General features: G+C 37.6%; 2 protein-coding genes across 2 annotated transcripts; both read right to left on the bottom strand.

Moving 5' to 3' along the window:
- Positions 1 to 36,893: 36,893 nt before the first annotated feature.
- Positions 36,894 to 47,849, bottom strand: LOC107797382 (uncharacterized). Its single transcript, XM_016620266.2, has 22 exons — positions 47,618 to 47,849; positions 46,996 to 47,502; positions 45,961 to 46,232; positions 45,793 to 45,882; positions 45,015 to 45,146; positions 44,808 to 44,920; positions 43,944 to 44,108; positions 42,281 to 42,386; positions 41,733 to 41,838; positions 41,520 to 41,630; positions 40,756 to 40,919; positions 40,561 to 40,678; positions 39,694 to 39,918; positions 39,417 to 39,607; positions 39,027 to 39,194; positions 38,826 to 38,931; positions 38,593 to 38,730; positions 38,305 to 38,463; positions 37,974 to 38,180; positions 37,464 to 37,658; positions 37,275 to 37,346; positions 36,894 to 37,188 (listed from the first exon to the last, which is right to left on the bottom strand). Exons 1-22 carry the CDS (start codon positions 47,663 to 47,665, stop codon positions 37,030 to 37,032), a joined length of 3,552 nt encoding a protein of 1,183 aa, XP_016475752.1. The 5' UTR covers positions 47,666 to 47,849; the 3' UTR covers positions 36,894 to 37,029.
- A 4,930-nt stretch (positions 47,850 to 52,779) lies between these two features.
- Positions 52,780 to 56,324, bottom strand: LOC107797386 (transmembrane 9 superfamily member 12). Its single transcript, XM_016620268.2, has 2 exons — positions 56,072 to 56,324; positions 52,780 to 55,090 (listed from the first exon to the last, which is right to left on the bottom strand). Exon 2 carries the CDS (start codon positions 55,003 to 55,005, stop codon positions 53,026 to 53,028), a length of 1,980 nt encoding a protein of 659 aa, XP_016475754.2. The 5' UTR covers positions 55,006 to 55,090; positions 56,072 to 56,324; the 3' UTR covers positions 52,780 to 53,025.
- Positions 56,325 to 72,089: the final 15,765 nt, after the last annotated feature.

Raw genomic sequence — 72,089 nt, 5'->3', positions numbered from 1 at the left:
GCTCCGTATGGTGATTTTTAACTTAGGAGCATGTTCGAAAAATTATTTAAAAGCATGTAGCTAAATTATGCTTGAAATGGCGAAAATAGGAAGTTTAAGTTTGGATGTTTGACCGCGGAGTTGACTTTTTGATATCGAGGTCGGAATCTAGTTCTAAAAATTGTCATAGGTCCATTATGTCATTTATGACGTGTGTGCAAAATTTGAGGTCAATCGGACTTGATTCGATAGGTTTCGGCATCGAATGTAGAAGTTGAAATTTCTTAGTTTCGTTAAGCTTGAATGGGGGTATGATTCGTGATTTTGGCATTGTTTGATTTGATTTGAGGTTTCGACTAAGTTCGTGTGATGTTGTAAGACTTGTTGGTGTATTTAGCTGAGGTCCCGAGGGTCTCGGGTGAGTTTCGGATGGTTAACGATCAAATTCGGACATAGAACAAAATTGGAAACCTTCTACCATCTGATACAATCACACTTGCGGAAATTGGCTCGCAGGTGCGAGCTCGCAGAAGTGAGCCTAGAATCGCAGAAGCGTGTGGTTCGCAGACGCGGACAAAATGTCGCAGAAGCGCGATAGCAGAAGCGACAACCAGGTCGCAGATGCGGCCTGGGCTAGGAGTGGACTGGACCGCAGAAGCGGACTCTTGTCCACAGAAGCGAGAATGGCGCAGAAGCGGGAGGAAAAACTGCAGAAGTGGTTAAAATTCCGCAGGTGCGAAACATCTAGGCAGTGTACAAAAACAGAGGGGTCCGAAATTTTCTCATTTTTAGACATTCCAAACACGGGTTGAGGCGATTCTTCAGAGATAATTCACGGGAAAACTTGAGGCAAGTCACTTATGATCATTATTAGTCAATAATATTAGATTATCATTTAGTATTTCGACTAGATTACGTGTTGTTGTGGTAAAATTAGAGGAATTGGGCCTAGGGATTTCAAAATAAGAATTTACGATTTGGAGGTCGAGTTGATGTTGGAATTTGGTAATTTTGATATGGTTGGACTCGTGGTTGAATGGGCGTTCATATTTTGTAATATTTTTCGAGTTCCAAGACATGGGCCCCAGGGACGATTTTTGAGTGCAATTTTAGATTTTGTTGGAAAATTAGTACTTTCATATGGAATTAATTCCTATAATTTGTATTGACTGAATCAAATTATTTGTGACTAGATTTGAGGCATTTGGAGGACGATTGACAAGGTAAAGGCATAGAAGAATAAAGAATTACACGGTTTGAGGTAAGTAACAGTTCTAAATTTGGTCCTGAGAGTATGAAACCCTGAATTCTGTGATATGTGATTGGTTTTGAGGTGACACACATGCTAGTAGCGGGTGTGTGGGCGTGCACCATAGGAATTGTGACTTGATCAATTCCATGGATCTGCGTAGTTGAGTAATCTGTTGTTATCCGTACATTTTTTCACGTATTAGAGAAATCAAACTATAAATCATGTTTAAACCATGTGTTGACACTGTAGGGACTTACAGAGGTCGTGTACATGCTGAATTATCTGCTAAATTATTATTTTGTACTCAGTCACAGTTTATTTGCATATCATATCTCAGACTCTATTGTTCCTTGTTGATACATTGCATCATTTCTGTTTGTACTGATTTTCATGATTATTGAGAGCCCGAGAGACTAGAAAGATTGATGACTGAGTGAGGCCGAGGACCTGATTGTGAGATATTTATACTATGGCACGTGAGTTATCCATGCAGCACGCGAGTTGTCCGTGCGGATCCAGATATATATATATAATATGGCACGCGAGTTGTCCGTGTAGCACACGAGTTGTCCGTACGGATTCAGATATTTATATTATGTCACGTGAGTTGTCTGTGCAGCACGTGAGTTATCCGTGCGGATCCAAATATTATACTAGCACGTGAGTTGTCCGTGCAGCATGAGAGTTGTCCGTGAGAATTATAACGCTTGAGTTGAAGGAGCCCCTCTGGAGTCTGTGCACACCCCTAGTGAGTGCAGGTACCTACTGAGTGCGAGTGTCGAGTGCTAAGCGAGTGAAAGGACTGAGTGACTATTACTCTGAGAGGATGCATTGATTTCATTATTATTGTACTACAGTTGTCATATATCACTGTTTGGAAATTTCTCAAAGATATTATCCATGTTTCAGTTGAACTTGACATGAAATTACTGTTTTGGCCTTAAATGTTGAACTTGAAAGCATGCCTACCTTCTTATGTTGGAAATTACTGTAATTGGACTTAGCTGTGAAGCTCGTCACTACTTCAGTTCTTTATTTAGTATTGTTACTTGCTGAGTTGGTTGTACTCATACTACACCCTGCATTTCGCGTGCAGATCCTGGTGTTCCTGGACACAGTGGGTATTGATTTCTTCGCGCAGTTGATTTTTCGGAGATTCCGAGGTAGCTGTTGGTGTTTCGCAGACCTTGTCTCTTTTTCCTTTCAGTTGATTGTATTGTTCTATATTTTCTAGATAGTGTTTTACCAGTGAGACTATATTATTATTTAGATGCTCATGTAGTCAGTGACACCAGATTTTGGGAGTGTATTCTATATCAGTATGTGTGGGGGTTTTTTATTAAATTTACACATTATGCTTTCAAACTTAAAGAAAATTGTAGTTTATTGAGATTGTCGGCATGCCTAGTACCATGATAGGCGCCATCACGACGGGATATGATTTTGGGTCGTGACAAGTTGGTATGAGAGCCTAGGTTACATAGGTCTCACGAGTCATGAGCAGGTTTAGTAGAGTCTTGCGGATCGGTACAGAGACATCTGTACTTATCTTCGAGAGGTTGTCGAACCCTTAGAAAAATTTCACTTTCTTGTATTCTGTCGTACGAATTTTTTGAACGGGGAAACTAAATTTCTGATATTCTATTCTCTCACAGATGGTGAGGACACGTACTACTGGATCAGACGGTCAGCCACTAGTGCAACCAGTTAGGGCCGCGAGAGGCCGGGGCCGTGGTAGAGGTCGGATTGTAGCTCGTACAGTAGTTGAAGAAGCACCTGTAGCACCACCAGTTTCTCCAGCTCAGGAGCAGATTCCAGATATAGTTGAGCCGACGGGACCAACTCAGGCCCCAGCTATGCCCATTGTGATTCTAGGCCTTTAGGAAGTTTTGGCCTAGATATTGATAGTTTGCACTGGCCTTGCTGAGGTAGTTTCGGCTGAGGCCACACCAACCACTTCTCAGGCCGGGGGAGGTACTCATACCCCTGTTGCCCGTACTCCAGAGAAGGTAGTGTAGGGACTTCAGATACCGAGGCACTACTAACCCAGTCAGTTGCAGCTTCTCAGGCCCCGGTAGTCCCCGTTATGGCAGATGATGAGCAGAGGAGACTTGATAGATTTGGGAGGCTTCGACCTCCATCATTTAGCGGTGCTAAGTTAGAGGATGCTCAGGGTTTTCTGGATAAGTACTAGTGGATGCTTCGGACAACATGTATTCTGGAGATCGGTGGGGTCTCGTTCACTTCTTTTCAGTTTTCTAGGGCTGCCTTTAGATGGTGGGAGGTTTATGAGAGGCACATGCCGGTCGGTGCAGCACCACTTACATGGAAGGAGTTTTTCGTTCTCTTTTTGGAGAAGTTCGTGCCGCAGTCTCGCATGGAGGAGCTGCGCAGATAGTTTGAGCAACTTCGGTAGGATGGCATGTATATGACCCAATACGAGATGAGGTTTTCTGAGTTCGCTCGTCATGCAGTTTGGTTGGTTCCCACTGATAAAGAGAGGATTAGGAGGTTCATTGATGGCCTCGTGTATCAGTTGCGGTTGCTTATGACTTGGGAGAGGGTATTTGGTGCCACTTTTGACGAGGTGGTTGACATTGCTCGGCAGATAGAGGTGGTCCATAGCCAGGAGCGTGGTGAGAGGGAGGCCAAGAGGCCTCGAGGTTCGGGCAGTTTTGGTGGGGTACCTTCTGAGGGGCTGTCCTACCACAACAGGGGTCGCCCTTATAAGCCCGCCCAGACGACTCGTCTAACTCATCGTAGTGTATCAGCTAGCCACGGTTCTTACAGTGCTCACTCAGGCCAATTGCCATTCAGTGCACTACTAGCGCAGAGTTCTCACCATGACTCGTCCGCTCAGGCTTCTACAGGTAATTCCTCGGGTTATCAGGAGCAGCAGTTCCATCAGAGGAGGGGTTGTTTCGAGTGCGGAGAATTTGGTCATATCAAGAGAGATTGTCCTAGGTTGTTGAGTGGTGCTCCACAGCATAGTTCTCGGCCGATGGCACCAGTAGTTACACCACCCGCCCATCCAGCTCGGGGTGGGGCTCAGTCATCTAGGGGTCTCCCAAGAGGTGGAGGCCGATCAGGTGGTAGTCAGGCCCGATTTTATGCTTTTCCTTCCAGGCCAGATGTTGTTACTTCAGATGCAGTGGTCACGGGTATTGTCTTAGTGTGACAAAGGAAGCTTCTATATTATTTGACCCTAGTTCCACTTATTCGTATGTATATTCGTACTTTACTCATTATCTGGATATGCCCGTGAGTCCTTAGTTTCACCTGTTCGTGTATCTACGCCAGTGGGCAATACCATTATTGTGGACCGTGTGTATCGGTTGTGTGTGGTAACTATTGGGGCTCTAGAAACTAGAGTTGATCTTTTATTGCTCAGTATGGTTGATTTCAATGTAATCTTGGGCATGGATTAGTTGTCTTCATGTCATGCTATTCTGTACTATCAAGCAAGAACCGTGATGATGGCGATGCCGGGGTTGCCAAAGGTCGAATTGAGAGGTTCTCTAGATTATGTTCCCAGCAGGGTAATTTCTTTTTTGAAGGCCCAACGTATGGTTGGGAAGGGGTGTTTGTCATATTTGGCCTTTGTGAGAGATGTTGATGCAGACACTCCTACTATTGATTCAGTACTGGTAGTGCGAGACTTTTCAGATGTATTTCCTGCAGAATACCCGATAGGGATATTGATTTCAGAATTGACTCAGTGTCGGGCACTCAGCCCATTTCTATTCTTCTGTATCGTATGGCACCAGCTGAATTGAAAGAATTAAAAGAGCAACTTAAGGAACTTCTTGATAAGGGGTTTATTAGGCCAAGTGTGTCACCTTGGGGTGTGATAAGTAGGGAATTTGACTACTTATTTGCACTCTTTTACTTTCATTTTAGCTCAAAATTGCATAAAGGTATTCTCGAAAACTGATGAAATGTGCTTTCTTGCATGAGTGTTGGAATATGAGTTAAAGAGATGAAAATCAACTCAAGAAGGAGTAATTGTGGACAAGGACCAAAACAAAGCTAAAAGGGCAAAATGCGGACCGCACAATATTGAGTGCGACCGCAGAACATGAGGAAGCCTCTAACAAAATTTCTATGCAAAGTGCGGACCGCATAATTATTGTGCGGCCGCAGAAGATGAGGTTCAGAGAGATGGATTCTGGGGTCATGAAGAAGTGCGGACCGCACCATTATTGTGCAGCCATAGAATCAAAAGTGCGGTCGCACTCAGAAATGTGCGGTCCGTATAAATCTTGCATGTCAAAGCTAAAACTCGAGAGTGAGGTCGCACTCAGAAATGTGCGGTCCGCAGAAGTCTTTCATGTCAAAGCTAAAATTCGAGAGTGCGGCCGCACTCAGAAATCTGCGGACCACGAAATTTGAAGAAGTGCGGCTGCAACCCAGAATTGTGCGGCCACAGAAGTCCATCCTGTCAAGCTAGTGTCAAAGTACGGACCGCACACATAATTGTGCAGCCGCAAAATCTCCGCAGGGACAATTTTGTCCGATAATTTCAGTTGGGTATAAATAGCTCTTTTTGTCAAATTTAGGTTAAGCAGAGAATACCTGAGAATAGATAGTCGTTTTCTTTATTGATTTGGGTAACATTGTTATCATTTTAACATTAGATTTGCTTTCCCTAATCATCTATTATGAGTTTTATCTTAGTTTCTTTTTTAATTTCTTCATTTTCTATGAGTAGCTAAACTCTTAGCTAGGGCTGTGACCCAACCCTAGTATGGGTACTTAATGGGTGATTGATTTAGGGCTTATTTGTAACAACCCGACTTGCCGTTTTAAAATTTATGCCACGTACAACGACTTAAAGTCCCAAACAACTTTGTAATACGTATTATGACTTGCGTGTGTGGTTGAGTTTGGTTTCCGGACGATTTGGGATCAAATTGGGAGAACATTTCTTATTTAAGAAGCTTAAAAGAAAAAAGTTGACCAGAGAGTCGACTTTTGAGCAAACAACTCCGGAATGGAATTTTTATGATTTCAACAGCTCCGTATGGTGATTTTGGACTTAGGAGTGTATCCGGATATTTATTTGGAAGTCCGTAGTTGATTTTGGCTTGAAATGACGAAAGTCGGAAATGGAAGGTTTGGAAGTTTGATCGGTAGTCGACTTTATTGATATCGGGGTCGGAATCTAGTTATGAAAATTTTGATAGGTCAGTTATGTCATTTATGACTTGCGTGCAAAATATGAGGTCAATCGGACTTGATTTGCTATGTTTCGGCATCGAACCTAGAATGTTTCGACATCAATTCTTCAAAAATACGTGGTATCACATTACAAAAATGAGCTCAAAATTCAGTTTTGATTAAATCATTAGATCCTTATTGAAATTTCAGAGCCATAGCAAAAAGAATCGTCGAATTCGAACATTGTATGAGAGAGTTATGCCTTTTTTCGTGTCAGGAACTATTTTCCGTCGCCGTCAGCTAACCCTGGCAAGTGGGCCGGCCCGGGACCGCGGCCCATATGGGTAGTGGGCCTAAACGGTCCTAACCGTTTAAGACCGGGACCGGGGGAGGTGGGCCTGACAAGTGGGTCGGTCCTTTGCGCGAGGCCCGCGAGACCAGGCCGTTTGGGACCGGGACCGGACCGGTCCTAGCGGGCCTAAACGGTCCCAACGGCTCTAATTTTAAAAAAAACAAATCTGCACGTTGGGGCATTTAAAATGTAGTTGTTTCCTCTGCCAAAGTAGCTATTGGCTATTTACAAAATAGCCATTTAACCCCCTCCCCCAAACTTTGTTTTAACCCCAAACTTTTTATAATTATACTTTTTCCTTACTTTCAACTATAAATACCTCCTCATTTTTTTATTTTTCTCACAAAATCATCAATCTCTCTCTTATTTTAATCTATAATTGCTTACTTTATTGTTACAATTTATGAAAAATTGTGAAGTTGGTGAATTGAAGTCTTCAAGTCTTTAACGATAATTAATTTTCAACAAGTTGTTCGTCAATTCGGTAAACTCGTTCCCACTCTTAAGTTCTAATAATGTAGTTTTGTTTGTTTTATTTACTTTGTATTTCTTGATTAATTAAGATGGCTTATTCTTTAAAAAATATGTTTAGTAAAAATAAGGGAAAATCCAAGAGTGGTGAATCTAGTGGCCAATCTGTTCCTCCTCCACTTCCCCGGCTCCCCAACCCAAACCTGTTACCCGTCCTACACCTGCTATTCTTAATAGAGATAATAGTTTATTATAATTTACCGAGAGTCAATTTTTCCATAATATTGCACCCAGTGAACAACTAAACCATGAATATATGAATGCTCTTTATGGTAATCCAACTATTGATGAAAATGATGATAAAGAAATAGAGTTTGATGAAACGCAGCCGGATGACGATACACCCACTAGTCCTGCTCCTAAATTAACCCAACTAATAATAATCCACTAGTCCCTATTCCCTCTATTTATGGTGTTGCTGTCTTGTTAAATCCTACTATGAAATTATGAGGTCCTCAATTTTGGTATGAAACTATTTATAATGGTTTAGCACTTGAAGATGAGGAGTTGTCTAAACTTTCGGACGCAATGCCTCAATAAAAATAAACGTTCAAACTATTTACAATGCTTGTCAAGTTGCATTAGATCATGCTAGACCAAATGTTCCAATTCCTTCTTCTTCTAGTTCTCAATCATCTAAAAGAACTGCGGGAGTAAGAGCACTTAGTGCTTGGGCGGGGTTCAGGGATTCTCAAAGTTCTAGTACTAGTGATTTTTTACAACTAAATGAGCTTGAAGTTTATTTGTCACAGGGAATTGAGGAAGTGAATCCTGACGGCTCCTTTAATATTTTGGAATGGTGGAAGGACAAAGAAAAACACTTTCTGATTCTTTCAAGGATGGCCCGAGACATTTTAACTATTCAAGCTTCAACAGTGGCATCAGAAAGCGCTTTCAGTCAAGCAAGACTTCAACTCGGTGATTATAGAGCGTCTATGAGGGAGAGCTTGAGAAAATCAGTACTTTTCAGAGATTGGATCTGTTCGGAAAGAAGAAATTTTGAACTTGTTGAATCACAACCAGAGGTAGACGAAGCTTACGAAGAAATGCTAGCTGAACTTGTGGAGGATGCTGCTTCGTCCGGAAGCGGTAATGACCAAGCTTCTTTTCCACCACCACCAACGGAAATTCCTCCGGACCTTGAAGGATTTATGAAATTTGTAAGAGATACCATGTAACTTGTATGAACAAAAATTAATATGTAACTTGTATTTTGGCATATCTTGATTAGTTTCTTTCTCTTCTCAATGGTGGTATTAGCACCTTGTTGTGCTCATTCCATAGGGGGGAGGAATACTAAGAAAGATATTGCCATATTTTTTTTGATGCTATAATAAAATTATAACGCATTGCTTTGAACATCTGATTATAATATTTTTGTCTTTAAATTTGAATTAAAATATTTAGGTCACAATTCTATAATATAATTTACAAGGAATTGCCTTAGATATTTTTATTACCATTTTTTCTCTCTAACTTCAATAAAATTTAAAAAAAAAATAGAAAGTATTTGTTGGGCCCACTTAGGACAGGCCCATGAAGCCGACTTAGGACCGGGCCCGGCCCACATGCCAGCCTTACCGTCAGCGCCCAGGGCAGCGTAGGGCTCTAGCCCTGGCGCTGGGATGCTTAAGGGTTCCGGAAACAGCACCACAGGCAGCGCCCCACGCCACCTGTGGCACCCGAACAGTAAAACCCCATAAAACGGGGAGTTTTGCCATTTTTACTCATTTTTGAGTTTGGGGAGCTCGGTTTAGGCAATCTTTGGGCGATTGTTACGGAAAAATATTGGTGTAAGTGTTCCTTATCCTATATTGATTATATTTTATGATTCCATACTTATTTACATCATGAATCCGTGAATTTATGCAAGAAAAATCAGATTTTTATAAAATCTTCCAAAAATGTAAAATGAAGATTTGAAGTTCAATCCGATGTCAGAATTCGATAATTTTTATATGGTTGGACTCGTGGTTGAATGGGATATTTTGTAACTTTTTTAGGGTTTCGTGACGTGGGCCCCACTATTGATTTTTGAATTAATTGCGGATTTATATTGTGAAATTTAGCAAATTCATATGGAATTATTTCCTACGATTCATGTTGAGTATATTGAATTGTTTGTGACTAGATTTGAAGCTTTTGGACACGAATTAGCGAGGCAAAGGTTTATTAGAATCTTGATATTGGTTGGAAAATGAGGTAAGTATCTTGCCTAACCTTAAGTGGGGGAATTACCCCTTAGGCATTGAGTCTTATGTGAAAATTGTGTAATTGAAAATTATGTACGCGAGGTGACGTGTACGTACTTGCTTTATATGTGCAAATTATATCGGTTGAAATTCGTAGACGCCCTTATGTATTAAATTGGAAAATTGTTGGAACTTAGTAAATCTTTGATTTGTCATGCCTCATTTCTTGTTTGTCGAATTTGTATTTTATATGATAATTTGGTGTTATTGTCACTTGGATTTTTATGTGAATTCCATGTGTTTTTAATTTGATATTTCTTGGAAATAATCACATTATGAATTTTTCATCTGCAAATAATTAATTAAATAAGTTTAAATTGAGGCATTTATATATTTATCAAAAGGTTGGATTAAAGAAGGTGTTGTCCTGTGATGAGTTATCTTCCCGTCCTTGTGGTTATTTTTGAGATTTTATATACATTGTGTTGAGCCATGAACTATCTATTGTGAAATTAATTGACTTTATTGTACCTTTGGAATGGTTGTGGCCTACGAGCAATACGAGTTGATGATGTTGTGCTGTAGTGATAATATTTTGTGTGAATTTTGTGTGATTTGGGTTACTGTTATGTGGCTATAAGGGTGGCATTCCATTGTTGACATTATACGGGCATAAGGGTGGCATTTCACTATTGTTATGTGTGTTGGGATATTGTCTGGGTGGAGTGATAAAGGAGACTATTAAACGGAGCGATAAGGGAGGATATTATAAGAGCGATAAAGGTGGCTATTGATATTGTCAAGGCGGAGGGATAAGGGAGGTTATTATAGGAGTGATAAGGGTAGCTATAGGAGAGATAAGGGTGGCTATTATAAGGGATGATATGTGATGATGTGAGGTTATTGTGTTGTTAATTTTTATGCGATGATGTGGGGTTATTGCGTTGGAAATTTTCATGTGATGTTGTGATTTTCCTTGTGTTTATTTTATATATTATGCAGCTTATCTTGTTGTTTCGGTAAACTTGATAATAGTCTGATCTATGTTGAAATTGTGAGCCTGTGGCTATTGCCGGGCGGATTAGGTTATTGGCATGTGAACTGTCCGTTCAGATGTGATATGAAATATGGGCACGAGGTGCCAGGGAAATATAATGATTATGTTATTGGCATGTGAAGTATCCGTGCAAATGTGAAATAAAATGCAGGCACGAGGTTCCAGGGAACTATACTGATTATATTATTGGCACGTGAGTTGTCTGTGCGGTTATGAAAGAAATATGGGCATGAGGTGCTGGAAAAATATGATGATTTTTATTATTGGCACGTGAGTTATCCGTGCGGTTTTGATAGAAATATGGGCACAAGGTGCCATGGAAATATGAAAGTGGGTTGAGACCCGTGTTACGACAATATGAAAGTGGGCTGAGACCGTGTCTTATGATTATGAAATGAGGTGTCACAGAGTAAATTTTATTTGAAAGATATTTACTTGAAAGAATTTTATATTCGAAAGATATTTATTTGAAAGAATTTTATATTCGAAAGATATTTATTTGAAAGAAATATATTCGGAAGGTATTTATTCGAAAGAATTATATGTGAAAGATTTATATATGAAGGACCTGTTTAATTGGTTGTACTTGTGTTCTTTATTCGTTTGAGCAATAATTCTGGTGTTCTTGTTGCTTTGTTGTTTATATCACTGGGTGATTTTTGTTGCTATCACTGCTAGTTGTTTTTCAGTACTATTATATACTATTATTTTGCATATGTTATTTGACTAGTGAGTGTCTTGACTGTACCTCGTCACTACTCTACCGAGGTTAGTCTTGATACTTACTGGGTACTGACTGTGGTGTACTCATACTACACTTCTGCACATTTTTGTGCAGAGCCAAGTATTGGAGATATCGAATTCGGACAGAGATTAGAGTGTGATCGCAAGGATTCAAGGTAGAGCTGCTTGGTCGTCGCAGTCCCTTGGAGTCTTTCCATTTTATTGTACTGTCAACTCTTATTCGAACAGTGTTGTATATTCGATCCTTGAGATCACTGCATGTATTCAGTTAAAGTTTGTGACTCAGTATTACCAGTCTTGGGAGGTTGTTACATTTGTTTTTCCGCTTTTAGTTTCGACACTTGAATTGTTTCAAAAACAAAATGGCTCGAAATGTAATTGTAATCGGCTTACCTAGTCTTTAAGACTAGGTGCCATAACGACGCTTTTGGTGGGATTTTTGGGTCGTGACAAATTGGTATCAGAGCCCTAGGTTCATAGGTTCTACGAGTCACGAACGAGTCTAGTAGAGTCTTATTGATCGGTACGGAGACGTCTGTACTTATCTTCGAGAGGCTACAGAACAGTTAGGAAATTTCCACTTCTTCCATTCCTGTCTTGCGGAATTTGTTGATCTTGGAATTTGAGCCGTTGTATCTCTATTCCCTCACAAATTGTGAGGACACGTTCTACCGGCTCAATTAAGAAGACACCCGTGCATACTGCTAGGGCCGCAAGAGGTAGAGGCCGAGGTAGAGGCCGAGAAAGAGCACGTGCTGCGACTAGAGAACCTATCAAAGCAGCAGTTGAGGAGCCGCCAGTAGCTCTAGTTGGGGGACAGGTACCAGAAGCACCTATTGTTACCCCCGAACTTCAGGATGCTTTAGCATAGTTCTTGAATATGTTTGGTACATTAACTCAGACAGGATTGATCTCTGTTGCACCAAATATTTCACAGATTGGGGGAGTAACTCAGACTCCTACCACCCGCACTCCAGAGCAGCGGGTTCACATTGGTCAGGTTTCAGGTGTAGTACCTGTACAACCTATTATTCCGGTTCAGCCTGAGGTCAGGCTAGAGGCATCAGAAGAAGAACAAAAGAGACTTGAAAGGTTTAAGAGGTATAGTCCACCTACTTTCAGTGGCACAACTACAGAGGATGCCCAGGGATTTTTAGAAAAGTGTCATCGTATTCTTCGCACCATGGGTATTGTGGAAGTGAGCGGAGTTGCCTTTACTACATTTCAGTTGTCAGGCACAGCGTATCAGTGGTGGCAAATCTATGAAGAAGGTAGACCAGCCAATGCAACACCACCAACTTGGGCTCAATTTTCGGAAATGTTTTTGAAATAATTTGTTCCCCAGACTCTCCAGGATGCATGGCGCACAGATTTTGAATGGTAGCATCAGGTCACCATGACGGTGTCAAAATATGCTATTAGGTTCAGTGAGTTAGCCCGACACGCACCTATCTTGGTTCCTACAGTCAGAGAGCAGGTCTGTAGATTCATTGAGGGGCTCGATTATGATCTTAAAATATGCATGGCTTGAGAGTTGCAAACTGATACTCCATTTCAACAAGTAGTGGAGATTGCGAGGAGGATTGAGGGTGTTCTAGGTGAGGAAAGGGAGTCTAAGGAGTCTAAAAGATCTCGAAGCTTAGGAGGGTTCAGTGGATTTTACTCTTCTGTTATGACCCATTATGGTGGAGGCTCGAGCAGTCGTCCAGCTCAGTCCACACATCAAATTACTCGAGGTGCTCCAGTAAGATCTTATAGTACACCACCGACACGAAATTCTTACAGTGGTTATTCCAATTATCCGGCATAGACTCAGTACGAGTAGCCGCGACCTCAGAGGGGTTGTTATGAGTGTGGTGATATTAGACACATCATGAGAGATTGTCCTAGACTTGGGAGGGGTGAATTTCATCAGAACACTCAGGCTACGGGCCCCAATGCAGCTACTACCCCACGTGCATAACTAGTTAGGGGTGGAGGACAGGCGGGTAGAGGGCACCCTAGAGGGAGAGGCCAGCCCGTTGATATGTTTATTATGGTGTGGCCGGGGCCACCATACCATATGGTGTCGTTACAGGTACGATCCCGAATTGTTATAAAGGGATTTCTCTCCTTAATTTAATTCGGTTCTGAATATTGAGGCGAGTCCTCATATTATGCCTCGCTTATGGGTGAGCTTCATAATATTGTGACCCACTTATATGTCTATACATGTCGAGAGATTTGATGATGTTAGGCTGTGTCTATCATTTTCATTTTGTACACTATTGAGGACTATAAGTCCAAAAGTGGCTTTCTATTACTCTCTATAGTGGGTTTTGATGTGATTTCGGAATAATTGATTTTAATTTTATGAATTATATGCCCTATTGGTATGGGGGCTCATTATGTGTTTTGAAAATTATTTACAGAATTTATTGAAAAGAAGAAAGAAAGGAAATGGAAAATTTTTGTAGGCACAATGTGCAAAATACTTGTGATTCAGAACTGAGGACGAGATCCTCGCATTTTAATATGATTTGATATGTTTAAACTGGGCTACGAGCCGCGGTGGAAGTTATATAAGGAAGAGATCCTTATGATGAAAATTTATGTGTTTAAATTCTCCTTTGTGAAACTAAATTTGTACTATAGTACTTATAGGGAGTCATGCCTGTGAGGTTTATTTGAAAATTCTAGTATGAATTTCTCTGTGCATAATTTGCCATATTTGTGTTGTAATTATCGCATTTTAGCCTACGAGGTAAGTGCACAAGTGGCGTTAAATATGACTCGTTAATTTGGGTAAATAATTATGAGGTCTTCATGCCTCGTGTCTCGTTGTTAGTAAAGTGGAGGTTTGAAATGAGATGTTGTTAACATGAGGTTAATTGGCGATGTTGTAATCGATTATGAACAACTATTAAGACCAGAGATGTGGTTATGGGCATACATATTATGTGCTTCATGTCTAGATATCATTATGATAATGCAGTGCTTATAATGCTGAGATTAGTGTTATTGATATATACATTATGGTGCTTTGTTGGGTTGTGGATATATTGTTAGGAGTTGTTTTGGTGTTACTCTGGCAGGTGGATAGGCCCAATTACAGGGGGGACTCTGCCGAAATTTCTGAAAATTTTGGGAGTTAGTAAAATTTGGGTTATTGAGACGTGCGAAAGAAGAGATATGTTATATTATGTGTTTGAGGGCGGATTCTACTTCTCATTCAAGGGCGAATGATCCTAAGTGGTGTAGAATGTAATACCCCAAAAACAATTTGAAGTACTTCAGCACTATAATGAAAGTTGATGTGTGCGTAGGCACGAGTTGCTATAGCCAGTTGAGACTAATGTCACGTGTTAATGTGAAAATCAGGCCTTTTGAAAATGTTTGGAGTGTAAGAAATTAGTTTTAAAGTTTATAAGTATGGATGAAACAAGTAATCTTCAACTGAGATGGCGTTGTCGGGTCCATATTAAATTTGCGGTGACGTAGAATCACCCGCAAGTGATGTGTGTAAGAATGCAATCAGTAATTTAATGTCCTCAGAATAATTCTTGGCACGTTTGAGGACGAACGTATGTTTAAGAGGGGGAGAATGTAATAACCCGACTTGTCATTTTAAGAATTTACGCCCCGTACAATGACTTAAGGTCCCGAACAACTTCGTAATACGTATTATGACTTGCGTGTGTGGTTGAGTTTGGTTTTCGGACAATTTGGGATCAAATTGGGAGAACATTTCTTATTTAAGAAGCTTAAAAGAAAAGAGTTGACCAGAGAGTCGACTTTTGAGCAAACGACTCTGAAATGAAATTTTTATGATTCCAATAGTTCCGTATAGTGATTTTGGACTTAGGAGTGTGTCCGGATATTTATTTGGAAGTCCGTAGTTGATTTTGGCTTGAAATGGCGAAAGTTGAAAATAGAAGGTTTGGAAGTTTGACTGGGAGTCGACTTTATTGATATCGGGGTCGTCCAAAGTACCCATGCTAATAGTCTAGAACTTGCCCCGAATATTTTTCTAGGCGAAATTCTAAGTTTGGCTTGGCTTGAGAAATGATTGTAGGCTCTCCTTGATCCAATTTGAAATCTTCCATAGCCTACCAATGTGATATCCTTAGTCAACCCATTTGAGCCTAAGCCCTTTTTCATTTAATAACGTTACAAGCTTGTAACCCGTTTATAATATCCCTCTCTTGGCACCCGATCTTTCCTTGTCATTCTCGAGAAACAATTGGCTAAAACATAAGTTTGGGGGAGAGACGAGGAGATGAAAGTGATATAAAGGTACAAAGAAGAGGAAAGAAATGAATAAAAGGGAAGGCAAAGAAAAGAAAGAAAGAACAAAATAAAAAATGCCAAAAAGAAAGTGAATAAAGTAAAGAGTTGAAGGGATTCAAAGAAAAACAAGGATGAAAGACATGGAGTAAATAAAGAAGGAGAAAATGAATATCATAACAAAGAAAGAGACGTTAAGTCTCTCTAGTTCCCCTGAGGAAAAAGAAAATGACTCAAAAAGTCGACAAAGTATGAACCAAAAAGAGAAAATAGAGTGCTTATGGAAAGATGATAATCCAACAAATCGTTCTTTAGTCCAAAAGCCTTTATTACATCCCGAAAAAGCCCTACATGATTTCAAGTCGAGTGAGTTTATATTAATGGTGATTTACATGAGGGGCAAGCATATGGTACTCAGAGCCGTACTTGTGAAATTCTTTTGAGAAAGATGAGCAAACTTTTCACAATCCTTGAATTGAGTGTTACATTCTAAAGTGAGATACGCTAACGGAGAGTAGAGGAGGAGGAGTTTGGGATCCACAGTGACCTACATGAAAGAGCGAGCTTCCTTGATGAATAAAGTCAATTGTTGATGCTCTAGTGTCACATTAGAACTATTGTACTTAAAAAGTCAAATCATTGTATTGTTGATAATTCATAAATGTGGTGGATAATTGTTGGTCCCAATTTATGTGTGTTTGATTCACCTTAGGCTAGCTGAAATAGCTCTTTTCTTGTGGAGGTGGGAATTACCTTATTTGCTTGAGGACAAGCAAAAGCTTAAGTTTGGGGGAGTTGATAAGTAGGGATTTTGACTACTTATTTGCACTCTTTTACTTTCATTTTAGCTCAAAATTGCTTTAAGGTTTTCTTGAAAACTGATGAAATGTGCTTTCTTGCGGGAGTGTTGAAATATGAGTCAAAGAGATGAAAATCAACTCAAGAAGGTGTAATTTTGGACAAGGACCAAAATAAAGCTAAAAGGGCAAAATGCGGACCGCACAATATTGAGTGCGGCTGCAGAACATGAGGAAGCCTCTGACAAAATTTCTATGCAAAGTGCGGACCGCACAATTATTCTGCGGCCGCAAAAGATGAGGTTCAGAGAGATGGATTCTGGGGTCATGAAGAAGTGTGGACCGCACCATTATTGTGCGGCTGCAGAAGATGAGGTCCAGAGAGATAGATTTTGGGGTCATGAAGAAGTGCAGCCGCAGAATCAAAAGTGCGGCCGCACTCAGAAATGTGCGGTCCGCAGAAGTCTTGCATGTCAAAGCTAAAATTCGAGAGTGCGGCCGCACTCAGAAATGTGCGGACCGCGAAATTTGAAGAAGTGCGGCCGCAACCCAGAATTGTGTGGCCGCAGAAGTCCATCATGTCAAGCTAGAGTCCAAGTGCGGACCGCACACATAATTGTGAGGCTGCAGAATCTCCGCAGCCTCACAATTATGTGTGCGGGTGCAGAATCTCCGCAAGGACAATTTTGTCCGATAATTTCAGCTGGATATAAATAGCTTTTTTTTTCAAATTTAGGTTAAGCAGAGAACACCTAAGAATAGATAGCCGTTTTTATTTATTGTTTTGGGTAACTTTGTAATAGTTTCTCATTTTAACATCAGATTTTCTTCCCTTAATCATCTATTATGAGTTTTATCTTAGTTTCTTCTTTAATTTCTTCATTTTCTATGAGTAGCTAAACCCTTAGCTAGGGTTGTGACCCAATCCTAGTATGGCTACTTAATGGGTGATTGATTTAGGGCTTATTTATGATTGGGTATATGATATTTAGCCTAGTTCTTGCTTGAATTTGAGAATTGATGGTTGCAACTATTGATTCATGCCTAATTGACTTAGTCTCTACCTTAGGAAGAGAGACTAAGTCTAGAAAAACTTTGCTAATAAGAAATTGGGGTGAACTCAAGAAAGTGATAACCCCAATAAAAGGGTCGAATCTAGAGATAGTAAGACCCGACTTGAGCATCTATCACTTGTTTTGTGAAATACCCATTTGGACTTGAGAAAGCCAAATTGGGTAAAATCACTCAAACTACCGAGAGGTATAGAGTGAGTAATCGTGTGTGATTTCTATATTTTATCCCGACCAACCAAACATGCCCTAAAGCTCTCAATCTGTTATGTAACCAACTAGGTGGAAGTTACAACCCTAGATCTTTTATAACCTGAAAAACAACAATACCAAAAACATTGTCTCTTAGCTTTACAATTACAGCGTTAGCATAAGATTTAGGAGTAGAAAAGAAACAACCCAATATGTGAAAGTGCAATCTTGGGCATGTCATATACTTAGACTAGGTATATACCTAATCCAACATAAAGCTCTCTGTGGAATCGACCGCGACTCGCATTGGGTATTTATAATTGCATTGACCTCCTCACAATCCCAATTAGTGGTGTAAGTTTGGGCGACATCAATTTTTGGTTGCGGCCGCACTTCTTCAAATTCTGTGGTCCGCACATTTCTGAGTGCGTCCGCACTCTGGAATTTTAGCTTTGACATGCAAGACTTCTGCGGACCGCACATTTTTGAGTGGGGTCGCACTCTCGAGTTTTAGCTTTGACATGCAAGACTTCTGTGGACCGCACATTTCTGAGTGCGGCTGCACTTTTGATTCTGCAGCCGCACAATAATGGTGCGGTCCGCACTTCTTTATGACCCCAGAATCCATCTCTCTGAAGCTCATCTTATGCGGCTGTACAATTCTGGGTTGCGGTCGCACTTCTTCAAATTCCGCGGTCCGCATATTTTTGAGTGCAGCCGCACTCTCAAATTTTAGCTTTGACATGCAAGACTTCTGCGGACCGCACATTTCTGAGTGTTGCTGCACTCTGGAGTTTTAGCTTTGACATGCAAGATTTCTGCGGACCGCACATTTCTGAGTGCGGCCGCACTTTTGATTCTGCGGCCGCACAATAATGGTGCGGTTCGCACTTCTTTATGACCCCAGAATCCATCTCTCAAGAGGCGTACACCCAGCAATTCGGGGCGTACGCCCGGGCGTTTGAGGCGTAAGCCCCAGAGACTTTTTCAAATTAAAATAAATTTGTTGAATAAGTCCTTAATATAATACCCAAATTCTCAAAAGTCGGTTTGGTAATTACTCAAAAGTTTTAAAAAGGAACTAAAATGTATTAAATTTAAAAGTCGACCATTTTTATTGATTGAAGCCCTAAATCATGGTCTTTTCCAATTTTTTATCTTCTCCGCTAGTCTGCTAATATCTCCCAAAAGCAACAAATATTCAATTTTTTTACAAATACAAAGAGAATTCCATTCTCCTTCATAGATGCAAGTTCAAAGTTCAAATTGCAGGTTAGCCATCCTTTTTATTCCTCCATGTAGAAAACTTTATTCTTTTCGACTCAAGTTACTTGTGCTTCTAAGTAGCGTATAATAGATTGTTTTGACTAGTTTTTTGTGGGGATGAATCACATACACACACACACACACACACACACACACACACACATATATATATATATATATATATATATATATATATATATATATATATATATATATATATATATATATATACACACACACACACACACATCACATATTTATAGTTTTCTTCAATTTTTATGCAATTTTACATGTTTATAAATATTTAATGTAATTATATTATTTTATAAAATATTAAAAAATAAATACATATGGGGCTTACGCCCAGCCTCGGGGCTTACTCCCCACTGAGGCATTTGTAAAATACCTCACCTTACGCCCACGCCTTTTAAAATACTGGATTGGATATTTTCGAGTCAAGCCGAGTTTTGGCTTGTGTGGTTTCTCAGTCTTCTCTTTATGATCGTATCAGAGAACGCCAGTATGATGACCCCCATCTGCTTGTCCTTAAGGACACGGTTCAGCACGGTGATGCCAATGGGTCACTATTGGGGATAACAGTGTATTACGGATGCAGGGCAGGCTATGTGTGCCTAATGTAGATAGTTTACGTGAGTTGATTCTCCAGGAGGCTCACAGTTCGCGGTACTCCATTCATCCAGGTGCCGCGAAGATGTATCAGGATTTGAGGCAGCACTATTGGTGGAGGCGAATGAAGAAAGATATAATTGGGTTTGTAGCTAGGTTTTTAAATTGTCAACAGGTGAAATACGAGCATCAGAGACCAGGCGGATTGCTTCAGAGACTTGATATTCCAGAGTGGAAGTTGGAGCGTATTACCATGGACTTCGTAGTTGGGCTCCCATGGACATTGAGAAAGTTTGATATTGTTTGGGTGATTGTAGATCGGTTGACCAAATCCGCACATTTTATTCCAGTTGGTACTACTTATTCCTCGGAGCGGTTGGCTGAGATTTATATCCACAAGATTGTTCGCTTACACGGTGTTCCAGTGTCCATCATTTCGGATCGGGACACGCAGTTTACATCACAGTTTTGGAGAGCAGTGCAGCGAGAATTAGGTACACAGGTTCAGTTGAGTACAATATTTCACCCTCAGATGGACGGACAGTCCGAGCGCACTATTCAGATATTGGAGGATATACTACGTGCTTGTGTCATTGGTTTTGGGTTTCTTGGGATCCGTTTCTGCCACTCGCGGAGTTTGCTTACAATAACAGCTACCAATCGAGCATTCAGATGGCTCTGTATGTGGCTTTATATGGTAGACGGTGTCGGTCTCCGGTGGGTTGGTTTGAGCCGGATGAAGCTAGGCTATTTGGTACTGACTTAGTTCAGGATTCTTTGGAGAAGGTTAAATTGATTCAGGAGCGGCTTCGCACTGCACAATCTAGACAGAAGAGTTATGTCGACAGGAAGGTTCGTGATGTTGCTTACATGGTTTGGGAGAAGGTTCTGCTCACGATTTCACCCATGAAGGGTGTGTTGAGGTTCGGGAAGAAGGGCAAGTTGAGCCTTAGGTATATTGGGCCTTTTGAAATACTTAAGAAGATTGGATATGTTGCTTATGAACTTGCATTGTCGCCTAGTCTATCGAGTGTTCATCTAGTGATTCATGTATCTATGCTTCGAAAGTATGTCGGGGATCCGTCTCATGTTTTGGATTTCAGCACAGTGTAGTTGGATGGTAATTTTACTTATGATGTGGAGCCGATGGCCATTTTAGACCGACAAGTTCGAAAATTGAGATCAAAGAACATAGCTTCAGTGAAAGTGCAGTGCAGAGGCCAGCCATTCGGAGAAGCTAACTGGGAGATTGAGCGGGAGAATAGAGCAAATATTCACACCTATTTGGGACTCCAGGTATGATTCTAACCCGTTCGAGGACGAACGTTTGTTTAAGAGGAGGAGAAAGTAACGACCCGATCGGTCGTTTTGAGTACTACAACCCTGTTCTCCCATTTACTGCTCAATTTGTGCCTTACATTTGTTATGTGACTTGCCGGGATAATTGGTTCGGGTCCGGGGAGGTTTTGGAATGAATTGGAACACTTAGTTTCAATGTTTAAAGTTTAAGTTGAAATAGTTGACCGGAGGTTGACTTATGTGTAAACGACCCCGGAATAGAGTTTTGATGATTCCAATAGCTCTATATGGTGATTTTAGATTTAGGCGCGTGTCCGGAAAATTATTTGAAAGCATGTAGCTAAATTAGGCCTGAAATAGCGAAAATAGGAAGTTTAAGTTTAGAAGTTTGATCGGGGAGTTGACTTTTTGATATCGGGGTCAGAATCTAGTTCTGAAAATTGTCATAGGTCTGTTATGTCATTTATGACTTGTGTGCAAAATTTGAGGTCAATCGGACTTGATTCGATAGGTTTCGGCATCGAATGTAGAAGTTGGAATTTCTTAGTTTCGTTAAGCTTGAATTGGGGTATGATTCGCGGTTTTGGCATTGTTTGATGTGATTTGAGATTTTGACTAAGTTCGTATGATGTTTTAGGACTTGTTGGAGTATTTGATTGAAGTCCCGAGGGTCTCGGGTGAGTTTCGTATGGTGAACGGATCAAATTCGGACTTAGAACAAAATTAGAAACCTTCTGCCATCTGATGCAATCGCACCTACGGAAATTGGATCGCAAGTGCGAGCTCGCAGAAGCGAGCCTGGAATCGCAGAAGCATGTGGTCTGCAGACGCGGATGAAATGTCGCAAAAGCGCAACCGCAGAAGCAACAACCTGGTCGCAGATGCAGCCTAGGCTAGGAGTGCATTGGACCGCAGAAGCGGACTCTTGTCCGCAGAAGCGAGAATGGCCCAGAAGCGGGAGAAAAAATTGCAAAAGTGGTTGCGCAGAAGCGGTTAAAATTTCGCAGGTGCGGAACCTCTGGGCAGTGTATAAAAATAAAGGGGTCCGAGATTTTCTCATTTCTAGACATTCCAAACACGGGTTGAGGCGATTTTTCAGAGAGAATTCACAGGAAAACTTAAGTTAAGTCGGTTAAGTCACTTATAATCATTGTTAGTCAATAATATTGGATTATCATTGAGTATTTAGACTAGATTACGTATTTTTGTAGTAAAATTAGAGTTTGGTTGAGGTCATGGGAAAACCTAAGTATTTCGACTAGATTACATGTTGGTGTATTTGGTTGAGGTCATGGGAAAACCTAGGGATTTCAAAATAAGAATTTACGATTTGGGGGTCGAGTCGATGTCGGAATTTTATAATTTTGGTATGGTTGGACTCGTGGTTGAATGAGCATTCATATTTTGTAATGTTTTTCAAGTTCCAAGACATGGGGCCCACGAACGATTTTTGAGTGCAATTTCAGATTTTGTTGGAAAATTAGTATTTTCATATGGAATTAATTCCTATAATTTGTATTGACTGAATTGAATTATTTGTGACTAGATTCGAATCATTTGGAGGCCGATTCGCGAGGCAAAGGCATAGAAGAATAAAGAATTACATGGTTTGAGGTAAGTAATCTAAATTTGGTCCTGAGGGTATGAAACCCTGGATTCTGTGATATGTGATTGGTTTTGAGGTGACGCACATGCTAGGTGACGGGCGTGTGGGCGTGCACCGTAGGAATTATGACTTGATCAATTCCATGGATTTGCGTAGTTGAATAATCTATTGTTATCAGTACATTTTTCCACGTATTAGAGAAATCGAACTAAAAATCATGTTTAAACCATGTGTTGACACTGTAGAGACCCACAGAGGTCGTGTACATATTGAATTATCTGCTAAATTATTATTTTGTACTCAGTCATAATTTATTTATATATCATATCTCAGTCTCTATTGTTCCTTGTTGATACATTGCATCATTTCTGTTTGGGCTGATTTTCATGATTACTGAACTGAGTGAGGCCGAGGGCCTGATTGTGAGATATTTATACTATGGCACGTAAGTTGACCGTGCAGCACGTGAGTTGTCCATACAGATCCAGATATATACTATGGCACGTGAGTTATCCGTGTGGATCGAGATATTTATACTATGGCACGTGAGTTGTCCGTGCAACATGTGAGTTGTCCGTGCAAATCCAGATATTATACTAGCACATGAGTTGTCCGTGCAGCACGCGAGTTGTCCGTGCAGCACGCGAGTTGTCCATGCGGATTATAGCACTTAGGCTGAAGAAGCCCCTCCGGAGTCTGTACACACCCCAGTGAGCATAGGTACCTACTGAGTGCGAGTGCCGAGTGTTGAGCGAGTGGAAGGACTGAGTGACTGTTGCTCTGAGAGGATGCATTGATTTCATTATTGTTGTACTACAATTGTCATATATCACTGTTTTAGAAATGTTTGAGATATATTATCTATGTTTCAATTGAACTTGACATGAAATTTCTATTTTGGCCTTAAATGTTTAACTAGAAAGCATTCCTACCTTCTTATGTTAGAAATTACTGTAATTGTACTTAGCTGTGTAGCTCGTCACTACTTTCAATTCTTTATTTAGTATTATTACTTGCTGAGTTGGTTATACTCATACTATACCCTGTACTTCGTGTGCAGATCCAGGTGTTTTCGGATACATTGGGTGTTGATTTCTTCGCACAATTGATTTTTCGGAGATTCCAAGGTAGCCGCCGGTGTTTCGCAAACCTTGTCTCTCTTTCCTTTCAGTTGATTCTACTATTCTATATTTTCTAGACAGTGTTTTATCAGTCAGACTATGTTATCATCTAGATGCTCATGTACTCAGTGACACCGGATTTTGGATGTGTATTTTATATCAGTATGTGTGGGGGTTTTCTATTAAATTTACACATTATGTTTTCAAACTTAAAGGAAATTATAGTTTATTGAGATTGCCGGCTTGCCTAGTACCACGATGGCGTCATCACGATAGGATAGGATTTTGGGTCGTGACAAGATCGTCGATGATATTGTTGGTATAATATAGCGCTCAATTTTATTAATATTGACGAGGATCTTGAGCTCAAATCTGTCATAGAATATTGATAAATAAATGATTGGTCAATGAAAAATATACAATCAAGATTGACTTCACTTGAAAAACGTGAAGTTTTGGACTGATAGTCCCAACACCTAAAAGTATAAAGCCAGTGGGGTGACACAAGATATTTTGTAAATGTCCTGGCATTGATTATATGAAAACATGTTCTCTTATGGTGGATACAATTGCTTTTAGATTTTAGTCTGGCAATACCTAAAAATTTTCATATGCTTATATAAAAATCATTGAAGGATTTAAACTGTTCTGAAACATATTAAGGTTTTCAAAAAATATATTAAATAAAGCTTCGGTAAATCCTTATGTGGATTACACCAATCATGGCGTACATGATTTATTTTTGTATCTAGTGCAATTGGTGCACTAATGTATCTTGCTAGAACCATGAGTATAACAATATGCTTGCAAAATATAGTTTTACTCATATGTGGAGATACTGAAATACGATTAATGTTATATTGCAAAAGGAATCCTTGATAGAGATTTGTTTATTCTAACAAATATTGTCAAGATTTTACTGGTTTTGCAAATATAGGCATTTCTTGAAGTTCGTTCTTCTAACAATCTATTTGCACATGAGGGTACTACTATATTATGATATTCGACAAGACAGTCAATTATTAATATTTATTCAAGTCATGCCAAGATACTAGCAACTAATAAAGCAAGTACCTCAACACACAATGAATGTGTGATTTTTCTTTGACAAAGAAGATTTCAATAATATTGAACACAATGATGCTTGCTTATCTCAATTGGAAGAAGGATACATTGAAAGCGACAAAATAAAGCATATTTCACCAAAAAAAAAATTCAAACATGATCTTCGACAGATTGATGATACAGATGGTCAACAAATTTATTTGATTGATAATTTGGTGGATCTATTCAATGAATCATTACCGACCTCAACATTTGAGAAGCTGGTATACGGGATTAGAATGAGTCATTTTCGAAAAGTAAAGTGATGTTTTCATCGGGGGGTAAGATACGAGCTGTACTCTTTTTTTCTTAGCTGAGGTTTTATCCCAATGGGTTTTCCTAGCAAGGTTTTTAAAGAGGCAACAATCAATGCGTATTACATATATGTGTACTCTTTTTCCTTTACTAAGATTTTTTTCTTAGTAAGGTTTTTACTGAGACACATTATCTGTGGACATCCAAGGGGAAGTGTTATGAAATACATATTATATGGATGTCCACTAATCAAATATAACTACCACTACTCTTTTCCATTATGTAGATAATCCCCACTACTTCTTACCATTATGGTTGTAAATCTCACACCTCCATAACTTCCTCTATGATCTTCCCCCCTTGATCTCAATAGTTAATACCATGTTCATGGAATCCCTTTGTATAATTACCTAAATATCATCCTATAAATAGAGGGTTTGGATATCACATTGTACACACTTGAATACATGAAAGAAATAAGAATCCGTCATCTCTTGCTCCCTACATTCTTGTCTATTTTCTTGATATTATTACTTTAAGCTAAATTTCTTAACAAGATCATGTTTTACAACCAACGGAAATGACCCCATGTAATTCAACTATATTTACATGTTATCCTACGGCTCTTGATTTGCTTATAATTCTCAAGAGTGAAGAGAAGCAAAAGTAAATAATAAAATATGGTGGTTCAATACAACGTTGTTGATGGTGGTTACAGGCTTCGGGTGATGTATGGCATGATTGTTGCGTCTCTAGCAGTAATGTCTATAGTCATCTTCAATTGTGGAGAGTCCGGTGAGGACAAGCACAAGTCTCACACTGCTCATAACGCTGAAACTCATGGTGCTACAGCTGCTGCTTTGAACACCGCCGGCATCGTATATTCTGCTAGCGCTGCGGGTGGAGGTGGAGGTCGAGCTGGATGTTAAACATCTCAAGGGAAGACGTATATATATATAGGGGGGAGGGGGGATAAAACTACTATTTACTCGATTCACTTGCTTATCTTTCACTTAATTGTTGTGTTTGTGTCTTCTGTCATTAAATGGCTATGAATTGCACATTACTTTCTGTGTATCGACTGTTGAGGTTTTTGTTTTTAAGATGAAATAGTCTTAAAATGAGGGTGAATGGGAAATGGAAGGAAAATGAAATTTTTGAGTAAAATTATAAGTTTTCTCCTCTTGACAATGAGACATTGTCCCATATTGAAAGAGGAAGAGATTTTTGGTGGGTATATATATAATTGCTCTTCTTGTAACTCTTAAAGAGTTAAGAAGAAAGCAAGCCTCGCGCCGTCGCCGTCGTCGTCGCTCGGCTTCGGCTTCGGATTCGGATTTGGTCAAATGATTTTTTTGGACCAAATTTATTTGTTAATAGTAAATATTAACGTAAGATTATCCGCATTTGTAACGGATATTTTTCAATCCGTGTATTGACCACAAGGCAGCCGCCTAATGCTCTTCCCACCATGATTGTGCTTGCTCCACAAACAAGCTAATGCTTGCTCCACCATGGAGGGTGGACGATTGTTCTTCTTCAACACTGGCTGCTATATATATGTGCAGCAGCTATTGAAGAAAGACACACAACACACAAGACACAAACTGAAATCGCTCAACAGATTTGGCTATACATTGCACTCCTTCCTCTCAGCATTTCCATACGATTTTCTGAGTTTCTACTCCCTCGTTCTGCATTGTTTTTAACTTCAAACAAAGCAACTGTAAGTGTGATTTGCTACCGAACTTTGTGTTCGCTGAAACACTGGGGTTTGAAGTACTGCTACACCAGTGTGTGATTCGTTCTATCCTAGGAGAAAATAATCCATTACCTTGGGTACTAGGGGGGATTAAATTCCTTAAGGAAACACTGTGAATTCAGTGGGCTCGAATTAATTACTGTTTTATTACGATAACTTATATTTTGCAGAATTATTATTTATAAATACAGCAATATTGGCGGGACTAACAATCTTAAGAAATTTAATATTTATTTCTGTATTTGTGTTATTCTTATTATTCTGCAAACTAAAACCTTTGTGGTTTTGTGTACTCCCGTTTTGGAGAGTAAAGCCTTTGTGGCGATTTATTGGAGATTAAAATCTACGTGATTTTTACTCCTATTTGAAAACGTGTATTAAACGTTTGTTTGTGTCATTTTTTTTAACAAAAAAAATGACGACTGAAAGCAAAAACCAAGTTGTTCCGATGGTGACTGCCAACGCATCGACAAGCCGAACACCGGCGTTGGCACCGGCAGAAAAACCTGAAAAATTTTTCGGGATTGATTTCAAGCGCTGGCAGCAGAAGATATTCTTCTACTTAACTACGTTATGTCTACAGAAGTTCATCAAGGAAGATGTTCTTGATCTGCCAGATAAAACTCCAGAGAATAAATGCGTTGTTGATAAGTTCTGGATTGCCACAAAACTTGTGAGGGGAAGCCATTCTTACGGTTAATCGAATATTAAATCGAGTGCCCCATAGCAAAACACAATCCATTCCATATGAAAAATAGAAAGGAAGGAAGCCCAACTTGAATTATTTTAAAGTATGGGGGTGTTTGGCAAAAGTGCAAGTTCCTAAACCCAAAAGGGTAAAGATAGGACCGAAAACCATTGATTGTGTTTTCATAGGATATGCGACAAATAGTAAAGCATATCGATTTCTGGTTCATAAATCAGAAAATTCCGACATTTATAATAATACGGTTATAGAATCAGATAATGCTGAGTTTTTTGAAAATATATATCCGTATAAAAAAGAATATGAGTCGTTTGGTGAAGGATCTAAATGACCTCGGGAAGAAACAAAAGAAAGTACATGTAATCAGGAGAATCCAAGACGTAGTAAACGTCAAAGAACGTCTACTTCATTTGGACTAGATTTAGTAACTTTCTTATTGGAAAATGATCCTCAAACATTTAAAGAAGCTATGACTTCTTCGGAATCATTGTTTTGAAAAGAGGCAGTCAATAGTGAAATAGAATCCATATTAAACAACCATACATGGGAATTGGTTGATCTTCCTCCTGGAAATAAACCTTTGGGTTCTAAATGGATTTTTAAGAGAAAAATCAAAGATGATGGCACTATTGATAAATTCAAGGCAAGACTCGTAGTCAAAGGGTATAGACAACGAGAAGGTCTAGACTACTTTGATACATACTCTCCAGTTACAAGAATTACGTCCATACGGATGTTAGTAGCATTAGCTGCAGTGTATGGTCTTGAAATTCATCAAATGGATGTTAAGAAGGCCTTCTTAAATGGAGAGTTGGAGGAAGAAATTTACATGGAACAACCTGAAGGGTTTGTGGTTCCAGGTAAAGAAAAGAAGGTATGTAGACTTGTTAAGTCTCTTTACGGACTAAAACAAGCACCCAAACAATTGCATGCGAAATTTGACCAAACAATATTGTAAAATGGTTTTAAGATAAATGAATGTGATAAATGTGTGTACATTAAAAATGTTCCAAATCACATAGTCATTGTTTGCCTATATGTGGATGATATGCCGATAATGAGTAATGACATTGCCAACATAAATGCTACTAAGCGTATGCTCAATAGCAAGTTTGATATGAAAGACTTGGGAGTTGCTGATTTAATTCTGGGAATTAAGATCCATAAGACTCCTCAAGGTCTGGCATTGTCACAATCTCATTATATTAAGACAGTACTTGAAAAATTCAAGCACTTGGGCTTTAAAGTTGCAAAGACTCCAATTGACGTGAATCTTGCATTAGCAAAGAATAAAGGCCAAAGCATATCACAATTGGATTATGCTCGTGTGTTGGGATGCTTAATGTATATCATGAATTGTACACGACCAGATATAGCTTGTGCTATAAGTAAACTGAGTCGATATACGAGCAATCCAGGCCAATCTCATTGGATGGCAATGAAACGAGTTTTGGGATATTTAGAACATACCCAGAACTTTGAATTGCACTACAGTAATTTCCCTGCGGTGATTGAGGGATACTGTGATGCAAATTGGATCACCGGTTCAACTGATTCTAAGTCCACAAGTGGATATGTATTCACTATTGGTGGAGGAGCGGTATCTTGGAAGTCGTCCAAACAAACATGTATTGCCCGCTCTACAATGGAGGCTGAATTCATAGCCTTAGATAAAGCCGGTGAAGAAGCTGAATGGCTCCGGAATTTCTTGGAAGACATTCCATTTTGGCCCAATCCGTTGGCACCAATATGCATACATTGTGATAGTCAAGCGCCAATTGGAAGGGCTGGGAGCGTTATGTATAACGGTAAATCTCGTCATATACGACGAAGACATAAAATCATTAGGCAATTACTCTCTAGAGGAATTATCACGATTGACTATGTAAAGTCAAGTGATAATGTGTCGGATCCACTTACAAAAGGCCTAACTAGAGAGGTAGTTGAGAAATCGTCAAGGGGAATGGGGCTATGGCCGAGAATAAGTCATTGTGGCGGTAACTCTACCTAGAAGACTGGAGATCCCAAGATCTAAGTTCAAGGAGATCAAACAAAGTTATTAATGACGGTTCAACATTGTCAAATAAAATTTTAGTCCGTTCTCGTGATGAGACAATGTTCAGTACCAAGGATAAAGCATTAAGGCTTTTTAATGATTTCTAAATTTGATACGGGGTATATCAAATAGTGTATCTACAGGATGACACGTTTAGGAATCACCTATGTAAGTGTGAAGTGTTAGCCGCTTCAAGGAGAACTTTGTAAGGCCAGTTCTCTACGCACTTATGAAACCAGGCGGTGTTCATGGCTGAAACGAACACAACAATGAGAACCAAAGACGGTTAAGGGTTGATTGTGTGACTTATGGTTGTCTAGGTATACACCAAAGATCGACGGTTCAAAGATATCAAATCTACCGATTGACCGAGTATATCCGACATAAGTTTACTACGGAAAGTTCAAAGGGAAACCTACTTATCCAGATGCGATTAATCCTTGCTTGTAAATCACACAGTTTTTCCATGCATACTTCCGTGATATAGCCATTCCCCATTCATGTGGGGGATTGTTGAGGTTTTTGTTTTTAAGATGAAATAGTCTTAAAATGAGGGTGAATGGGAAATAGAAGGAAAATGAAATTTTTGAGTAAAATTTTAAGTTTCCCCCTCTTGACAATGAGACATTGTCCCATATTGGAAGAGGAAGAGATTTTTGGTGGGTATATATATAATTGCTCTTCTTGTAGCTCTTAAAGAGTTAAGAAGAAAGCAAGTCTCGCGCCGTCGTCGTCGTCGCTCGCTCGGCTCGGCTTCGGCTACGGCTACGGCTTCGGCTTCGGATTCGGATTCGGATTTGGATTTGGTCAGATGATCGATTGATTGATTAATTTTTTGGACCAAATTTATTTGTTAATAGTAAATATTAACGTAAGATTATCCGCATTTGTAACGGATATTTTCCAATCCGTGTATTGACTACAAGGCAGCCGCCTAATGCTCTTCCCACCATGATTGTGCTTGCTCCACAAACAAGCTAATGCTTGCTCCACCATGGAGGGTGGACGATTGTTCTTCTTCAACACTGGCTGCTATATATATGTGCAGCAACTGTTGAAGAAAGACACACAACACACAATACACAAGACTGAAATCGCTCAACAGATTTGGCTATACATTGCACTCCTTCCTCTCAGCATTTCCATACGATTTTCTGAGTTTCTACTCCTTCGTTCTGCATTGTTTTTAACTTCAAACAAAGCAACTGTAAGTGTGATTTGCTACCGAACTTTGTGTTCGCTGAAACACTGGAGTTTGAAGTACCGCTACACCAGTGTGTGATTCGTTCTATCCTGGGAGGAAATAATCCATTACCTTGGGTACTAGGAGGGGATTAAATTCCTTAAGGAAACACTGTGAATTCAGTGGGCTCGAATTAATTACTGTTTCATTACGATAACTTATATTTTGCAGAATTATTATTTACAAATACAGCAATATTGGCGGGACTAACAATCTTAAGGAATTTAATATTTATTTCTGTATTTGTGTTATTCTTATTATTCTGCAAACTAAAACCTTTGTGGTTTTGTGTACTCCCGTTTTGGAGAGTAAAGCCTTTGTGGCGATTTGTTGGAGATTAAAATCTACGTGGTTTTTACTCCTGTTTGAAAACGTGTATTAAACGTTTGTTTGTGTCATTTTTTTTAACAGAAAAAATGACGACTGAAAGCGAAAACCAAGCTATTCCGATGGTGACTGCCAACGCATCGACAAGCCGAACACCGGCGTTGGCACCGGCAGAAAAACCCGGAAAATTTTTCGGGATTGATTTCAAGCGCTGGCAGCAGAAGATGTTCTTCTACTTAACTACGTTATGTCTACAGAAGTTCATCAAGGAAGATGTTCCTGATCTGCCAGATAAAACTCCAGAGAATGAACGCTTTCTCGTGATTGAAGCGTGGAAGCATTCTGATTTTTTATGCAAGAATTATATTCTTAGCGGACTGGATGATAATCTGTATAATGTATACAGTAGCGTGGAGACGTCAAAAGAATTGTGGAATGCGCTTGAAAAGAAATATAAAACTGAAGATGCCGGGATGAAGAAATTCGTTGCCGCAAAATTTTTGGACTACAAAATGGTAGATAGCAAGTCTGTTATTACCCAAGTCCAGGAATTGCAAGTGATTATTCATGATCTACTTGCTGAAGGTCTTGTCATCAACGAAGCATTCCAAGTAGCAGCAATGATTAAGAAGTTGCCTCCGTTGTGGAAGGACTTCAAAAATTATTTGAAACACAAACGAAAGGAAATGTCCCTTGAAGATCTCATTGTTCGGTTGAGAATCGAAGAGGACAATAAAGCTGCTGAAAGGAGAGGCCGTAGAAATTCAACAATAATGGGAGCAAATATTGTTGAAGATAACAAAAAGAGAAAGAAGGCTTCTGGTCCGAAATACAACCCAAGCAAGAAGTGGTTCAGTGGAAACTGCTACAACTGTGGGAAAACCGGACACAAATCTACGGAGTGTCATGCTCCGAAGAAAGACAAGAAAAGGGGTCAAGCAAACATGGTAGTAAACCATGATGATGTTGATAACTTGTGTGCCATGCTTTCTGAATGTAACTTGGTGGGAAATCCTAAACTGTGGTGGTTTGATTCAGGAGCCACTCGCCATGTTTGTGCAGTTAAAGAAGCTTTTGCTACTTATGCTCCTGCTGGACCCGGAGAGACAGTTTATATAGGAAATGCTTCAACAGCAAAAGTTGAAGGATATGGGAAGATATTTCTGAAAATGACTTCTGGCAAGGTCATGACTTTGAACAATGTCCTTCATGTTCCCGAAATGAGAAATAATTTAGTCTCTACTGGACTTCTTGTTAAGCACGGTTTTAAGTGCATTTTTGTGTCCAACAAGGTTGTCATTAGTAAGAATGAAATATTTGTAGGAAAAGGTTATCTCACTGAGGGCCTTTTCAATCTGAATGTAATGGTTGTGGAAAACAATAATAATATTTCAGCTTCTTCTTACTTACTTGAGTCAAATGATTTATGGTATGTACGTTTGGGTCATGTCAATTATAAAACCTTGCGGAAAATGATTAACTTGGAAGTACTGCCCAAGTTTGAATGCGAAAAATTAAAATGTCAAACATGTGTGGAATCTAAGTATGTTAAATATCCTTATAAGTCAGTTGAAAGGAATTCAAATCCTTTAGACTTAATTCACACAGATATTTGTGACATGAAGTCAATACCATCTCGCGGTGGAAAGAAGTATTTCATAACTTTTATTGACGATTGTATTCGATATTGCTATGTTTACTTACTGAATAGTAAAGATGAAGCAATAGACGTATTCAGGCAATACAAAAATGAAGTTGAAACGCAACTTAACAAGAAAGTAAAAATGATAAGAAGTGATAGGGGTGGTGAATATGAATCTCCTTTTGAAGAAATATGTTTAGAATATGGAATTATTCATCAAACAACAGCCCCTTACACGCCCTAATCTAATGGGATTGCGGAAAGAGAATCGCACATTAAAGGAGATGATGAATGCGTTGTTGATAAGTTTTGGATTGCCACAAAACTTGGGGGGAAGCCATTCTTACAGCTAATCGAATATTAAATCGAGTGCCCCATAGCAAAACACAATCCATTCCATATGAAAAATGGAAACGAAGGAAGCCCAACTTGAATTATTTTAAAGTGTGGGAGTGTTTGGCAAAAGTGCAAGTTCCTAAACCCAAAAGGGTAAAGATAGGACCGAAAACCATTGATTGTGTTTTCATAGGATATGCGACAAATAGTAAAGCATATCGATTTCTGGTTCATAAATCAGAAAATCCCGACATTCATAATAATACGGTTATAGAATCAGATAATGCTGAGTTTTTTGAAAATATATATCCGTATAAAAAAGAATGTGAGTCGTTTGGTGAAGGATCTAAACGACCTCGGGAAGAAACAAAAGAAAGTACATGTAATCAGGAGAATCCAAAACGTAGTAAACGTCAAAGAACGTCTACTTCATTTGGACCAGATTTTGTAACTTTCTTATTGGAAAATGATCCTCAAACATTTAAAGAAGCTATGACTTCTTCGGAATCATTGTTTTGGAAAGAGGCAGTCAATAGTGAAATAGAATCCATATTAAACAACCATACATGGGAATTGGTTGATCTTCCTCCTGGAAATAAACCTTTGGGTTCTAAATGGATTTTTAAGAGAAAAATCAAAGATGATGGCACTATTGATAAATTCAAGGCAAGACTCGTAGTCAAAGGGTATAGACAACGAGAAGGTCTAGACTACTTTGATACATACTCTCCAGTTACAAGAATTACGTCCATACGGATGTTAGTAGCATTAGCTGCAGTGTATGGTCTTGAAATTCATCAAATGGATGTTAAGAAGGCCTTCTTAAATGGAGAGTTGGAGGAAGAAATTTACATGGAACAACCTGAAGGGTTTGTGGTTCCAGGTAAAGAAAAGAAGGTATGTAGACTTGTTAAGTCTCTTTACGGACTAAAACAAGCACCCAAACAATGGCATGCGAAATTTGACCAAACAATGTTGTCAAATGGTTTTAAGATAAATGAATGTGATAAATGTGTGTACATTAAAAATGTTCCAAATCACATAGTTATTGTTTGCCTATATGTGGATGATATGCCGATAATGAGTAATGACATTGCCAACATAAATGCTACTAAGCGTATGCTCAATAACAAGTTTGATATGAAAGACTTGGGAGTTGCTGATCTAATTCTGGGAATTAAGATCCACAAGACTCCTCAAGGTCTGGCATTGTCACAATCTCATTATATTAAGACAGTACTTGAAAAATTCAAGCACTTGGGCTTTAAAGTTGCAAAGACTCCAATTGACGTGAATCTTTCATTAGCAAAGAATAAAGGCCAAAGCATATCACAATTAGATTATGCTTGTGTGTTGGGATGCTTAATGTATATCATGAATTGTACACGACCAGATATAGCTTGTGCTATAAGTAAACTGAGTCGATATACGAGCAATCCAGGCCAATCTCATTGGATGGCAATGAAACGAGTTTTGGGATATTTAGAACATACCCAAAACTTTGAATTGCACTACAATAATTTCCCTGCGGTGATTGAGGGATACTGTGATGCAAATTGGATCACCGGTTCAACTGATTCTAAGTCCACAAGTGAATATGTATTCACTATTGGTGGAGGAGCGGTATCTTGGAAGTCGTCCAAACAAACATGTATTGCCCGTTCTACAATGGAGGCTGAATTCATAGCCTTAGATAAAGCCGGTGAAGAAGCTGAATGGCTCCGGAATTTCTTGGAAGACATTCCATTTTGGCCCAAACCGTTGGCACCAATATGCATACATTGTGATAGTCAAGCGCCAATTGGAAGGGCTGGGAGCGTTATGTATAATAGTAAATCTCATCATATACGACGAAGACATAAAACCGTTAGGCAATTACTCTCTAGAGGAATTATCACGATTGACTATGTAAAGTCAAGTGATAATGTGTCGGATCCACTTACAAAAGGCCTAACTAGAGAGGTAGTTGAGAAATTGTCAAGGGGAATGGGGCTATGGCCGAGAACAAGTCATTGTGGCGGTAACTCTACCTAGAAGACTGGAGATCCCAAGATCTAAGTTCAAGGAGATCAAACAAAGTCATTAATAACGGTTCAACATTGTCAAATAAAATTTTAGTCCGTTCTCGTGATGAGACAATGTTCAGTACCAAGGATAAAGCATTAAGGCTTTTTAATGATTTCTAAATTTGATACGGGGTATATCAAATAGTGTATCTACAGGATGACACGTTTAGGAATCACCTATGTAAGTGTGAAGTGTTAGCCGCTTCAAGGAGAACTTTGTAAGGCCAGTTCTCTACGCACTTATAAAATCAGGCGGTGTTCATGGCTGAAACGAACACAACAATGAGAACCAAAGACGGTTAAGGGTTGATTGTGTGACTTATGGTTGTCTAGGTATACACCAAAGATCGACGGTTCAAAGATATCAAATCTACCGATTGACCGAGTATATCCGACATAAGTTTACTACGGAAAGTTTAAAGGGAAACCTACTTATCCAGATGCGATTAATCCTTGCTTGTAAATCACACAGTTTTTCCATGCATACTTCCGTGATATAGCCATTCCCCATTCATGTGGGGGATTGTTGAGGTTTTTGTTTTTAAGATGAAATAGTCTTAAAATGAGGGTGAATGGGAAATAGAAGGAAAATGAAATTTTTGAGTAAAATTTTAAGTTTCCCCCTCTTGACAATGAGACATTGTCCCATATTGGAAGAGGAAGAGATTTTTGGTGGGTATATATATAATTGCTCTTCTTGTAGCTCTTAAAGAGTTAAGAAGAAAGCAAGTCTCGCGCCGTCGTCGTCGTCGCTCGCTCGGCTCGGCTTCGGCTACGGCTACGGCTTCGGCTTCGGATTCGGATTCGGATTTGGATTTGGTCAGATGATCGATTGATTGATTAATTTTTTGGACCAAATTTATTTGTTAATAGTAAATATTAACGTAAGATTATCCGCATTTGTAACGGATATTTTTCAATCCGTGTATTGACCACAAGGCAGCCGCCTAATGCTCTTCCCACCATGATTGTGCTTGCTCCACAAACAAGCTAATGCTTGCTCCACCATGGAGGGTGGACGATTGTTCTTCTTCAACACTGGCTGTTATATATATGTGCAGCAGCTGTTGAAGAAAGACACACAACACACAAGACACAAACTGAAATCGCTCAACAGATTTGGCTATACATTGCACTCCTTTCTCTCAGCATTTCCATATGATTTTCTGAGTTTCTACTCCCTCGTTCTGCATTGTTTTTAACTTCAAATAAAGCAACTGTAAGTGTGATTTGCTACCGAACTTTGTGTTCGCTGAAACACTGGGGTTTGAAGTACCGCTACACCAGTGTGTGATTCGTTCTATCCTGGGAGGAAATAATCCATTACCTTGGGTACTAGGAGGGGATTAAATTCCTTAAGGAAACAGTGTGGATTCAGTGGGCTCGAATTAATTACCGTTTCATTACGATAACTTATATTTTGCAGAATTATTATTTACTAATACAGCAATATTGGCGGGACTAACATCGACTTGCTTTTTATTTGGGGAACGTTTGAGTTTAGTTCTCGCAGCTATGTTTTTAGTGGGGACATTCTGCCATTCTCATACTTTCCTGTCTAAACTCATGGCAAGACAAGAAAGTTTAATTATTTTCTGCATTAAATCGTAGTTATTCAATCAAATTTCTAGATCCTTCAAACACTCTATTTTTACTTGTTAAAACAAAAAGATGTATATAACTTGACTTGTTTCTTAAAGATTCTATTTATACTTGTTAAAACAAAAAGATGTATAGGCAATCAAAGATTCTTTCTCATATGGAGTCACTGCATCAGAGAAGCGTCCACAATTGACTCAAAATTTTGCTTCTTTCCAGCATTGCACACCAAAACTTCTGAGATGAGTTAATGACTTGAAATAACTGAAATTTGATGAGACGAGTATTTTGTTCGAGGATGGCTTTATTTTATTGATTGACAACTTACAAAGAATTGGATGTTTTACATACAAAAGAATATATGAACAGGAAGAAATAGTAGAGCACAAACACAAGTATACGAGACCAAATCAGTTGTATTCCTAGAAATACAAGTAGTTGGAGGAATCTGGACAGTTACTGGTGTCTCTACAGAGTATAGCTCGAGCTTCAACAATTGAACGAGGGGGCTCAATATCCTTCTCTTGTAGAGCATTTCCTTGCAATCTTTGCATTTGGGAAGCAAATATATCATCCAGAATCTGTAAATCAAACCATGCTGAATATGTCATCAAGAAATATTTGCATAAATATTACATTATATATACTGAATTTTAGCTCCACTTACCCCAAGAGCATGGTAAGAACCACTATACCACACTCGGTTCTCTTTTCTTCCTTCTAAAAATTTCAGTATGATCTAGCATAATAAGAAAAAATAACAAAATGCCATTAACTCAAGGGTAAAAAGAAAAAAAGGTTAATTAATCGTTGTAGTGAATAGCTCATATTTGAGATGGTCACTAGATAAACCAACCTGTCCCATTTTGTCCCAAAATCCACGGCAGATTGCAACAAATATTCCACTCGTAAAAACTTCTTTCAAGTTGCTTATGGAATCTGAGAGTTGTGAATTCAACAATTGCATTCTTTCACGGATTTCAGCCTCCCCATCTGCTTCCTTCGTTTCCTCCAAAATCCTTTGCAAACGTGTGCAACGATTTGCTTGCATCTGTTATCACATGGAGAAAAAGGTGAACCTCATTCCATGAATTAATGTTCCAATAAATAGTCGTGATTGATTGACAGTGAACGCATTAGATATCACATGGAGTAAACACATCACACATGGTTTACTCTCACCAATAAATAGCTAAATATGAGATAGTAGTTGCTTATCACATGGAGTAAACACATCACACATGGTTTACTCTCACCAATAAATAGCTAAATATGAGATAGTAGTTGCTTATCACATGGAGTAAACACATCACACATGGTTTACTCTCACCAATAAATAGCTAAATATGAGATAGTAGTTGCTTACATTAGTAGCAAGCTTGATTATTATTGCTTGCATGTAGTTTTTGTATTTAGTCCTCAGCAATACCGTAACTCCATTCAGTTGCTCCCCGAAAGTGGACTTCTTCTCTCCATTCGCTGGTAGATAGGATGCCCATGACTTCAATATGTCTTCTAGTTGACAGTGTAGAACGTCTAGAATTCTCTTGATTGTGTTCAAGAAAGTGCCCAACTGTCCAAAAAAAGCCCCAGCATATTTAGTTAGTTATGCTTCCTCTGCATTTGTGTGTATTAGCAGCTTATGCATCTCTTTGTTATGACACTAAATAACCTGTCCATCTATTACTAGCACTTACCTGATTAGGAATGCTATAGAGAGTAGTTGATTGCCTTCTTGCTAATTTCTGAACTTGCATGCCGAGCTTCTTTGGAATGCTATCCTTCAGTGGGGTCAAGATATCATTGTACTGTTTCTCTATGGCTTTTATAATTGCTCTTTCTACATTAGCAACAGCCTGTGATATCAACAGAAAGCTTTAATCAGCAAATGGAAGGGGTTCTCAGTTATTTATACATTTGCACAGCCATGAAACAGCATCAAGCATCTGTCTATATGTTTCCATGGATATGAAAATAGAGCTTACATTCTCCAAAATGACGGTGTACTGAGGCCAACGGTTGATTACTACTTCATACTCAGTTAACATTTGTTTGGTTTTCTCAAACATTTCTTCAGCAAAAGGAGAAGTAGAATAGTTCGTAATAACACCAGACCATAACACCTGATAGTTAGAATATGGAAAATCTTTAAGCCTCTCTTGCACAATATAACAAAACAAAAGGGGTTATTTCAAGTGAAGATTAAGAGCTGAGTTACCTTTTCTGCCTTGCAAAGCTCAAGTAAGTGAAGTTGCATATCCTCTATCCATACCATTATATAACTATGAAAGAGACCCCTCGAGTCTACACCACCTTGCACTCGACTGAATCATGGAAGAAAAGGAATAATAAATAACTTGTCTAAGAAAGCATAACGATTTCTTTGCTTCGATACAAATTTACTTGCGTTCAATATAACCTAATGTTCCATGAGTCTAGATTCCTCTCAAAATCAGCTGCTGCAATCAAAAGTTCATTCACATGTAGAGAAGGACTTGATGGAGGCCATGCAGCGAGAAAGTTCTTGAGCCTCTTACACAGTTCAGTGCTGTAAACTGAAGCCGTGATGCTTGTAAGGTCAATTGAACTGAAAAATGAATGTGCCCACTGTAAGACAATCTGAAGTTTTTGTTGGCAGTTTAAGTTGCACAACTGCAACAGCCAGCATAATACGAGAACTTAGAGCGGTAATTGTTGGCGTTTTTAGCCCTAACTTGACATGAATTTCATTGAAATGCATGACAATACAATCATGGATATGGACCAACAGATTGATGTCAAATGCATCTTATTTTTAGTTGCAACATACCTTGGAAGTATATGTTGATTGTGGATCTTAATATCTGCCTGGATTTCATTTGATATGCGGGAGCAAAGGTTCTTCATTTTCGAATAAGCAGTAGTTATTGTTACTGAATCCATGACAAAGCCGTCTAAGTTTGTTGACAAGAATTCATCAGTTTCAACCATGTGTTTTCGGCACCTCTTTGCTGCTGCTATCTGTTAAATCATATTTTCATTAGACTTATGATGAGACATCAACAAGTGTAAGCAAAACCAGACAACCAAATGCTCTACTCATTTACCTGTATATAGTTTCTAAGTGTCATCTGAGCATCTTGAGCAAGTATGTCATGGAGAAGAGTGTAAACTTGAACGGCAGGAGCAAGTGCTGGTGCTGCAGTTTCTGCTACAGGAGCCGAAATGTCTGCTAAACCTGTGGAACAGTTTTCATCCAAGGACTTGTAGTTTTCAAACACAGTGGCCAAGAGACTTCCAACTTCTGTTTCGCAATCCAGAAGCAAACTTTTCTGAAACAAGAAAAATTGTAAGTTTGCGTTCTCTGCTCAGGTGAACTTTTCGCCGGCTTACTGAAACTAGCATGTCCAGTTACAATGATTTTAACAATTCAAAAAGATAAGCCAGTATTGAAATAGTAAAAGGTAAAGGATCAACTAGATAGGCCACTTGTAAATGGTAACATATGCCTTCGCTTGAGTTTCTGAAAATGCTTTTACCTCCTCTTTAAATATATTGTTTTCTGTCTGAAAGAAGAAACTAATAACAAAATTAATATCACAGTTGAGAAGGGTAAGGTCGCATCATTGTTCTATGATACCATTTATCTACGACATCTCACTACTCGGGGAGGGATCCTGAAGAAATCATACTTAAGGATCCAACAAATCTTCTACATAGAGGAGCCAAATTTCAGGGTTCAAAGAAAATGTAAAGCAGGTCAAATAAAATGGCAGAAGAGAGTAAAATATTTGAAAGACAAAGGATGCGGCAATTAATTTAAGAAGGTTTGAAAATTTTTGCAATTACGGGAAACTAGATTAGCAATTACGGGAAACTAGATTAGAATTGGATTTTAAGAAATAATTCTGCAAAATGTCTAAATCTCCAGAATCACACCATCATCGAAGGTTTGAGAGTTCAGAGTTTGATACCTCTTGTCTTGTTAAACTTTTGTCGCTCCTTGCCTTCATCACTGGCACAAGCAACTCATGAATGAGCTCCAAACAATCTTTCGTTGGAGTGGCAACATCCATGACATATGAAAGGTACCTATTGAACTCTACTTAGTCAGCTTTGCTTAAAAGAGACATTAAGGGATATACCATTTGCATATATCACAAGCGTACCTTAATTTAGTATAGGTATCTGAGACCCCATAGTACTCAGAAAATTCTGTCAGTAACCAGTTCCAAGGTCCCTCAGACCTTAAACTTCGTGTACTGAATTGTTGAGCACGCATGGAAGCCTCCAGTAACAGATCATATGCAAGAGTCTCCGCAATAGGTCCACTCTGTTATAAATGGGAATCAAACACGTCACAAGTTTTTATTAACTCCTGCACCTATAAAATGAGCTAAGACACTATACACCAGCAGCAGTTTTGAGTATGTAGATTTTAATAATAATTGACAAATAATACTATTAGCTACAATCAAGAAAAATGCTTTTGTAGAAGAAATGCTGAGACCTCAAGTCAGAAAGGGCCAAAGGATAAAGACCTCGAGTTAAATGGCTTAAGGTTAAGTCTCCAGTCTGTAGCTGTTTTTTCTTCTTTTCTTTTATAAGCGAGAAAGAAAAAGATACATATTTAGCATGTCAAATGTTATGTGCTAGCTAGAAAATATGTATAAATCTCAAGAACGGAGATAGGCGATGAGGCCGATAGAATGTTACACTTACCAAAATGAATTAACAACCACTAGCTTAAGGGAAAGATAATGAATAAGCTTAGAAATCATACTTTTTGCAGATTCAAATTTAAATGTTACTCTTCTGACTTCAATTGAAAAATATATGATGTTACCTACTCATATTTAACTTAGATTACGACAAAAACATTCATATTCCACGGGACAGAAGTGAAATATGGTGGAGTGTCCATGTTAAAAACCTTGACTTGTGTTGTCTCATCAGTTGTCAATGTACAATTGATTGATAGCTGGACCTTCCCAACACATTCATTATCATCATGATAAATGGGCCACCAGCGAATCTTATCATTCTGGAACAATTACGAAACTGATGTAAGAAGGCAGTATAATGAGAATTTCAAAGCTGAATAAAATAGCCATAACAATATGACCTATTGCAGGATTAGACATACATTACTGTCAGTCACGGCTGAGATCGGTATTGAAGTTCGACCCAAAGTACTTCTCTTCATATCCTGTACTTCAAGCAAAAGAGCATCTCCTTGGTTCTCTGGGAAACTGTATTCGGAAATGTGTTAGATCTCTGTATGTATGCGCTGAGGAGCTATATCTCCCGGACGAAAGTATCTTGTCTGGAGAAATTAACATCTGAACACAACTGTTTGATATCAAATATAAAACTGAAGTACAGGACTATTCTTACATATGAGAATGCAAGCATCGGGACATGGTGTCACAAAAATCTAAATATAATCATCATATTTCCTAACTACTTATAAAGGTGACCATACAATTGGAATCTTGACACAAATGTTCTTTTTCCTCATCTTGCAAATTCTAATCAGCGAAAAGAAGTGAATCTCATAAAGCTTATTGTTGTAAGATAACCGCACAACTGGAAGTCTTCTCATTCCTAACAATATTCAGGACACAGTTCACTGGATTATTTAACTGGATTATAAGCATTATAGAACCAGTATGAAGTAAAATAACAACTTACAAGTCATGGTGATCACCACTTCCAGGCTGCAGCATAACAGCAGAATTTGGTTCAAATTTAGTATCTTCCATTGAACTCTTCAGGAGAACTAAGCATCTCAAGGATTCTGCAGACAACATCGTGGAAAACATCTATGTTATTTATGTACGAGGATCTTAAAACTCTACATGGTTTTTATTTGATTTTGATAGTTCTAGAAATCTACTTATTGTCAGAGCGTGCATGAATTCCTAACACGTACATAAGAACCAATGTAGATCATCAATACGTTACTAGTTAATGAATCAGCTAGGCCCCTATACCAAACTAGGTTGGATCAGTTGTATGAATCGGTGGGAACCATTACACACTATTCGGGCCATCTCATTCCAATATATTTTGTCTTTTAGAACAAGCTAGGAGTTCTTTAAAACTAGAGTGTTCCCAAGTCTCACACAAATCCATAACCACGTTAGAAAACCTCCTTACACAATCTAATACAGATGTAACAACTAGCTGGTATCGCCTATATGGTTTGATTGCTTCCATTTTATTAACTAGGCTGCCTTAATTGCGAGAGGTGGTAGTTCTTCATATGATTTTAGGTCTATATTGGCCCCATTTAGCACCCCTCAATCATCATATTGTCTCGCCTAGAGAAGACCATCACCATCAATGCCTTTATCAGGAAATAAGAAAAGAAAAAAAAAAGTCAATCAGGTCGCTATTTTATCATCTAGAATAATCATTCTAAGAGAATCAAGCAAGCCGTTCGTGTCGAATTCTGTAAACCTTTTAAAAGACAATGTTTTTTCAACTCCACATGCATTTTTGGTACTTGTTTCCATGAGCCAATTGAAGAGAAAAGATCATTCAATAAGAAGTACTAACCTTCGGATGTCAGCAGAAATGAATGAATTTTAAGAGAATTGATTCCATTTTTAACCAGTGAAGAAACAACTATGTTATTATTTGATTTTGATAGTTCCAGAAATCTACTTATTGTCAGAGCGTGCATGAATTCCTAACACGTACATAAGAACCAATGTAGATCATCAATACGTTACTAGTTAATGAATCAGCTAGGCCCCTATACCAAACTAGGTTGGATCAGTTGTATGAATCGGTGGGAACCATTACACACTATTCGGGCCATCTCATTCCAATATATTTTGTCTTTTAGAACAAGCTAGGAGTTCTTTAAAACTAGAGTGTTCCCAAGTCTCACACAAATCCATAACCACGTTAGAAAACCTCCTTACTAACACAATCTAATACAGATGTAACAAGTAGCTGGTATCGCCTATATGGTTTGATTGCTTCCATTTTATTAACTAGGCTGCCTTAATTGCGAGAGGTAGTAGTTCTTTTGATACACTTCTCTTCATATGATTTTAGGTCTACATTGGCCCCATTTAGCACCCCTCAATCATCATATTGTCTCGCCTAGAGAAGACCATCACCATCAATGACTTTATCAGGAAATAAGAAAAGAAAAAAAAAAGTCAATCAGGTCGCTATTTTATCATCTAGAATAATCATTCTAAGAGAATCAAGCAAGCCGTTCGTGTCGAATTCTGTAAACCTTTTAAAAGACAATGTTTTTTCAACTCCACATGCATTTTTGGTACTTGTTTCCATGAGCCAATTGAAGAGAAAAGATCATTCAATAAGAAGTACTAACCTTCGGATGTCAGCAGAAATGAATGAATTTTAAGAGAATTGATTCCATTTTTCACCAGTGAAGAAACATGTCGGACATATTCTGCTCCTGCCTGCATGCTAATTGCACCTCGCATTGAGTTTGTGCTCTTAAGTTTCCTCTTTGGTATGATTCTTAACTTTCTTACTGCAATTGGTTTTGAGATGGTGTCAAGCATTATATACTATGCAAGTAAAAGATACACATTACATCACAGAATAAGATATCTGCTTGCAATATAGTGTCACGACTTTTATTTCACTTTCTTCATCTGGAACATCTAAAGGCTACATTCTAACACATCTTAGGCAAAAGATAAGTCAACCTGTCAAATTTTAGCTGGAAAATAATGTGCCTAGAAGGGAGCAAGACGTCACAGAGATTAGTAGATGAAACCATAACTTATTATTCAAATATGATTCACAGCTATTATTTAATGAACTACCCATTCTAACGCATCTTAGTCGAATAAGTGAACTATTTTACTTTAACCAGAAAGTAATGTGTCTAGAAGGGAACAAGATCATAGAAATTGCAGGATTAAACCATAACTTATTATTCAAATCTGTCTTCACAAACGGAAAAAAAAAATAGCTCTGAACTATAAGTAATGTGTCTAGAAGGGAACAAGATTCATAGAAATTGCAGGATTAAACCATAACTTATTATTCAAATCTGTCTTCACAAAAGGAAAAAAAAAACTAGCCCTGAACTATAAATTACCTACCTTACCTCCGAGGCTCGGACACACACACACAAATAAAAACCAAGGACCTGCACTATCTATTACCTCAAAAATTAAGCATAAATAAGCGTTCTTGATGTATAAGCGTTCTTGATGTATACCTTCCACACGAACCTTCCCCACTAGTTTTCTCACTTTCAAGGGCAATGTTTGTCCATTATTGATCCTTTCTGTTGTCTGCATGCCTCGAGGTTGCAGCAACAGTTTCTGCAAGCTGCGAGTTGAATAAGATGGTGAGGGAAAAATTGTTGTAGCCATTAAAGCTGCTTTTAAAGTGATTCAATAGGAGAAAATACAAGCTAGCATACCAGAAAGCACTTCGAAGCAGCTGGCATTCATCGCGTAAAAATTCCGGTGCTTCAACACATCCTCTTGCCCAAGCATTTAGGCATAGACGAATGCAGGCATCATAAGCCAAGAGAACTTGCCATCCATTTTGACTGATGTTTCAAAGAAATGCTCAGTAGTTGCAATCTAATAAATAAGGTTTAGAAGAAGTACACATCTTTTATGAACCCTAATGTGGACTGACACCAAAGGAAAATGGCTATACGTAGAGCTACTTATAGTGGAGTAGTAAATAAGGTGCAGAGGGAAGCAGAAGTCTTTGGCTTTATCAATATGAGGGATGTGCAAATTAAGTTATTGCTAGATTCTGCTACCATTTCAATGAGAACCTACTCAACAAATCCTGCGGGTCAGACTAAACTTTTGCTAATGGTTCCACTCACCTAAAACCCTGTCCAAACCTTTTCTTTTTTCGGAAGAAGTGTGTCTGCGTCTTTTTTTTTTTTTTTGGGAAGGGGGGGGTTGATTATCAAACATATTGAGTCAACATAAGGCCATGGCAAAACACAAACCCTTTATGCTCTTTAATTTATAAGTAACTTTCTTATTATTATTCAAAAACCCAAAGTTTTATGTGGACTTCTGCTTAGCCAAGGAACATGCTATAACCGGAGCAGGAAATGCCACAGTTCCGCACTAAATCATAAGCCTTCTCAAAAATATACTTCTTTTTATTCTCCTTTCTTTTTTGTTGTAAACTAGAGAGGCAGCAAGATAATTGAAGTAAAAAAGTAAAACCTGGTATCATAACGGCTTGGAAATCCCACAGAATTTCCTTGCTTGAAAGAGAGCACAGTGTTTGTTTCCACAAAAGTTGTTTTATCTTCCCTGTACCAAAATGAAACAGTCATTGAAATGAAAGACAAAAATGTTTCATATGCTGAATGTCATTTCACTTTTTCATACCCTCGGCTTTCAGTCTCTGAAAGAATTTGTTCACTTCTATGACAAGCCTCTTCTGGAATATTTTTCTTATTGCTGTCCTGAGTTGTATACCAGGCCTCTTCTGGGGTTTCTTGAATATGTTTCTTATTATTGTGCTCAGTTCCAGAAAACCCTCCAGAAGTGCTCAATCCACTTCCACTTTCTTGTTCAGAGTTCTCTTCATCTGCTCCAATATCCAATATGGGTGGTGCACTTGGGGTTCCTAAGTCATTTAGCCTACCAACAGGTGTTGCCTGCATTACATACAGTTAACCTCTTATCAAGAAAAACTCAACTTTGATCATATAACCAATCAATCAATGATGGGAAAGGCTAAAGATTACCCCTTCCTATAATACCTAAATATCTTAATTTTACCCTCCGTCATACTATATCCATTAGAAAGTTGTCTCATATTTGCCTTTGACCTTAACATACCTCCAAAATGAAGTATAACGGAAGGTAATTTTAAACCACAACAAAACGTAAGTGGTTAATTTAAACCTTTTATACCCAAAGTTTTTTAAGACGTGGAATCTACTAACAGTCCATGCTAGAGCCAACAACAACAACATCAACAACCCAGTATAATTCTACAAGTGCGGTCTGAGGAGGAAAGTGTGTACACAGACCTTACCTCTACCCTGGGGTAGAGAGGCTGTTTTCGAAAGACTCTCGGCTCAACAAGATGAAAAGATACAATAGTAACAACAACAAAGGCCAGAAAGATATACCAACAACCTAAGTACCAGAAAAATAGATGTAAAAAGCAATAGCAATATCCAGAAACAATGGCAAGATACTCGGAAACCGCAGCAGTCCATGCTAGAGCCACTTAAAGGAAAGGGCAAAGACCAAACTCTTTGCTAATCGCAAAGGTACAATAGATGGCCTCAAAGTATAAGGAATAGTAAAATTAAAATATATCAGATAGTAGATAATTGAACCTTTTCCTATAAATTGATGATACTCCAATATAGCAAACTAATTGAGAATGAAGAGTAATGTTGAACTTACGTAGGCACTATGTGGTTGAACTTTATCACGCAGATAGCTAGGAACACTACTCAAAGGTGTAGCTTTGTGTTCGCTTCCCATAAACTCCTGCTCATTAAATCTCCTAATTCCATTTTCTGGTACTTCAATTCTAAGATTCTCTTGTAAAATTCCTCTATTAAGTGTGGAGCCATGTCGATTGCTTAATCCAACTCCTTTAACTTCACATCCGTTTGTACTCAATGTTTCTTGTTCAGAGTAGTGGCCGTCGAGTTCATCTGAAGCTGAAGCCACACTCTCACTCTCATCACCATCAAAGTCGTAATCATAATCATCTTCATTGCTGTCTATACTAAGTGTTTTCACTGTGTTATGGGGTTTTAGAAGACCCGAGTGAAATTTCAAGGGTGGTAATATATGTGAATTTGGGGTGTAAGTGGCTAACGGAGATCTGGGAATTAAGTATCTATCATCAAATTTTTCAGATAATGGCGATCTTGCATTACATGATTGTTTTACTTCAGTCCCCTGCACCCAAAAAATTTACCATATCAAGAATCAATTAGGAAACAAAATTAACAAGAACTCAGATGTAAAAACGAGTGGATATTTACAAAGTCGCAAACTCAGAAATTTGGCTTACCTGTTTGATCCAGTTAATTGCAGACTCGTCCAAACCTTCTGTAAACATTTCTGTTTGTTGGTTTCTACAAAAAGCAAATGAAGGAATGAAAAGGGTAAATTTGAAGAGGAAAAAAAGGAAAGAAAGAAAGCTGAGGAGGTATAATGGGGGGAGAGAGAGAGAGAGAGAGAGAGAGAGAGAGAGAGAGAGAGAAGAAGAGCGGTCTTTTGCTGAGTTGGGAAGTCCACCTCCTTCTAACGGCTAGTTTGAAAAAGGCTGAGATGAATTTAATACTATTTGCTGTTGCTGCCTCCCAAATAATTCTTTTCTATTTGCCGTTCGAGGCTAAAGCCTTCCTCCTCGCGTATGATTTGTCAAGCAAAAATTTAATTAAAAATTAGAGGAATTTACACATAATACATATGCCATTTGTTTTGTATATAATGTTGAACTACCCGAAATGTTTTTTAGACAAAACTACTAAATATATACATATGATATTTGTTTTATATATATTTTTTATCAATTTATGATTGAGTAAAATTAAATATTAAAATATGAATGTTATAATAAATTATTCTAGAATTTCAATTAGTGATCAACAAAAGCAAAATACTCGTTGAAAAATGAAATTAATGTTAATTTCACTGCTTATAAAAGGGAATTTTAAAGAAGAATTAACCTAAATAGCCATTCACCCAATCTTTAGACTAATATATATATATATATATATATATATATATATATATATATATATATATATATATATATATAATCTATGTATATATGTTAGAAAAAATAAACAGAAAATCCAGTCGGCTATTTGTGTTAAATCCCAATTTGAAATCATACTCCGTAATAATAAAAACCTAAAAAGGAAATGAATCATACCTCATAATAAAAAACCTTTCTTAATTATTTAATATTATTCATTAAATAACGTTCTTGATTAGTTTAATATTGGTTTAAAGTCAAATTACCTAAGGTTGAAGTTGCTTAGTGGTCTCTATCAACTTGTGCAACTTGTGATGATCCTTTTAGTTTAATTTAACTCTTTCCGTCTTCCTTTTTGATCGTCCGTCCCTGCAACACCCTCATGCTCTTCTTCTGTGAAAAATCACCTAATCAAAGAGCGAAGTGGTTCGTTTAGTTTGTTTCAAATTATTGCGGAAAGAGAACGTTGTAATTTGCTTTTATCTCGTTAGTTAATTAGATCTTTTTCTTTAATCTTACAATAGTTGCAAATGGACAAGGTTATTTTATCAATTTTCATTTCTTTTCAAATATAACCTTCTCTTGTTTTTATGCAAGTCTAATAAACGTGTAAGACAAATCAAATATATTTTCTTAGTTATTATGTTAGTTGCTCGTTTGAATTTGAGTAATTTAGAACAAAATCAAACCAAATATTCACTTGGATATTTCAAATTGCATATAGTGTGAAATATTTCTTTGCGTTACTTATATTTACTGAAGTCTAAATAATTTTTACATTATTAGCTCATTTTATAGAGAATTACTTGCTGTCATAGATTAATTTACCATGGGGGTGATTATAGTAACACATTGTCGGTGCACAGAATTAATTAATGTCACTGGCCGCGTAGTCCAATCCGAGGACAAAGCGTTTTTGGTGGCTGAAAGAGTACTTCTAAAGCCTAAGTACTATTCCTTCAAACTCCATTTGCTCTTACAAAATTTACTCTAGATCTTATAAAAAATTTATCGAAATAGAGGTTGTCGAGGTAAGGTAACAATGACTGGTGTTTTAAAAGGCGTTTTCGGGACGAGTCCTGGACGAAGCGTATCAAAAATGCCTCGGGGCGATGGTGTGGAGCGAAAGTCTCAAAAGGCGTACGCCTAGCAATTCGGGGTATACACCCGGACGTTCGAGGCGCATTTTTTTAGTGAGGAGTAAGTCTTATAGACTTTTTCAAATTAAAACAAAATTTGTTGAATAAGTCCTTCATATAATACCCAAATTCTCAAAAGTCAGTTTGGTAATTACTCAAAAGGTTTAAAAAGGAACTCAAAAGTATTAAATTTAAAAGTGAGGACCTTTTTTATTGATTGAATCCCTAATTCATGGTCTTTCCCAATTCTTTATCTTGTCCGCTAGTCTGCTAATATCTCCCAAAAGCAATGAATATTTAAATTGTTTTACAAATACAAAGAGAACTTCATTCTTCTTTATAGCAGCAAGTTCAAAGTTTAAATTGAAGGTTAATCATCCTTTTTATTCCTCCATGTAGAAAACTTTATTCTTTTAGACTCAAGTTACTTGTGCTTATAAATAGCGTATAATAGATTATTTTGACTAATTTTTTGTGGGGATGGAGCGCGCGCGCGCGCACACACATATATATATCGCATATTTATAGTTTTGTTCAATTTTTATGCAATTTTACATGTTTATAAATATTTACTGTTATTACATTATTTTATAAAATATTAAAAATTAAATATCTATGGAGCTTACGCCCCGTGCCTCGGGGCTTACGCCTCGTTGAGGCATATGTAAAACGTCTCGCCTTACGCTCGCGCTTTTTAAAATACTGATAATAACCACTCAAAAATACTAGCTTTCCAATTAATTCCTTGGTTTGAATCCAGAAATGCCACTCCCTCCCTGACAGTGTGTATACGGTTAAAACCGGGCCTATCCGATTTTACTATTTGACCGGGGACCGGGAGGTTGCATCGAATGATGGCCTCGTAACGGAACAGACTAAATCACGAGGATAAGATACTGAGTTCAGTATCGAGATATCTATCGAGATCGAGGCTAGTAGCAATCGAAGCCAAATGAGACAGACATCTAGCAAGATCAAAAATAGCACAATAACAGAAAGGCGAGATATCCATGACTGGTCGAGAATCATGGCGTAAATCTCGGAACGGATCAAATCAGAAACGGTTAATTAGCTAATCATGAGATTTCCTTCTGTAATTAGAATTATACCATAAGTGAAATTCCTTTACTATTTAAGGGGGGTTCTAATCATCTGTAAGACACATTGTTCACAGATATCAAAGCAATATAATTCTCTTTCTCGTTTATACTATTGTTCATCAGCTTGTTATATTTTAATTGTTCTTGCATCAACCAGTTCGAGGATATTCAAACTCGAGGGCTGAGTTCCATTCTAACACTAGTTTGTTTTACTTTATAGTTCATTTTTGTTATTAATCTTCATATTTATCAATTGGTAATAAGTGAAATCACGTATCATTAGAACCATATTATAAGTTTAATTGTTATCCAATTTTAAGTGTAAACGCAGTGTAAAATCAGTTCGTCATTCATGTTTGCAATATTATTTGTTACATCGATAGTGAGACGAAGTAACAAAAATTTATGGTCATGTACACTGAGAATTTTCTACGCTAACCTATTGGTGCCACCTTTGTTCTATGAGGGAACATAGCAATAAATCTTGATCAAAGTGTTCACCAAAAATATATATATATATTGATCAAAGTGTGGGGCAAGTGAGAAACTCATAATTTGGATTTGAGAAATAGACCCTATGTCCATCTGTTAAACTGTTTCATGCGGGTTGCTGATCTTCATGATTCAGACCAGTAGTTGTTACAAGGAAAATATTGAAAACAGGCATTGAGGGAGACATTCGTTCTAGCCAATCCAGGAACCTATAGAAAGTCTTGGCAAGCCAAGTATAATTCATGGAAATCAATAGGATCATGGGATAAGCATACCAAAATACACATTGTGGTACTACCAGACAGACCAGCAATGACAGAGTAAGAGTTGTGGAGAAATTTCCAACTCTTATACATATTTGCCACTGCTCGCTTCTGGCACGAATTTTTACGGAGGTGACGGAGAAGATGAACATGAAGAGAAGAATGCTAGCTTCCATTAAAGTAAACTCGTGAGAAACTGCTACAACGTTGAACGGATCCCATTGCCAGGGAGGTCCGATTCCAGATTTGAGAAGGTTTACTAACACTAAGATAGTGTGCCTAAGATCAAAATGATCAATGGTTACCATTTGGATATTGTAGAAGATGTTTTAACCTTTCCGAGTTTATATAGATCATAAAAGGCGCAATCCCAATTTTCCTACTAGCAGGCTAGGTGGTGGTAGGAATAACAGAGCATATGGGTCAAAACTTACAAATCCTATGATACTAACGGACATGTATATGTTGACTTGTGACTACTGACTACACACGTCAAGTCGCTGAAGCAAAATGTTAATTAAGAGCGGCTGGTCGACAGAAACTGCTACTACATTATATTGACTTTCATTCTGTGCGTCTTTGGGTTGTATAAATCTAAAATTAAGGGTTTAATACCTCCTCTCAGGTTGACTCCCACATCAAATGCTCCTAGCTTTTTGATACTCTCTTTTCAGTGACCTTCATAGGTAGACTTTCGCTATGTGCTTCTGACTTACCCAACAGTTAGTCTTCGCCTTCTGCTCTATATTTCCCTTTCCAAGTGCTGTAGCTGGCAAGAAAAAGATCAAATTTAAAAATGTAAAAAGAAGTCGCAACGGAGAGTCTGGAGTAATAAATAACTATGAGAGACCAGGGTTATGGTTCCAGCAGAGGCAGAAAATCCTAAAACAGTTATCTGATACCTATGGTGGGATTTAGCAAGTACCTAGTAATTATAATTATAATTAGAAAAGCCGAGCACAAGCTAACCCAAACAACATCATTTGAAAGAAAAAAAAAACATAAAAAGTACTGCAAACTAGTTATGAAGTAGTTGCAAAAACGGACTAATAAAATTGCAACCATGGGAAGCAGTATAAATGGAGACTGAATAAGAGCATCATAAGAAACACACATTCTGCATCCTGAAGACCTCTTATCCGAGACACGGTTCAGTATCAAGCGTCCAGCAACTGGTTCTCTATATTTCCAATAATTACAATTCAAGCAATGTCAGAACACAAGCTAGAAATCAGTTTGAATATCAATGGAGCTCAGAAAGAGTGCATTTGAGAAAATAAACTATCCAGCCGCATGACAAAATCCATGTAATTACTCATGAAGTAACCAACACATGATACGATATAGCAACAACCAAATCTATGCATGGGACTTTAATATGAACCCAAATATAACAAGAGTATTCGTTCCAAAAGTGAAATGGAACAAAATCACCGTAAACCTATCCTCGTTTCAATTACAAAGTAAGATAATCAGCTAAAATCAGTTCTCGGGTAATTTCTCCATTGAAAGTAGAGGTTGTCAAGATACAAGAAATATGGGAAAATGTGATTAAAACACAATGAAGGATGAAAAAGCTAAATCACAACTTTGAACTAACAAAATATCTAGCATCAGAATATGACAGTAAAATAGGAAGTACAAAGGTCCTTGGCTGCAATTTAGATGCTCTTTATCGCAGGACTAGCCATCCAACAACAGTAATTACCCTGTGCACCTGATCAGTCAATCTTCACTGATGAGAACAGATAATGCACAAAGTAAAATGATGTGAGGAAGCCAATAGTGCCAGTTGACAGCATAATTGCAACTGCCATTATCAAAGAGTAACCAAGGTAAAGTATAGCTGATACTGGGCCACTCAAGCTCTGGAGGTCAAAAACCAAGTAATTGATGGAGTAAAGGAACACATAGAGAGCAACAGAGCCTGATGCATAGAATGCTTTCCACCACCACATCCAGTCCTCCACACAAAGATGCATATAAGTGAGCACAACTGAAACTTCAGCACAAACAGTAACCAACAGGAGGAGGACAATTAGCAGAAAACCAAAAACATAGTAGAACCGTCCAAGCCAAATACTAGAGAGGATGAAGAAGAGTTCAATAAAGAGGGTTCCAAATGGCAGAGTTCCAGCACCAAGAACAAGAAGCCAAGAGGGATACTTGCGCGCAGGGATCTCCCTAGGAATCTGGTTAGTCCGCACAGGATATGAAATAGGCTCAGCTCGTGTGCCGAGGTATCCTCCCAAGAGGGTGAGAGGCACTGAAATACAGAACCAGAGTGCTAACAGAGTGAAAAATAATGAGATGGGGAGTGCCCCAGTGCTCCTGCTTCCCCAAAGAATGAAATTCAGCACAGTGAGGATGACAAAGACAATCCCAGGAAAGAAGCATGCAGTTGACCAAGAAACCGATCTCCAACCTTCGGAAGTACCCTTTATTGTTCTCCAAGCACGCACGCTAACGTAACCAGCAGCAATCCCCAGGAAGAGATAAAGCAATATCATACCTGTCAGCAGCATGCCTCGTGAAGCTGGTGACATGAAACCAAATGCAGCAAAAACAATAGTGACAACTGCCATTCCAGTAATCTGAACCCCATCTCCAATCATAACACACAGTAAAGTCGAGTGATTTGGCTCTCTAAAAACATCACCAACCACAAGCTTCCAACCAGAAAGCTCCTCGTTCATCTGTGCCTGAGCCTCTTTGTCCAATTCCTCATACTTGGTCAAATCCCTTCTAACTGTTCTCAAAAAGATAACAAAAACGATACCAGCCAAGAAAAATATTACCATCAAGGAGTTGAGAATTGAGAACCAATGGACCCGAGCACCTTCCATCTTCAGATAAGCATCCCATCGAGATGGCCATCTAATATCACTTTTCACAAATTCAACCTCATATGTGAAAGACACTCTTTCTTGCTCTCTTATTATTTGAGACCTCTCAAGCTCCAGAGGACAACTTAAGGACGAAGAATTGTCGTACATATGGAGTTTTGTCATCTTTTCTGGCTCATACTTGACACTGCATGGAACCACCTCAAACCCAACAATCTCAAAACCAGATGCTTTACTCTTGTCAGTCTCTGAAATGACACCCATACCTTCTTCACCAGTACCAATTATCTGAATTCCAGCACCCTCATACTCGTGAATCAAAACCCTGAACTTAAGGTGGTTGATTATGTAATCTTCGTTACTGTTTTGTGGTGAGTAACCTACTGGAAACCCTGTCCACTGAATTTTGAGCCCATTTTGGTTGGCATATCTCAAAGCAGGCAAATTATCCAGAATCATGTTAACCTGGTACAGATCACGGGTCCTCTGCTTCAACAGCTTTACCTCATGCTCATTTAAGGGTGAGGTAGTACACAGGTAAATAGATTCATTGACATTCATCTTAAATCTATAGGGAGAGTTGTCGATCTGATCTCCCATGAGCAACTCTCCCAGATTCTCAGCACTTTTCTTGACTCCACCTGGGGGCTTGCAGTAAGGAAGACTATAGTAGCTGAATGGAAGTTCAGTTTCAATCGAAGTCAAAGAATTCACTTTGACAATGATTTCTTCACCTGTTGAATATGTATGCATGTAGCTTCCAGGAAGATAAAACCCATTACAGGCATGAGAAACAAGAATGACATAAAGGAAAACAGCCCAATATCTCCTCGTTGAAATCAACGGGGAAGCCATTGCTCAACAAAAACACCGATAGCCTGAAAACTAGTTCAATGTAACCACAACAAATATAAGATCTCTGTAGATTACTCCAGGAACTCTGCAATAAGGATCAGTGTTAGTGATCTTCCTTATGATTGATCATGAAAAAACTACATATCCACATTGATCGCAGCTTAACGGAAACTCACACGTATTATCATACGTATTGAATTTGGCAGTAAGTTAAACACTCACTATGCAACTAATCACACATAAGATCTAGATGCTAGAGAAGCAGAAGAAAATGAAATCCAGAAGTAACTCAAATCAAGCTAACCCAAATCCAACTAATACTAGTAGTAGGACACCCACCAAATGGACATACTAGGCAGATCCACCTACAGCAAGTGAAAGTGTACAAATTCTCAGTCATTTATGTATAAACAACAATTACACCTCGACTCAAGTATATTTTTCTGCACTCATTATCACAAAGAAATAGTTAGTGTAAAGATAATCCCACACCTACTAAATTAAAATCCTAAATCCACCTCTACATATTGGATAAACTTTTCTGACTGTTAATAGAGCAAGAAACAACTTCATATCACTTAGATCGTATTACCGAACAGCCCAACAGCAACTCAAACATATTACTATACATATTGAACTTCATGATTTAAAAAGAAAAAACAAAACAACCATCATTCAAATCTAACTACACAAATGAAATAACTCAACTAACAAGAACGCAAATCTAATGCTAGCATGAGCAGATCCACCTTAGTGCAGCGGATACACGCACACACATAGAGCTGTCTTCACTCGAATTATATATACATGATTTTAATTAAGAAATACGTATATATTTATGCTATATCCTAACTCATTTTAACAACAAAACAAAAAGAAGGAATAGTGAGTCCAGTAGCCTCGGCAGCTACTAACTTAAAATCCTAGATCCGTTTCTCTGCATACTAAATAAAGTTTTCCTACTATTAATAGAACAAATCGAACAAGGCGTAACTGAAGAGCATTAATTGAAGTAGATCTATAAATAGAACAAGAAAGCAATAATAATAATCAATTAAATGGTTACCGGCGGAGTGAATGAGCGATCTTGAAAGTGAGAAATGACGGTGAAATCGAAGGGGATTTGCAAATTGGCAGGGGGGGTTGAAGAAAAGGGGGAAAAGGCAAAAGAGTCGTGAAGTGTAATCCAGAGGGGGCACTGGAGTTTGCAATAAAAACCGTTTGCGCGTGTTATATATGTGGACCTGTTATCGCGTGAGTTTCAATCAGGTTTTTAGATCTTGTTGTACTATCAGCCTTCATAATTCAGTAGATCTACTACTCCTGTACATTGGGGACAAAAGGGGAAATTTATTTTTTAACTCTCTACCGTGATTTGGGAACTGTAATGGGCTTTTTGTACTAAAGCCCACGGCCTCTTCTATTTTTCTCATGTATGGGCCTCTACCTTCAACTCTTCAATTGTTATGCTTCGTACTTTGGTTCACTTAATACCCGTTTGGACATATGAATTGTGAAATTCCGATAAAAGTAAAAAATAATAATAATAATTGAAAATGGTATTAAAAAATTAAACTTATATTTGGACATGAATATAATTTGGAGCTGTTTTTAAATTTTTATGAGTGATTTGAAGTAAAAATTTTGAAAAACTATTTTTTGGATTTTTTTAAATTTTCGAAAAATTCCGAAATTCAACTTCAAGTGAAATTTGAAATTTTCATGGTTAAACGCTGATTCCGACAAAAAGTAAAAAAAAAAAAAAATCGAAAAAAAAGTAACAAAAATTGTTATTTGGCCAAATGGGCCATTATTTATGCGATGATAAATAACAAATTGATTGTTATGTGATTATTAATAATAAAAGAATTACTGTTCACAAATTACTTGTTTTAAAAAATAATAATTTTGTATTTAAATAGTTTAATTTTTGCATTGTTACACATGTATTCTATTCCGCATTTTTATCTCATATGAAATAATATATATAAATTCTCGTATAACTTAACAAGAGTATTATTTAATTTTTGTTATGTACCAACGAAATACTATATTATCATATGCAGGATTTTATGTTGGGATTATCCGCTCCAAAACTACAACCAAACGATCTGGACCCTTGGAGAAAACAAAAGACAGTAAACCAACTAATGAAAAGAGGTGAAAAACATGAAAGGGAGTGCAAAATCGGCTAGAGCTAACGAGGAAAAGAACTACTAACACTGTGGTAGTTAGCGAGGTGACCTCATTCCAAACTTGAATTGGCCAAGTGACCTTTAAATTTTAATTATTATAAGATTGGCATTCATGTTTAATCAGTGCCAAAGTAGAATTATAAAGTGAAGGGAGAAATTCAGCCTTTATCCCTAAGGTTTCATTTATTACACTTTAGCTCCAACCTATATAATTCTATTATTACCATATTTTAAAAAGAGAAAATCTCATCCCTTCTCGCCTCATCTGCCGCCCCAATCCCCATTTTTCACGGTTGATTCCTCAATTGCAGCTTATTTTTATTGCATTCAACACACAAAGGTCGTCTCCCATCTTTCCCATTCCTCTCAAATCTTCATTCTATTGATTTATCATTTACTTTGAAGAAATCGAAAAATTGGGGGATTTTCGAATCTGTCGAATTTGGGGAAGAAATTGACTGTATATTGAGTTGATAATTCATTCCAGGTGGTATATTGTGTAACTCCTTCATCTGGTAAGTGTTTTCATCTCATCTTCTTCGTCATTATTAATTTGGATTTCTGCAAAAATATTTTGCACAGTGCTCGACCACTAGTGTACAATAGACCACTGTTAGAATAGACCACTTGTTCACAATAGACTGATGGGAGATTATATATTGGTATGCAGTTTATATTCTGGTAAATAGGTTGAGGGGCCAACTAATTGGAATTGGAATACATATACAAAGGTTACAGTACTTATCCGTATACCTAGCGATTGTACATTTGACGAATTTGTTGATGTCATCATTAAACGTGTAAAACTAACATGTTCCCCGAGGAATTTGAATATTACATATATGCTTAGGTCTGCACTAAAAAGAGAAAAGATTCCTCTTTCTTTCATTAAGAATGGCAATGATTTACAATTGTACCTCCTTGATGTTACAATTGATGGTATGAGGCCTTGTTTGAAGATATTTGTGGCTGAAAATAAGTTTGAAGAAGGGGCTGAAGTTCATGTTGAAAGGTCTCATCAAGGTTCAAATGTCGCAGATGCACCACCAACACAGCCACCAATTTTAGAAGTAGAGGAGGAAAGAATGGCGAAAGATGGCTCCATTGGATTTAGTCATGACTTGCATGATTTTGGTGATAATGAAATGAACATGTATGGTCCAGAAGATGCAGATGGAGCGGAAGAGCTCCCAGATATTGTCAGGCGGGGCAGTTGGAGATGAAGTCTTGGTGGACTCGTTAGCTACACAACATAGCCACCCTGATGGTACAGTTTTTTTCCTTGAAAAATGCTTCGACAACAAATTAGATCTAATGAAACAGTTGGAGATTACTTCTGTGAAAATGCATTTTACATTTTGGATGAAGAAGTATAGCAGTAAATTAGCTTCAGTGGCATGCCGAGATGTGAGTTGCCCGTGAAAGTTACGCTCTTAATGTAAGAGAGTTCTGATACGTTTTATATTACCAAGCACCATGGCGAGCACACATGCGGGGTACAACACATATCAAGCCGTCATCCTAACGCGTCGTCGAAGACTTTGGGTGCAAATTACCAAGAACGGTATGTTAATGGCGAAGGCTCATACCCATTATATTTGAAGGATACTATTTTTGCAGATTATAATCAAAATCTTACTCATTGGAGGAGCTGGAAGGTAGGTGAAATAGCTAAGGCTATGATCAGGGGTACTCAGGAAGAGGGGTATGCTTTGTTGGAAGTGTATCGCCATGTTATGATGTCATATAATGAAGGAAGTACTGTTGATTTGAAGGTTGATAATAAATTGCATTTTAGATATATTTTCTTATCTGTTGGAGCTTTCATTAAGGGATTCACGCATATGAGAAAGGTTATTGCTGATGATGGGACATTTGTGAGTGGCACGTATGGAGGTTGCTTGTTATCTATTGTGGCACAAGATACAGAGAATCATATTTTTCTAATTATTTTGTGTAATCGATAAAGAGTGCGGTAATTTCTTTGACTTGCTTTTTTGAACAGTTGCAGCACATTGTTGACGACAGTGATGAATTGTGCATTATCTCTGATCGGCATCTGTCTATTGGGAATGGCTTCAAAAAAGTTTTTACTGATGTTCATCATGGTTTTTGCATGCGTCACATTGCTGAAAATATACGCAAGAGGTTTCATTATGGAATTTTTATTATTCTGTCACATAATCATATAATACTGAGGAATTCTTTGACTATTTTCAGCAATTGCGTGATAAAAGTAGGGAAGTAGCTAACTGCCTCGCAAATGAAATTGGGTTCCAAAAGTTAAGCAGGACCTTCTTTCCAGGAAACTGATACGACGTGTTGACAACAAACATTGCAGAATCGCTTAACGCAATGCTTAAGGATCAATGAGACTTCCTGATCATTGGCATATTCCATCATATTGTTCGAAAGTTTGCATAAAAATTCGAGGAGAGGCGTAATGAAATGAAAAATATTTTGACCCTCTTTGTTCCTTTTGCTGAAAAGACGATTAGGAATAATATGATTGTCGACGACGCACTCAGGGTGCATCAATTAAAGACTAACCAGTTTAGCATCGTCGGTCACGGCAGGAATGCAGTAGTTGATATGGATTTGAACACATATTCGTGTTGTGAGTTTGATTTGGAAAAATACCCTGCCCACATACAATGGCAGCTCTGAGATTGAGCTTTGGGGATGGATATGGTTCCTCCATTTACGATCACTCCTCTCTGTTCAATAAGGTTTCAACATATTTTGCTGCATATGAAGGAAATATTCAAACAATACCTACAGAAGAGAAATGGGTTGTGTCTGACAAGATTCAATCCACAAAAATACTTTCACCCGATGTCGAACCTACAAAGGGTAGAAGGAAGTTTAAGAGATGATCAAGCATTTTAGAACCTAATTCTTCTGGCAGTAGGAAAAAAGGAAAAAATAAATATTCCATTTGCAAAGAACTTAGCCACAAGAAAATAACTTATAAAGTATTGTTATAGGATTCTTGATCATATAGCTACTAGTGTTGTAATAAAGATAATTAACTCTTTTAATATTCTAACCTTGTTGTTTGTAATCACTTGTTGTTTCTACTATCAACTACTACATTGTACATCATAGACTATTGTTTTATGGTCAACCACCAACATTGTCTATTGCAGACCTATGATCTAGAGTCAACCCTCCTTTATTTTAAGAAGGAGTCACGTGACCAAGTTGTCTCATAGACTACTATTTTATGGTCAACCACCCACATTGTATATTGTAGACTTATGATCTAGAATCAACTCCCTTATTTTAAGGAGTCATGTGACCTTCTGTCGTAGACTACTGTTTTAGAATCAACCACCCGCATTGTCTGTTGTAGACCTATGATCTAAAATCGACCTCCTTATTTTAAGAAGGAGTCATGTGACATAGTTATTCCATAGAGTATTGTTTTATGATCAACCCTCTTATTCTATCTTCAACCACCTGTAATCAACCAATGTTCTATTGTCAACCCCCATTGATATTTTTAATTTAACCAAGACTTGTTGCGTTGGTTTAGGTAGTCTATTGACAACCACTACTTTAGGTAGTTAATTTAATATATAATGTTAATAATATATGAAAAGGACTTGTCTAATTAATTGAAATAAACTGGATACGCCGATTCAAAACATCAATTTATTTCTCAAAACTCTCAACAGTCACGTCATTTACGAGAAGTCATATGGAAAGGCACAATTTAGTGTTAAATTTTTCCTATAAATATACTAGATCTGATGAAATATTTATTCATCATTCTTCCAAATAGCCCAATCACTTAACAGAGAAATGCCTCTAAGGCCAAGTCCAAGCATGGAAGCTATTTTTATCAGGTAATCACTAGATAGACTCATCCGAGAGATCCAAGAAAATAGGGTGAGGCAAGAGAGGAACATTCGTTGTATCGCACGCATGTTATAGATTCTCCTTCGTAGGGCTGGTGCAAATATTCACCACTATGTTAGCCCAGAAAATTCTCCTCCCTATGTCCTTCTCCCCCTGCAGTTTAATTTTTTTTCTTTAGTTAATGGGAAAAAATGTATGCTGCTGTGAGGGGAGTTATTTAATAAAAATATTTAATTTAAGTTTTTGTCTATTTATTTTTCTGCCCTATTTTTTGAATTTTGTTGCCCTGTTTTTTATTTTTATGCTTTGGTTATTTTTTTTTTTCATTTGAAACATACAACTCAGGGGATATAAATTTCAGTCTTCCAAATATTTGAATTTCTTGCCAATGAATTGAAAATTTCACAAGAGTTGTTGAATGAACCTATAGTATATAGTCTACCCCACTGGTGGTCTATAGATCTATTGTAAATGTAAACAATAGAATTTCATAGTAAAAAATTAAGAACGGTATAACAGTCATAAATTGGACAAGAATAGGAGTGGGTCCTCGATTATTAGTTGTTCGTTAGTGTAAAGTATTAATTTAGTTATCTTAAATTAAAAAATAATAATTATTTGTGAATAACTTAAAGTTGTAAACATCTAATTCAACAAATTGTAAACTTTGAATTGGATAAAATGGATTAGTATAAAGTATAAATTATATCGGTATCAACCTAAGCCTATAATTGGTGAATTCCTCATCTTAATTGCAGAAATTGGAGCATTCCTCAATCTGCTTTGCTATCTTGTAACCATGTACCAAGATGACTCAACTACTTTAGAAGGGCTCTCATTCTCATTTTGCATCTCCCCCAAGGATCTTCAATACCTTATCTAATTTGTCATTCATAACATTCAACTCTTCGCACACATCTGTATCACTTGGCTGAGCATTGCACATCATATATGGTCTTCCTCTACCAATATCAGAAAAAACTATCAACTAGTGGTGAATTAGGAATACTCCCACCCAAAGGGTCATCGTCAACAATTTCAACTTCATCATAAGTCTCTAAGCTCACTGCACCAGGTGTCTTTTTAATGGCAGTCACCCATTCCAAATCAACCGCTAGTTGGTCGATTATAGGATCCGCTACTTCATCGTCGTATGGTATCAAATTCTTCATGTAGTCCATATCCATCTCCTACTTGGTTGATTCTAATCTACTGTTGGAGTATTATTGCACTCCCTATATTACCACACCAGGGTCATCAAGTCTCTGCTTAAAGGAATCCCAATCAGGGTCAGATATCACTTTCTTGTTGTGCCATCTAAACATCCTTGGCAGTGGCATCGATACGACCTTTGATTTCTCGGCACTACAACCAAATAGCGGAATTGCTCCATACGCCCATGCTTACAATTTTTCATCAACCAAAAAGTATTAATTTTTGTTTGCAGTAAATAAAATAATAGTACTCAACTGCAAAGAAATTTTGAGAAAGTTTTTTTAATACTTACCATGAATGCCCATGGGACATCGTACAGGACATAACTAGTCGATTTGGACTTTTTACCAAAGATTTTATTTTCCTTTCTTTTGCTCACATATGATTAGTACATTGGCAACATATCTTTCTTCAAGTACACAATTGTAAGCTCAAAACACTCCTTGGCCCATGGATATTTTATGAAAACTTTCAGATTGTTAGCCTTACGAATCCACTTCTTATCGACGCGCGTATGTTATCCGTTGCAAGCAAGACTGAATTGACAAACCACACCAATACAATCTTAAACCTCTCGGCTGTGTCAAACTTCTTGGACTTCAACTGTTTCAAAAGCAGCTCTGCATCCTCCCCTTCCTCCTAGACTGGCAAACTTTGTCGCAAAATGCTTTGCCATCATCCATCACTTTCTTCATTTCTTCTTTACTGGGTTTGGCACCACAGTTCAATCCAGTCATCAGAATAAACTCCTTTAATCCAAAGTAAACATGCTTATCTCCAACTAAAAATCATAACTCGCGCTTAAATTTGGCGAATCAATAGGGAATGGACAAGCTGTCCATTGAAACATGTCTAGTGCTCTGAAAGTTTTGCAAACGGTACAAAACAACTACTATCAAACTTTTTCATTAATTTGATTATTCTAAGTTTATCTTTGAACTCATGGAATAAATTGATCCTAGACCTCACTCTAATCTTGGCCAGGAAACGTCTATATTTTCTTAGAAAAGTCCTGAATTTATATTTAGATATGTCGATCGCCCTTACAAACATAGGAATTGACAGAGCATCCTGGTCACCTTCAATTGCAGCATGTTTTTCACTTTCTAGCCCATCTTCACCATCTTCAAGTTGTTCATGATCTTCTTTATCTCCTTCTTCTGCTACATCTTCTTATGTTTCTTCTTCAGCATTTTTATCAACTTCCTGAGCATCACCATTTTCACCATCTTCTCCACCTAAAGCTTCATCATCATTGTCTTTTTCTTCTTCGACAATTATTTTTTCGAAAACTTGTTCTTCTATTTGAGTTTGTACTGAATTTATGTCCAAGTCTTCTTCCTCCTCCTCATCAACACCCTCTAATGCTAACTTCCTTGAAATAGATTTTTTACTAACATGTATGTCCTCATCAACTAATCTAGATCTTGATCTTGTTCTATTTTTACTGATATACTTTGATGGCTCTTTGTTCTTTTTCCTCCTATCACGCTTAAAAATCTCGGCATTTCCTTTAGGGGGAGCTTTAGAAGTATCTACATTTTGTTTCCTAGTAGCAGTTTTTAAAGGCTCAATATTTGCTTTACTTGGCGATGCTTCTTGTATTTCTGCATTTCATTTCATGTTTGAAGGCTTTGGAGTTTGTGCAATTGCCTTCTTTGTTGAAGGAATATGCGTCTTAGCAATTGATGTCTTCCTCATGTTACATATATACAAAAACACAATGTCACATTTAATAATTTCAAAATTATGATCAGAATAAAAAAAATAAGCCTAAATTCCAGCAAACATATATGAACAGAAAACAATTGACCACAGGTTTATTAATAAACATTAGGTCGCCAATTACGACGAAATTCTAAAATACAGAGCACAGAGGTAGTCCAAGAAGCAAATATAATCACCCACGCCATATAAGATATGGTTATACACAATCCAATCAATCTTGAACATGCACATGAACGAATCACTCTACAAAATCCGAAATAAAAAATGTAAGAAATGAAAAAAGAAGAATTTAGAATTTACCAAAATTGACGCGTTCTAAGCTTTAATACAGTGCTTGTTGGGTCTATAAAGATGATTCCACCCAAAATCAAAGCTTGATTCTTGTCCCTTCCCACCGAAAACCACTGTGGTCGAGGGGGTTGATTGAGAGAGAGAAGAGAGAGAAGAGAGAGAGCAGAGAGAGAGAGAGAGAGTAGAGAGATGAGAGAGAATTTGGGAGGAAAAATAAGAGAGAAATATTATTTTTCAAACCTTATAGGTGACCCACAAGTTTTTAAAATATTAAAAAGATCCCATTCACCCTAACTTACTCATTTAACCATTTTTCAACCCAAAAGAAATTGAGAAAGAAAATGGGAGGTCACTTGACCGATTTAAGTGTTGAAGAGGTCTTCTTGACAATTACTCTATACTAACACCTGTAAAAAGTACCCCTATAAAATAGTCACTAGAGAAAATCCACAAGTACATATCTTGTTTTCTTAAGGAGCCTAGTGTCAACGTTGTGGGAAGTAATAGAAGAATAATAGTTTGATACAATTTGATCTGGTTGTAATAGGGACAAATTGAACACGGAACCGAAAATAACTTATAAAGAAATGATATTTTATTGTAATTTATATATTAAATAATCTATGGAGTAAAAAAGAACCTTTTACTTTCTCAATAATAAGGTAGGAATCTTGTTAAATCTGAAAGGTTTCTAATTAAATTTTGAATTTACACAATTGGTAACCTGAAAGAATAAAGTTTCTTATGGTATTTATCAATTGCTTTAGATTCAGACCAAATTAAATATCTTTCTCACTATTGGTGTAGCCAAACAACGTATTATCCAAATCCTCTAGTTTGTTTTGATGAACTAGTTCTCAGATTTAATCGTATTGTACATCTTAGCTAGATAAAATCCATAATAAATTTTCTCATAAGGAGGTCTGTAAGATTCTAATGTTTACTTTTGAATTTATTTGTCATGAGGACAATTAAGAAGTTTTTTTTTTTTTTTTGGGTTAAAAGGAAAATTTTCATTTAACCAAGTATCAATATGTACATGTGACTCAGTTTGACTCATGAGTCAAATCTCAAGTGAATCAGAACTATGACTACTATAGAACTAACTTTAGATCACTAAAACTGTACATCACTATAACAACTCAAATCTATCTAGGGTAGTTATTCAAACAATCTAAGTGACTCTTCCAACTAGTATAAAATTTTTGACCATATATATGCAGCTGCTGTATGATTTCTCGAATCAGCTTCCCTTCACCCCTTTTTTGTTGTTTGAATCTTCTCGCATTTCTTTTTGCCCATACATGATGAACCATTACTGCAAATAAGAATCCAATGATACCTGCTCTTGGTCTCTTACTGCTGGTTTTCTTGGCTGTCCAGGCAACTTCCTCCTCCCAGCTTTTGACTTGTCTTTGTTCTTCTATCCATCGCAGGAATGCGCTCCATACTGAGCCAGAGTAGGGGCAGGCAAAGAAGAGATGAGCTAGTAATTCCACTTCATGAGAATTACACAAGACATATTCTTGTGGAACTCTTATACCCCATTTCATCAATCTATCAACTGTTGACAACCTCTTATGGACAGCTAGCCAAAGGATAAAGCGATGCCTAGGTAGGATGTGTTTGTCCGACACCAAAACTCGCCAAGGTTGCTAATCCTACTTATGTACAGGATTACAGGCATATTACATATTGCTCCACCATATACAAACTGATAGCAAAGGTGCTGACTGGTAGAATGAAAAGGGTAGTGGATTATTTGGTGGGACCAACACAATCTGCATTTATTGAGGGGAGGAATATACTTGATAATGTTATTGTTGCTCATGAATTAGTGAAGGGATATTCACAGAAAGGTGTGTCCCCCAGATGCATGGTTAAAGTAGATATAAGGAAAGCCTATGACTCAGTGAATTGGAATTTCTTAAAGATGGTATTACTGGAGTATGGCATTCCATTGAAAGTGGTGGAACTTATTATGACATGTGTCTCTACAATTAGTTACTCCTTGTTGATAAATGGTGGTTGGACTCCAATATTCCAGGCTAAGAAGGGATTAAGGCACGAAGAACCTATGTCTCCATATTTGTTTGTTTTGGCAATGGAGTACCTAAACAGGCCTCTCAAACAACTCAGGTATAATCCAGATTTCAACTACCATACCAGGTATGCAAGCAAAGGGTTAGTGCACATGTGTTTTGCTGATGACTTGCTAATATACTGTAGAGCAGACAGATTCTCCATACAATTGTTGTTGCAAGCTTTCCAGCACTTCTCTACTATTTCTGGGCTAAAAGCAAATCTGAAGAAAAGTTCCTTCTACGTTGCTGGTGTATCCCCTGAATTCAAGACCTAGATCTACAAGACATGTACTTTTCCACAGGGGAGATGCCATTCAAGTATCTGGGAGTTCCATTAGCATCTAGAAAACTGTGAATGGCTCAATGTCTTCCATATTGAAAAGATCAATTTTAGAATTAAGTATTGGACTACAAAGTTCCTATACTACAGTGGAAGAGTCCAGCTTATAAAAAGTGTTATTTTCGAATGCAGACTTATTGGGCACAAGTATTCCTGCTTCTAAAAAAGATTCTCAAAATGGTAACAACTGTGTGTAGGAATTTTCTTTGGACAGGAAGCAATGAATTTTCTATAAAAGCATTAGTTGCCTGGAGTACACTATGTATGCCTAAGATTGTAGGAGGAGTGAGTATCTTAGATTTTTTTATATGGAACAAAGCTGCAATATGCAAGCTTCTTTGAGCAATCGATAAAAAGTACAAACTCTGGGTGCAATGGATTCATGCAATCTACAAAAAAAGCAAAGACCTGAAGAATATGGCCACTCCAGCACAAGCATGTTGGGTAGTCAGGAAAAGGAAAATATTTGGAGCAAGAGGTTAGGTGACAAATGCTGAAAATAATATGGTGGCTATTGAAGAGTTTGAAGATAAGGGGAAGTTCAGCATAAAAAAAACAATTAAGAAGTTGTAATTGCATAAAGTTTATCATCTTCTCTTTTCTGCTTTTTTGGTTATTTTAATTTTTCTCCGTTAGGTCGGTTGGGAATTTTTTTAAAACTGGGTTTCAAAATGTCTAAATTATTCAACCTTTATCTTGGTGGCGACAAATTTTACTTTGCGTGAAGGACAAATAAATTATTTTAGTTTATGTGATACTCATTGTTACATAGGTGGACATACTAGTGGAAAAAGTGAACAAGTGGATATTTTTGTAAAAATAACACGAGATAGCTATTTTTCGGACTGCTAATTCAAAAATAGTCACCGTTTGCAAAGTCATTGAAAAATAGCCACTATTTTGCTGCAATACAGACCGGTCCAGCATAATATACTGGAGATTTGTGCACTTGTGTATGAACTTCCAGCATATTATGCTGGAACTCCAACACGCGAAAAGTTCCAGCATAATACACTGGAGATTGGAGCACATGTGTATGAACTTCCAGCATATTATGCTGGACCGGTATATTATACTGGAGCTCCAGTATATTATGTTGGAGTTCCAGTATATTATACTGGAACTCCAGTATAATAATATACTGGAACTCCAGTATATTATGCTGGAATATTTTTCGTATTTTAAACAATGTTTTCGTTCAGATTTATCTTTACATGAAAAGTGGCTAAATTTTAATTATTTTTGAAACTGTGACTATTTTTCAATTACCACTTATAAATCTGTCTATTTTTGAATTTCTCCTGATATTTTTGGACCGATGTAACAAACAAATCAAGCAAAGATCCAGTAGATTTGGAATACTTAGAACTTATATAACATAAAGATGCTCTTGCATAAGTCTAAAAAAGAACGCAAAAAACGGTATCAAGTTTAATATTCTTACGTTCAACTTCCAAGGTAAAAGAAAGAAGATTAAAATAACCAACAAATTAAATGAACACATTTGACGTGGATTGGATGATAACATATTCTAGATTTTTGTGTGCAGCGCTCAACATAGTCCAATTTTCCCTTAAATGATGAGTACTATAATTTTGGATTAATTCCACTTAAGCTCATCCAACTTATCATTTATTTCATAAAAGTCATTTATTTATTTTTCATCACTTAAAAATCACTCAATTTTACCTTTGTAACTTAAAAGTCATTCTAATTCAAAACCTATAAAATATCCAATAAAAAATATGACATGACATTACATTTAATTAAAAAATCTAATAATAATGCCACATAAGCTTAAATAGGCCATATCTAAGTTAGACTCATTTCTTCCTCAGCCCGATTTGACCTATAACCAAAATAGGTTATTAATATTTGAACAATTAACTGGACTAGCACTTTGATTTTGTGGTTAATTTGTAGAAAAAGAAGTCTAAGAAATTTAAGAAAAATTAGGTCTTTTGATTTATCTTTAAGTTTTGGTTGCACATTTACGGTCAATGACACAATATGTTGTCTCTTTCTTTTGTCCAAACTATCGCTATAGGTTGTCTATGATTGCGGTATGTATTAAAAACTTCTACTATGCAATTTCATTGTGGATGTTTCTTACTGAGCAGTATTTTTGTCTGTTAGTATTACTTAATAAGCAATATTTTGACTTTAATGGAATAGTAATATCACGACCCAAAATCTCACTTGTCGTGATGGCGCATATCTTAATACTAGGCAAGCCGAAAATCTCAATAAACCACAATTTCTCTTAAGTTTGAAAATATAATATTTCAATAAAATCCATAAATCCTACAATTACCGATACAATCACTCCCAAAACCTGGTGTCACTGAGTACATGAGCATCTAATATGAATACAAGTCTGGAAAATACGATCTATAATAGTTTGAGACCAAATACAATATACAAAGATATAGAGAAGGAGAGACAAGGTCTGCAGAACATGGCAGCTACCTAAAAATCTCCCAAAATTCGACTGCGCAAAATGATCAACACCCGCTATGTCCGAAAATACCTGGATCTATATACGAAGTGAAAGGTGTAGTATGAGTACAACCAACTCAGCAAGTAATAAAAATAACTAAGGAACTGAAGATAATGATGAGCTACACAGTTATAGTTCACTTTCAGTAATTTCAGCAAAGAATAGACGTGCTTTCAAATCCGGCAGTTTAAGTTAAATTATTTTTTTTATACAGTTCCTGTTCATGTAATCCGTATATCAACAATCTTTCAGAGATTTCACAACAATGACAAATAGCAACCAAGTGCAACAACAAATGCAAAGCAAGTACAGCCTCTCAGGCAACAATCACTCAACTCATCACTCGGCTCTCAGCCCTTAGCACTCACACTCAATGGGTACCCGCGCTCACTGGGGGTGTGTACAGATTCCGGAGGGGCTCCTACAGCCCAAGTGCCATAATCTGCACAGACAACTCACGTGCTGCACGGACAACTCACGTGCTATAATATCCTGCACGGACAACTCACGTGCAATAATATCATTACCTCACCGACAGGCCCTCGGCCTTACTCAGTCCTCAACCTCTCAAGTCTCTCGGGCTCTCAGAAATCACAAAGATCAGCCCAAACAAAGATAACATAGTATATTAACAAATATCCAGAAAGACCGAGGTATAATACGCAAGAAAAATCATGACTGAGTACAAGACAACAATTGACAAATAATTCAACAAGTATGCGACCTCTACGGGTCATAACAGTACTATAACATAGCCTAAGCATGATTTCTAATATGATTTATTGTCAAATTTCTTCAACACATAGAGATCATATAGCTAACAATAAATTATTCAACTTTACAGTTTTTCGGGACGGACCAAGTCACAATTTTCTCGGTGCACGCCCACACGCCTATCACCTAGCATGTGCGCCACCTCCAAAATAATCACATGATATCAAAATCTGGGGTTTCATACCATCAGGACCATATTTATAATTGTTACTTACCTCAACCCGTATAATTATTTATTCCGATAAGCCCTTGCCACGAGAATTGGTCTCCGAAAGCCTCGTATCTAGCCATAATTAATTCGATTCAGTCAATATAAATTCTTATAATTAATTCCATAAGGAAATACTAATTTTTCTAATAAAATCCGAAATTAACTCAAAAATTACCCGTAGGGCCCACATCTCGGAACCCGACAAAAGTTACATAATATGAACGCCCATCCAACCACGAGTCCAACCATATAAATTTTACCAAAATCCGACATCAACTCGACCCTCAAATCTTCAATTAAAGTCTATGAAGATTTCTACCATTTTCAACCCAATCCTTACCCATTTGAACTTAACAATCCTTTCACAACCTTATTGGTATGTATACATAATACTCTTACACCCAAGAATCATACTATTAATCACCAAACCCGAAATTGAAGAATTGAGGAAAGAAATTCTTACCTCTTTGAAGCCCTAGCAAGATCCTTAAGAAATCTTCAAACCTTGAACAAGAATTGATGGATAAATGATTAAGTCTTCACTTTCTCTCTCTAAAATGCTCTCACCTCTCTCTAAAACATCAGATGAAAACCCTTCAAAATGACCCTCAATAGTGTTTTATAAGAATGGGGTCGAGTTTATAAAACTAGAAAAATGAAGCTGCGGAACAGATTCTGCGGTCGCATATGCGATCGCATAACAGGTATGCGGTCTGCATACCTGCCGCATAATTTGGCCTCCAAAGCTGGGCGTTACTGACCTGGTCTGCGATCATTATGCGGTCCGCATACTTGTTCTGCGGTCGCATAATGCACCGCAAAACAGGTCTGCGGTCGCTTAGTACACCGCAGATTTTTCTCAAATCTTGCCCCTCTCCTGGTCCACTTTGCGACCATTATGTGGTCCGCAGAGTGATTCTGCGACCGCATATTGGTCGCAGAAATGACCCTTTTCTGACAAAATTTTCCTTTACACATCGATGCATTGTTCAACCTAAAAAGTCCGAGCCAAATTTCTACAACCTTTATACTAATTGATTTACCTCGACACCACAAAACCTTGATTTCCTTAGCAAAAATTCTCCGGGTCACTACACATACGTCAATATCCGGTCAACCTTTTCAACTAAAATTCCAACATGAAAATTCATTCTTCCAAGCTAACTCCGAAATACCTTAAAAATTAAAACCGACAATTCACACAAGTCATAATACCTCGTTGAAATTTACTCAAGATTTTAAATAGTTGAAAGGAGCGTGAATGGTCAAAACGACCGGTCAGGTCGTTACAATTTTGTAAAAATAACTTCTTATTAGCTTGTTGTTCTTGTCTGTTACTGGTATATTTATATGTTATGTGAGATTGATATGGTAGTATTTTAACTTCATGAAAAATTATAAAATGATATGAAGGATGCAAAAACTAGTTATGTGCTAGTTATGTTCATAATTTTAATAAAATTATAGGTGATGACATTAAGGTTATTACGTAACAAATAAAGTAAGATATTTTTAGCACAAAATAATTGTTCTCTTCTTTTCCTTCTAATGTTTAAAATATTAAAACCCATTTGGGTTATGGATCAAATAAAATTATGGATGAAATGGGTCTAAATTGGGTATGGTCCATCTAAGCTTATGTGGCACTATATTTAGATTTTTAATTAAATTTAATGCCATGTCATATTTTTATAGGATATTTTATAGGTTTTGAAGTAGAATGACTTTTAAGTTACAAAAGTAAAGTTGAGTGACTTTTAAATGATGAAAAATAGATAAGTAACTTTTGTAAAATAAATGATAAGTTGGATAATTATCGGTGAATTTAACCCCTATAATTTTGTATTCATTACTTTGAAGAGACATAGCTAGCTTACAAAAG

Source organism: Nicotiana tabacum, chromosome 2, assembly GCF_000715075.1.
Source record: "Nicotiana tabacum cultivar K326 chromosome 2, ASM71507v2, whole genome shotgun sequence".
Taxonomy (NCBI): Eukaryota; Viridiplantae; Streptophyta; class Magnoliopsida; order Solanales; family Solanaceae; genus Nicotiana; species Nicotiana tabacum.
Note: the sequence above shows the minus strand (reverse complement) of the source record. Positions and strands in the feature narration are given on the sequence as shown.

Coding starts and splice junctions, on each gene's coding strand:
- LOC107797382 (XM_016620266.2), bottom strand. CDS start 47,665: ATGTTTACAGAAGGTTTGGACGAGTCTGCAATTAACTGGATCAAACAG. Junction 44,921..45,014: donor CTGCTTCGAAGTGCTTTCTG/GTATGCTAGCTT, acceptor TTCAACTCGCAG/CTTGCAGAAACTGTTGCTGC. Junction 37,659..37,973: donor TAATCAAGCTTGCTACTAAT/GTAAGCAACTAC, acceptor ATGTGATAACAG/ATGCAAGCAAATCGTTGCAC.
- LOC107797386 (XM_016620268.2), bottom strand. CDS start 55,005: ATGGCTTCCCCGTTGATTTCAACGAGGAGATATTGGGCTGTTTTCCTT.